At 36.7% G+C, this 72,089-nt stretch overlaps 1 non-coding gene and 1 pseudogene across 1 annotated transcript; one reads left to right on the plus strand and one right to left on the minus strand.

Annotated features, from left to right (window-relative positions):
* Positions 1-21,124: 21,124 nt before the first annotated feature.
* Positions 21,125-27,811, plus strand: LOC129512866 (ADP-ribosylation factor 1-like; annotated as a pseudogene).
* Positions 27,812-47,018: 19,207 nt separating this feature from the next.
* LOC129513207 (small nucleolar RNA SNORA51) lies at positions 47,019-47,143 on the minus strand. The gene has a single exon (XR_008665187.1). It is a non-coding gene; the product is annotated as a small nucleolar RNA SNORA51 (small nucleolar RNA).
* Positions 47,144-72,089: the final 24,946 nt, after the last annotated feature.

A 72,089-nucleotide genomic window follows, 5' to 3' on the forward strand; every position in this document is an offset into this window, starting at 1 on the left:
AACCCTGAAAATCAGTTCTAGGACATAGAAGCCCCTTCCCTATGACCCCTTATGTAATACTGGACAAGTCACTTAGCCTCTCTTTTTGAGTTTTTGTATTGGAAAAACAGGTACAGGATGTCTCCAAATAGAGATTATGAGAGAATAGATATTGCATGCTCTATAGCACTGCCAAATAAATTTAACCAAAGAACAGAAATTCTGAATTTTTCAGAATATTTGGCTAATTTAAAAATCTTTTGTTTATTTGAAAAGTTTAAAAGACTTTTCATTTCATATTGGTAACTTTGGGCACTCTGTGGCATCAGTAGAGTAAATGATTAATTTGGGGATTATTTAATGAATGCCCAGCAACACCATGGTCATAGATGGACAAACCACTTAAGGTTAACATCTACAAAGTGGTATTTTTTAAACTAGGGATCTGTTGTGTTGCTCAGAATAAATTGGGCAGAGAAGCTGCCTTAGATTTGTGAAGCTACAGCAACCCGACTTCAAAGTGACTCAAGAAAATAAACGACTGAAATACCCCAAGCTGTGGGGCTGGAATGCCATTAGTTCCCTGGCATGCTGTAAGGTGTTTCGCAAAAGCCTCACCTCTCCTGTGACTGAATGACAGCCAGGCTTCATGTGTCTTCTTCGGTCTTGTAGTCCCCCACACTTGGAAGGAATCAGTAACATACTGCCCTTCTGATGGGAAAGAACTTCCTTCTGGCCCTACTTTTCAAGGTTTCTAAGAAACTTCAATGAAAATCTGAAAGTTATTTGAGGAATTGCAAAACCAAACTTCCAACTGAAAGAACGAAGCCTTTTTTGGTGGCGGTGGTAGTACTAATAGCAGTAGTAGTAACAGTAGTATGTAGATCCTTGGAAGAGTTTTCAGGTTGTATATTTCCCATCCGTGCCTCTCTATGCCTTTCTTTTCCTGTATGGCCCTGGAGTTTATTGGTGGGATAGTTACATGCAGTGCTATCATGATGATTCAAACTGGAAACAAAGCCTCTGTGTAAAGAACACTGGCTGATACCTAAGGCATTAAGAACGTTCACACTGACCCATCTTTCACAGAATCTCAGTAGCATACCCACACTTCTAGGTATAGATATTCCTCACACTTAGGATTCACATTCCTCTGCCTTGTTCCTAGACTGGCCTTGTATGGCTTAATTTTTCTTATTTTCTAATGAATCGGGCCTAGAATATGGCCTCACAGCTCATCGTTCTAAGGATATTAATATGGAAAGGTTAGCATAGAACAGATTGCACAGTTGCACATAGGAGTGAATGCACCATAGGCTCAAAACCATTATCGTTCCTCCCGTAATCACAGCCAGAACGGAAATCCCGGAGGGAATCTCATACTGGAAACAGAATGCTTTTATTTTTTTTATTTTTGTATCATGGCATAATTTCCCAGCTGCTGGGAAAAGCCTCAGTGTGCCCCTTTATCTCAGAAAAATAAAACTGATGCCATTGTTAATAGAATGAGACTTCGCTGTGTCTCCAAAGTAACAGTTACTCGACGTGCTGTTCTCCTAAAGGAAAAACATCTCATGGTTGAAATAAAAACCATATTGATTCTCTGAAATCTTTTTCTCTTAAACAGTCAAACAGTAAAAATAAACAACTGGGAAACAATATATTCACCTTTGAAACAAATTCCTGTTATTTAAATATATCCTGATGGTCATGATAAAAGATTTGACCTTAGATAGAGACCCTCCACCCCTACTTTAGCAAACATTTATCTGTATAAACTCGAAGTGCGCTCAGCTGATGTTAGAGGCGAGCTGCATGGGGATTAGAAGAGAGAGAAGAGCCATATGGGACAGCCCACTGTACCAGGTGAGCTGCATTAAGGCAAAGAGAAGAAAACAGTGGTGGAGAGAAGCAGGAAGACCGGGCTGTCTAGACTAGAAATGCTATGGTCAGAAAAGTTAAACGTGGCCATATTATAAGAAGTAATGAAAAGAGGAGACACAAATGAGACTTAATAGGTGACTGATGGAAACCACTGGATTCCCTGTGATACTCATTATTGAAAGCACTTTGCTCTCTGAATTACTTTGTGCATTTTTTTCCTTTGTATATCTAGGAGAATGTACCAAAAGGCATTTTGGAAATGAGAATGAGGTGAAGGACATAACTTACACAATTTAATGCATGATGACAGTAATTTCTCAAATAAGGATGGGTATCTATTGTATATTTACATACTTTCTGGCGACATGTGTATCCAAAGGTATATATCTAGATATCACACACAAAAATCATTTTTCATGTTAATGAAGATCTTTGGACCAAAAAAAAAGATTCTTTTTTTTTAAGATTTTATTTACTCATGGGAGACACACAGACAGGCAGAGACATAGACAAAGGGAGAAGCAGGTCACTTGCAGGGAGCCTGATACGGGACTTGATCCCTAGACCCAACATCATCCCCTGAGCCAAAGGCAGATGCTCAACCACTGAGTCACCCAGACATCCTCCCCAAAAAAGATTCTTGTAAATATTTTCTTTTGTAGAGTTTTCAAAACAGTTGTAATATTTAGGGGCATTAAATGAAAATTAAAGAATATATTAAAATATCTACATAAGGCAGATTCTTGAATATAAATAGTGTGTAGAATTTTCATCATTGGCAACATTATGCGTTTAAATTTTAAATGTTGCTTTGAAAACTCTATTTACAGACGCAATGGCATCTCATATGCATAAAATATGTGGTAATCATAGCGTGGCCAAAAGTTAAGGACAGTGATTTTCAGGGTCATGAAAATTCTTGTTTCCCAGATTTCTTCAGATGTATATGAAAAGAAGTATGGATTGAGTATTGATATGTATCTGAAGTAAAGTATTAAGCTCAGCAGAGCACACAGAGATCAAAACCCCTCGTTTGCTCAGATGAGCAGCAGTCAAATGTATTCATCATTGGCTTCTGTGAACAGGGAACCTTGATTAATCATGAGAAGGCTCCTATAGTCTTAGCAAGTGGCTGAAGAAATGAGTCAGGTTGATCAGAACAATGTACCCTTCCCAGGAAATTACAAAAGACATGCTTAATAGAAGGTCCTTGAAATTGAAAAGAGAATCATATATACATATAGAGTCACCTTTTGACATACATGTCTATAAATATATATAATGGAATTTTAAAAAATAAACCAGGTATCAAAGTTTCTTATGATGTTTTACTTTGCCTTTTCTTTTTTCTTTGAATATGATTCACTAGAATATGAACCAAAGGTGATTTATCTACTTTTCAACTTGGCAAGAACAAGGCTACAATGTGCTGTCACACCAGAATGGTTTTACTTAGTGTGTGGAGCAGGAAAAGAAACTCCATTTTTCAATATTTCTCAGTGACCAGTCTACAACTGCCTTTTCTAAATGTGATTTGTTCCCTTTAGGTTCCAAATAAGAGCTATTTCTAAGTATAGAAATATAACCCACATACAAGTCTGCAATCCCTTATCCGAAACATGGGGCCAGATATATTTTATAATTCAGAATTTTGCAAAAGTTTAAAAGTAATATATTGTAACTTATGTAGAACTCTCTATGGGGCCTAGGGCTGGATCATCATGACACATTAACATTCACATAGTGAAATATGTGAATATTCATAGTAACTAGGATGAATAAAAGTCTATAAATAGCCTCCTCAGTTCAGGTCAACCTTTTATGCCAAATTAATTTCTCAAAACTTAGGGTTTCCAGAGGCATTTGGATTTCAGAATTGAAGTTGAGGAAATATGGACATGTGTTTAGAAAACTCTTACTGTTTTTCTTTTAAGAGTTACTACTTATAAAATTGAACAAAAGGCTTCAAAATTCTAGAAGCTAATCTCTGTAATATACTACTTAATGTTTTTAAAAATATTATTTATAGGATTCATTGCTTCAAGACTCACTACACCATATCTCTAATTATTTAACATATTCCACATAAATATTTTGTATATTTCTATAAAAATATTGTAAGAGCCTGTGCATAACCTGAAACTTCAAATTGTTACATATTTTTTGATAGAATAAAGTGTGGAGCCCCAAGGATATGTGCATCAGCACAAAAAAGGACATGAAGTATTAAGTTTGAGGGACACAATTTTTACTAATTTATTTGGTTTCATCCAAAGTTTTTTTTTTTTCCTTAAGATAGCAATTTTCTATTTTTAACCTAGAACATCCCAAAAATCTGGGCCTTGCACATTAGGCTAACTTTAGATATTAGATTTGTTTCTGTAAGGGTTATGTTTTACTTAGAAAAGAAATAGCAAAGTGGGGCTTTTTTACTGGTTAAGTTTAAGTCATACAATTAGAAACCCTATCCTGACATCATATATATCCTGATAATAAGCAAATCTCAAATATTCCATTCTGGATTTTTTAGCATACCTATATGAACTGAAGAGAGAGAGAAGAGAAAAAGAAATGAGCAAAGTAAAGGAAGGACAGAATAAATGAAAGAAAAAAAGAAAGGAAGAAGGGGAAAGCAGAACCAATGGCCCAACTTCTCTCTGAGATAGTGGTGCTTTGGCACCTTGAACCTAATTCTTCAAAGATCGAGTTGAAGAATGGGTATCTCCCATGAGAAATGGAAATCTAGGAAAATTCGGAAAGGGACGCAGGGTTGGAAACAAAGCCCAGATCCGTGAGATGAAATGGAACCCAAAATAGACATTAATAAATTCAAAACCACACTAACAAAAGCAGCCCAACGCCAAAACATGAGCAAGCTGCCCCCAAGGGGAAATGTAGACAGAGAGAACTGAATGCTCTTAGACCCAGCTAATGCTGGGGTCTCAAATAAAATCCAGAGCAAAAATAAGGCATGAACACAGTCTACGTAGGCTACATACTGGTACAGAAACAAGATTCTTTAAAAAAAAAAAGGGGGGGGGGACACCTGGGTGACTCAGTGGTTGAGTGTCTACCTTTGGCTCAGGGCATGATCTCGGGGTCCTGGGATCGAGTCCCGCATCGGGTTCCCTGCTTCTCCCTCTGCCAATGTCTCTGCCTCTCTCAGTGTGTCTCTCATGAATAAATAAATAAAATCTGAAAAAGAAAAGAAAGAAAGAAAGAAAGAAAGAAAGAAAGAAAGAAAGAAAGAAAGAAAGAAAGATCCTCAGACATGGCCTTCTCTTACAAAAAGAGAAAACCAGTAGCCCAGGGTCACGGTGAGCCTAAACCTGAGCAGCAGGTTGCTTGGTCTTTTTATCCAATTAAAAAGCCACTTGTAGAGCCATAGGATTGGCAAGAATTCACACCAAGTGTATAGTCACATATATATTTATGCCTTGAAGTGGTTTATAGCACACAATACACAGTACAACAGGATAACAATAAGTAAATATGACAACCTGAGTGCAGAAACGTAACAGTAGCCCCCACATAAGTATTAATTATACGCTTAGCGTGTAAGCATAGCCAGATAGAGCGCCCCCTTGCAGGTTTCGTAAGAACACTGCCAGTAGGTCTCTATCCCACCACTCCCCATCTTCACATCCCAGTCTTGGGCCCCAGAATGACTGTAGGTAAGAAAAGAACGAGAGAGAAAGAGGAAAATAAAGGAAACTAAAAAGAAGGAAGGAAAAGAGCTCCCTCAGAGACATCAGTTATGCATATCAGCTCTGCCATAAAAATTGCTCATACAAACCCTGTGAAGTGTTATGTTTGCTCTGATTCCTTAACTCCCAATGTCTTTAAAAAGCAAAATAATAATATAATAACTATAGTACGGTTTATTCTTGGTCACAGAGTTAATCAGTTCCTACAGTGCATGAGTATCACAGGTTGTGGACTGAGGATATTTTTCATTGGATGTTTTCATTTTTTGCCTTTGGCAAAAATTCCACCAGTAGTAATAAATAATTCCATACCCTAAGTGGATATTATTATTATTTTCAAGTGTAAGTGACAGTGGCTTCTAGCCTGTCAGCTCTCCCAGAGTCGCAGATCTGTGTGCATACCTGTTGACAATTCTGGGGATAGAAACTGCTCATGATTCTCACTTTCAAACTTCTGCTCTTTCATCCTAGTAGTGTCCCTTGAAAACACACCAGGGAAGGGAAGAGGGACACACCAAGACAAAGGTGCAAATAGTGCGGATTTTGCCTGCAGGGTTAGAATATATACCTACTTCTCAGATATTGTGTTTCCCAGACAGCTGACTTGTTATATTAAGGGAATGAATGAAAATACAAACCCACCATTATTTTAAAGGACCAGCATATAATGTCTTGCACATAGTAGGCACTAAAAGTTGCTGAATAAATAAAGTGAAGGAGGGTTAGTGTTTGTTTTGCTTTGCTTTCTCAAATCTATGGACCTCCATTTCTCCATTTTACTATCTTCCTAAGGTCTTTGACAATCATATTTCCCCATCCTCTGGTGCCTCCTGTCTTCAATATAATGCCCCGTAGCTGGCCCCAATCCAATATTCCACCTGTCCTTAGGTATTCTTTTTAAACTTTTCCCTCTTTTCCCCTATCAAAACATGCTCTCCCAGCCAAACAAACACCCAGTGACAATCAGTCCTAATGCTTAATTAGATGACCAAGTATTTTTTAATGTGTTACCCAGCAATTGGGTCACCCCTTGTCTGGATTAGTATCCCAAACTCAGCTAAGGAATTTGTGAAACAATGGAAATTGCCAACATAAGCTGACTGGAGACTTGTGGACAAGGACAGTTACTTAGAGGTGCTACTAAAATTGCATCATATACTGTTTGCTGTGTCCAGCTGTATAGGGCTGGTCATCTGTATTAGGCTCAAAAAACCAACACCTAGGGGCACCTGGATTGGCTCAGTGGTTGAGCATCTGCCTTTGGCTCAGGGCATGATCCTGGAGTACTGGGACTGAGTCCCGCATGGGGCTCCCCACAAGGAGCCTGCTTCTCCCTCTTCCTGTGTCTCTGCCTCTCTCCCTCTGTGTCTCTCATGAATAAAGAAATAAAATATTTCTTTAAAAATGAACACATATTATTTTTGAGACAATATAATCTCTTCTAATTAATGAAAAGAAAGTAAGCTTAAAATGAGGAAAAGGAAAGCAAATAAAATAAAATGAGGGAAAGGGGGAGTAAAACATACCTAAAGAAAATTATTTTAGACTAAATTTATAGTATGGAAAAAAACACTTCTGGTATTTCTAAGGGAATCACAGATCTCTTCCTCCTAAATTAATAAGATTCCTTCTAACAGTTTCATTTCTATTAATCAGATATTTTACTTGAACATTGGAAAACAGCTCCTAATAATGCAATTGTCAGCCTACTTTTAAAAACTAAACAAATCAAGTAAAAGACTCACAAGCGAATTAATTGTTTCATATTGACAACATTGTCAATAATTTTATGGAAAACTTGGTGGTTAAGGAAAAACACTAGGCTTTGACTAAAGAAAACTAAGTTTTATCTCATCTCTGTCACTACGTAGGTGTTCAACTCTTGCAACAGAGTAGAATCTTTGAAAAAAAAAAAGAGAACATGTTTAATGTTTAATGAATAAATAGATAAGGGAGTGAATGGCCCTGAGCTAGTCACTTTAATCACTTGTGAACCTAAAAAATGAGGGAGTTGAACAGGAAGTCTCTACAGTTTCTTTCTAATACTAAAATTCTATAATTCACTCAACTGTCCCCAAGGAAGTCAGTAGGTATGTTCTAAAAGAGACATGGAAAAAAGAGCAGTCGGCCACAGGGAATTGGAGATCAAAGAAGTATCTCTGCCCCTCTGCACTCCCTCCCTTCTTTAGGCTGGAGGGAGGGGATAAGAGGTACAGAGAGATCATGACAGTTGTCCGTGTTGGTGGCACTGCCCCAGGCACCAAACACCATCGCCACTCTTCGTGTCCATTACACACCTGAGGTCACAGAGCTGCACAGTAGAGGAGAAAAACAATCTGTAATCCAGCACCAGTGAGCTAAGTACCCTAAATAACCATTTCCAAAGCAGTTATAGTCCATCCATATAAGTTTCATGGTTTGCATAATGGGGGCATCAGCCCTTTATTTATCGAGTATTCAAATTCATAAAAACAGAATGCAGAAGTGCTACAAACTATGAGAAAAGTTTTCTTGCAGTATAAGCGAACGTGAAAGTTCCCTCACATAGCAGAGCATCATTAAAGGCAACCATGTTGGGAAGGAGGTTTCATAAACTCCAAAGTGCTACGCAAATGTACATTAGATCTGGGGCATCTCTCCACCTTCTATCTACTCACAGAATCTTTTTATTTTCCAAATTGAACAAGAAAATGATCAATTCCATAATTTGGGTTGCAAAATAATTTTGAAGAAAGGAGGACAGAAATATGAGTTTCAGTTGTGGCTTAGCTCACAACTAGCTGTATGACCTTGAGCAGCCATTTAATTCCCCTAGTCCTCAGATTCCATTTGTTTGAGGCATTTGGGCTAAATAATTTCTAAGAATATATTCCAGATCGAATGTTCTAATGACTCTGATAAATACCAAATGACGGTTCTTCTCTTCAGAGCTATTTTTAAGTGACAATGAAATTTACATAGCTAGGAAACTTAGACATTAATTTTCTAAAACATTCTTCTGACATTTATAAGAAATACTGGCAATCTACCAAAAGCAAGGCAAAAGAAATACCAATCCATAACATTTTAATGTGTCAGAGTAGAAAGCAGATCTTCAAGCAAGAAGTAGCCAGTTTCCTTCAGAAAATCTATGCTAGGTTAAGTCAGAAAAAAGATTGGATAGGAATACTAAAAATGGTAGCATATCATGAACCTCTAGCCAAACTACATATTCTAAGGAATGAAGAATGGATATTTCAAAAAAAATAGAGAGAACATTAAACTTGCTAGTATTTATCGAGCACACATATTCTATCTGGCATTATGGTAAGGATTTAGGATGGTTTATTTTATTTACTCCAGTATAACAGGGCATTTTACAAACTTTTTGAAAAATAAACTGAAAAAAAACGTATATTTTTTAATGCTATAAGTTTAGGAAGAATCAAAGTTCAGGAAGAGAGGTTGATTTGAGCTCTTTCTGGATGGCCTCTCCTCACTTACGCCAAAGCCCATGTGGACCAACAGATAGGGACGTGCCCTTGACTCTCAAGCTATGACATCCTCTCATAGGGACCAGTGCCTCTGTCATGTTAGCATTGTCTGTTGCTGGGGGAGTTCTGTGGCTATGACTTGTGAGAAATAATAGTAATACAATACAGGATCAAATCAATAGTTATATTAAAAGGTTATAAATGCTTGGCAAATTTGGCATTTAATAAAGATTAATCACAAACAAATGACACATATTTCTATTGCCTTTTTAAAAAATTTTCTCTATGATGAACTAAAGCTAAGATTATGTCTGTGCCTTGGACAAATTCAAGCTAATAACCAAAGAATTATCCTCAGCTTTTAATTGCTTATGTAATGATTAGAGTCACTAAGGAAAAGTCACACGTACAAAATTTTCTAAGATTTCGGCTTCCAGTAATTGTAATACAAACATATCAAATCCTTTATATTGAACTAAGAAATTTTGCTCTTTTGGTTAAAATTTAACTGCGGCATATTAACATTAAAATTAAAAATTATAGTTAATTGAAGCATTTTAAAAACTAAAGATTTCTTCCGTTGACATATTCACTGCTTCCCTGTAACCTCCTCGTACTATTCCTGGCCAGGTGTGAGAAAAGAGGAGAATGAATCTTTTTCACCTCTAAGAGAAAAGAATGAAAAAGTTAAAATCGGGTTCAATCTGGCTTCTTGTTTTACTAGTGCCCCCTCTAGTGGAATTTTTGCAGTAATGACCCAAAAAGGAGGTGGGGGGATTTAAGCCACCAAGCACATATTTTGTTTGCTTTTTTACATTTCTTTTTTAGAAACATTCTAAACAAAATGATGTGAAATAAACAAACATAATAGTGCATAATAGACGTACAATAGTTTCACCAGCAATTGTAACTAAACAAGGGAGTGATAAAAATCTGTGCTATATTCAGAACGGAAAACGTTTTCAGAAGGAATGTGGCAGACAGACCATGAAAACATATTTTGCTAGAATTCACTGTCATTCATTTTGTGACTTGACTTTTTTCCCTTCATCAGCCTATTTGGCCATTAGCCTAAAACTCTGCTACTTTCTTCTCATTTACTTTGAAACTTACCTTTCCCCTCTCCCTTATTTGCCATCGTTCCTATTTTATAGCATCATTAGGTGGATAATACTCTTCCTCTCAACTTTTACAATTCCTCCTCTGTCTGCAAACTGCCTTGATGCCTGAGAGCCAAGAAACATAAGCTAATGCTATTTACAATTCCAGAGCACTCTTTTTCTAATCATTTTCTCGAATCATTTTTTTTTCTCCCATGCTAATTTTATGTTTGTACCGAGTAGGGAAAAAGAAGAGAGAGAGAGAAAGAAATACCACCCCCGCCCCAAATGACCATTCTCAATGCAGCCTCAGAGGATTCTTCCTGGAGAAGTCTTGAGCTTGGTAGATGCATCTTGTTCTACAGGGATCTCTGTCAACTTCTCTTTTTATGCATTTAATGCGCTTCCCCAGTGATAGCCTAAGGGTGCTTTCACTAAACAATTAATGTAAGGCATCTCCTGGGAACCTAATGGGTATTTAGCAGTAAGTTCACTTCCAGTGAATTGTATAATGTGATATTTTGACAATGCATATAGAGAAGGTGCAGAGAGGTGAACTTTTCTCCAAAAAGGTAATAAACTACTTTCCCAACTTCTCACCCTTTCGCTATTGTTTGGGGACAAAGGAGAGCCAGGCTATAATTTGGGATATTGTCGTGTGTGCCTGCCTTTGCCATTTTGGCATAATACCAGACTACTGTTCACTTTTACTGATGTAATGTACTAGTCTCAATCTATTAGTGAAAGTAAAATTTGCTGTGACATTTTGATTCCGAAGCCGCGAGCAATGAAAGGTGTAGCACTGCACAGGATATTTGTATTATGTTAATAAAAAATGATACTACCATATGATACTAATACTGAGCAGGGAACACTGATTACTATTTTCCTGGCCAAAGTTACAGTCCAATTTTAAAGGCATTGAATACCAATGTTTTAGATTTAATCACCTCATCATCTTAATAAATATTCTTTTAAAACATTGTTTGAATTCTTTTGTTAACCATAATAACCGAAACAAGAAGATGGATCCCTAGCTTTCTGCTCTTCTTAAGATTGCCTAAAAATTAAGATCATTTGTCTTTGAAGAAGGTTTTATCAGAATAGGGTATTTTCCTGTCTCAGAATATGTTCTTTATCTAGACTAAAATTACAGTTTTACAAACCAAAATAATAACATATTTCTAAACAAATAGTGGGTTTTGTACAGTATATAGTAGTGAGAATTTGATATATCATTTCAACTTTACAACACATTTCAAAGAGCATTTCCTTATAAGTTTTCATCCTGCTTGCCTGGAGTGCACATATAATACATACAGTTATGACTATATATTTGAGTACACGTTAGACATGTAACATTTATATAGATGGTTCAAATGTTTGCTTTTAATAAATCTTGCAATTTGCAAAGTTAACAGAAAGCAGCCATCCTTCCAAACTCTAATCATTTGAATCCATATCATATAATTCCTCTTCAATTTTACTTGCTATTCCAGTGAAGTTTGCATTCACACTTTTATTTCATACCAATATCTTCTATTTCTTGTCAGAAGAACACTGGAGGAAAAACCTGTGACATAATATACAGCATGCTAATAACAACCTCGCTACCCTCCAAGGAAGGAGAAAATACTGTTGTATTATCGTTAGTGTTACTGCTCCTGTATTTTTATGTCCATAGTGATCTATGAATATTTTTGTGGCATCTTCAAGAAAATGAATTCCAACTCTGCAAATTATCTCCTCCATATCAGAATTCAAATGATCTTAAGTGACTATACTCACAACCCATTATTTGCCAATAAGACCAAATGTGGGCAGTAACAATTACAAATCAATTGCCATAAAAACATTTTATCAGTTTTGCCCACCTCTTCCATATCCTTGGGGCTCTCAACTGGTATTTTCCTACATACTGCAATCTCCGTGCTCCTGTCTCTTAAGCTTATTAAGCGGGTATGCCTGTTTGAATTATTATTGAACTTGTGTAGCAAACTCATATGTTGTGAAAAGAATTGCATAAACAGCTGCATCAATCTATTAAGCATGGCAATTGCATTATGAGGTCAATAAAAGATTGTAGGCAAGATATCTGGAAAGTAATTACTTCTCTTTAATGAATATATAGCCTAGTAATTTCTGAGTGCTGTAGGCATAACAGTGCTATATGTTTTATAGTTTATAAATAAATAGTTATTACCTTACACAAAGAGTAGAAATACATCCTTTGAAGAAAAGTTAATTTGTTGTAAAGAGGCACATTTTGCTTAAACTACTTACATATAATGGATTATCAAGTAATTCCAATATGCTGTAATTGAGAATTACCTCTCTCAACGTGGAATATTCAATTGCATTTTGTACATCTCAGAGAAAACTGTATCTTCACCTCAGCTATTCTCTACATTAAAAGCACGATTTATAGCATATATTTTATGTAGGGAATAATGGCAATACGAAGTCAACCTTATGCTATGAATAACTTAGAATTATTTCTTCAGCTTAACTATATTTGCATGCAAATTACATGATATAATTATTCTCACATAGCAGTCTGGCTTGCCTTAATTTTTTTTCTAGAGGCCCATTTCTCAAGCTGTAACCTCCACATGTATTGTGAATTGCCAATTGAAGTATGCATACTTTGCATGTGCTGTGTCTCACTCTCCCCAAAGCCATATTCAGACTAGAATACCATAATATCATTTATTAAATATTACAAGATGGTTTCATCATATTATTATTTCCCATTTTACTAAATAAAACTGTAATAAACCCATCTTGATATTTTTACAGAAAAACTAAATATAGGGATGCCTGGGTGGCTCAGTGGTTGAGCATCTGCCTTCAGCTCAGGGCGTGATCCCAGGATCCAAGATCAAGTCCCACATGGGGCGCCCCGCAGGGAGCCTGCTTCTCCCTCTGCCTGTGTCTCTGCCTTTCTCTGTGTCTCTCATGAATAAATAAATAAAAACCTTAAAAAAAAAACTAAATATAGGGACACCTGCATGTTGCAGTTGATAAGGAAAAAACTCTTGGTTTTAGCTCAAGTCATGATCTTGGGATTCTGAGATCGAGCCCCCCACTTTAAGGAGACTCCCTCTCCCTCTCTACATACCAGCCCTGCACTGTGCACATGCTCCCTCTCTCTCTCTCAAATAAATAATCTTTAAAAAACCCTAAATTTAAAGAGTCTGAAGGGCATTTTGCAAGTATGTAGAAAACTCCCCTGCCTGCATAATCCTTGAGATATTGAGTAGGAATCATAGAGAAAGATCTTTTTTTTTTCAGTAACAGAAACTGAGACAAAGAAGCACCGACTGTTAATGCTCTATTGTGAGTACCACCTGCTTATTTCTAAGAAGCTCTAGCCTCTTTAAAGACTCCAGACACCAATTGAGAAATCACTAATGTTTAGCAGTTGGAATTAAGTCCTTCTGAGAATTTTGAAACTGCAAAGACTCATGTAGTTCTTTAAAATTAACTTTCAGTTGATCTCAACTTTTTCTATTTTCTCTATGCAACTGAAAAAGAAATACCCCATCCATGTTTGGAGATTACACTAAGTAAAGAATTATGTATTTTTACTTAATTCACAGAACTGGGCATTTCACAGGCCACAAAATCGATTAAAAATTAGCCAACAGTATCACTGCAGACATCAGTGTCTGCTGCAAAGCTGACCAGCAATCCTAAAACACCAATGCAAGTGACCCTGTTGCTGTGAGTTGCTACACTTGCTGTATGTAGGACAGGGCATGAAGGGAAAGAGATAAAGAGTCTTGCTCCAGCCTTCACCATCCACTCATTGAAATTCCACAGGGTCTGGAAGAGAATCAGCTTTTAATGCCACTTCCATCTCTAACTGTGTAGTTCCAGGAAACGTATACAATATCTCTAAGCATTAGTTTCTCTATGTGTTAAAGTTCCCCCAAGAGGAGTCACTGCTCCTTTCAATCTTAACCTCCCATTCTTTCAACTTATGGAGAACAACAATGGCAGAGGAAAGTGATGCCAGCAAATAAAAGTCGATATTTACTAAGTGCCTGACCCTGCACCTGGTTCTGTTTTAGAGGCCTTTACCTTATTAGCTCATTACTGTCTTGTGAAGCAGGCACTATTAAAACCCCCAATTTATCGTTAAGGAAACTGAGACACCAAGAAGCTGGAAGCACAGAAGTAGAAAGTGGAAGAACCAGGGCATATAACCACTGCTCTTTGGAATGGATGCTTGCCTCTCCTCAACGTGGTAATGGACAACTGGTAGCAGGGGTGAGTAATGGATGCTGGGAGGAGATGCCTCAGCCTAGTAGGCAGTCGGTCCCCCAGACTGGGAGGAATTGGCTTTGAAAACTGACTGAAGGGCCATAAAAACAATTGTTCACTTGCCTTCACCTCGGGTTTTCCCATGTGATACTATTTATAGATAGCAACCTCACCTAAAAATATTGAACAATAGCTACAGAAAATTGACATGACTTTATTTTTCATAGATAAGCACATTTTTAGCTGGATAGTTGACTACATATCCTGTGCTGCCTCTAGCCCTCTGCCCCCATAGATGACTTTTCTAAAATCTAAACATTCCTAAACTCAGGATCAGGCTTTCCTTGGGAATTGGGTTGATGACCTGGGTTTGGCCCTGGCTTGTAACTCAACCCCTAATGAAATGGAGCTTCTACTAATCTTTTAGGCTAAATATTTGTTTAAGGGCACAGTTGTGGGCTTTTTTGGTAGAATCCAATAACTTCCTTTTACCTCATGTGGAACACAAAGTGCTAATTTTTCCCCTAATCTACCCATGAACATGCAATATTAAAAAGAGAAAGCAATTAGGATTTCTAAACAAATTGTGTTTAAGCAAAATATTTGAAAATGTCATTCATGCTTTCCATATGAATACACATCCTTGCTTTTAGGAAAGAGCAGGAGGCATAAGGCATTCTCTGCTTAAGAATAATGGTCATAATCTCTTAGCCACACCTATTCCCAAGAGCAGGAAATTATGGCAGGAAAGTTCGAGGTTCTCAGATTCCATTTGAACATTTTCCCAAGGATTTCATGACATAGGATATTGTACAGCAATCTATAGATGAGTCAACACCAGAGCAGAATCGCTCTGAAACACCATGAATGCAAATTAGTTGGGCATGTCTCTTCTTTGTAATGAACACTAAGTTTAATGGAAGGAAGGACACAACACTTGCAACCCTGTGCCTGTAGGAAGAGCCTCAAGTCTTAATTTCCTCTTTATCACTTCTAATCTAGAGTGATAAAGAAAAAGGCTTTTAAAGAGGCTTTCAGCAGTTGGAATTCCAATTTCTAGATGAATTGAATATTCCTCATACTTTAAAATTATGGGATAAAGGTCATTACACATGGGAAAAACTAAATGCAACACACATTTATTCCAACTTCTTCCACTTGTAGGTATTAAAACTGGAGGCAGGGAAAGAATATGTAAATCAATAGCATCTCCTTAAAGTCCCATTTGTAGAGAAATAAAATTGATATATGGGAAAATCTTTGAATACCGAATATGTAGGCACATTTTAAAATTTTTTTTTTCATTTTTAAATTTTCAACCACATACTTGTAAATCAAAAACTCGACACAAGATAACAGTTAAGATTCAGCTTTGTCTAGGACATGTTTTCTTATAGCATATTTTATTTTAATATTACCCCCGGCCTATGTAAAGTTCTCTTCTATCTTTGGACTCATTGCACTCCAAATCTACATTCCAGCTGAGCACATAATATATAAGGGTAAGGTGCTCAGGCTCTGTGGGGAGACAATTTTGTTCCAAATCCTGGTTCTACCACTTATTATTCTACTGAGGGAACTTTGGGATAATAATAGCAAAATGCTTGCTGGATACTTTTAATAGTGTATGTGTTAAGATTAGAAAATCATATAATGTTGTAAAAGAATACCTTAAATTTATATATCATCTTTGCATGGAGGGCATTTTGCATCCTGAAAATGTTACAGTACAGAGATGTTCTAATTTGTCATACTACCATCTAGTGAGATAGGGTAGTGCTATATTAACCAAATCCCATTTTAATAAGCTTAGTTTCTGTTCCTTATAGACTTACATATATCAGATACCAAATCATGATCAAAGATATATGTAGAAAATACCCGTTTAGCATGATTAAAACACAAAATAAAAGTCTACCATTTCCTTCAATACTAGCTTAATACAAGCATAATAAAGATTTCTCTGTCTTTATAATAATTGCTATATGAGAGTCACTTGAAACACAAAAGTGTATTGCTTTGTACCATTGGCTTTTGAGCTTATAAGTTTATGAAAATTTCTTCTGTGAAAGAAGCCCTTCTATGAATCATTCACTTCTTAAGGAAGTCCAAGAAAGGGAGAAGATCTAAACAATTTTGACACCACTCAAGCTCATTATTTTAAAACAATGCAATCCTTTTCAGCAACTAAAAGATGAACATGGATTCTGAGATATGTGTGATGTTTGTTTTTTCAGGCTGCCAATATCCATATTGAATAATAAATTCAATAAGAAGTACATATACATATTCTGGGTCTTTGCTTCCTTCCTTTGCCTGAAGAAGTAGATCTGCAAAACTTTGTAAGACATGGTCATTGCTTACTAAATCCCATTCTTCCATGTAAAATAAACTTTGCTGTTAGATTACAGATTATGTTTGGAAATGTAAAAAGCAAATGATAGTATCTCAGTGTCCTCTGCCACTCACACTCCTCTCCTAGTCTTTAGCATGTGGTGGGAAAGGTGGTGGACATGACTGTTAGTATCTCCTCCTACAAAAAACAAGTCCTGTCAATGACCAGATGTAAAGTAATACTTAATCAGTGTGGATATTCAACCAGGAATCAGAGTCCCTGAATTATGTGATAGGCAAGATCAAGTCAGGTAGTAGAATAATAGAATCATCATAGATCATTCAAGAAAATGCAGACACATTTGAATATGCCCATCAGAAAGCACATATCCAAGGAACAGTCAAACCAGAAACCACAAGGGTTATAAAGAGAATCAATGAGATGGCTCTGATAAATATTCACCTACAAGTTTGTTTTGTTATAGCTACCTTTTATTGGTGTAGGTATGGTATATAACAAGATTTCTTCTTGCGTATTAGAGGCACCACAACCCAGTTTCGACTGAATGGAAGGAGGAAGGACAATATATGATACTGATATTTATGTACATTATTAACAAAATGTGCATATGAGAGACAGAGAGGAGGAACAGCTATGCCTATGACTAAACGATGGTTGGCACTTATTTCCAATAGGTGACCAAGGCAGCCTTAGCATTACCCTCAACTTGACTGAGGTGTACATGGACCTTTTCCTAACTGTGATCTCTGACATCCTTTTTCTTAGAACATTTATTTTAGAAAATTTGTAATTATGAGTTCTTCTTCTGCCCCTTGAGATGTAAATTCTTTTTAAAAGCCTCTTGACAGTTTAATAACCCAGGAATGTCTTCCTGAAGGAACTGGGAACTATCCCTTTGAGGTACAATTTCAAGGAAGATAGCATCCCTATCTTCCAGTTTCTGTGGGAAAACAGGATGCTGACTTCAGTGACTGCCTTGCCCCAAGCTGTCAAATACCTCCTGTCATAAAGATATGAGAAAGTTTTCTTTTGCATGTGTAAAGTCAATTAGCACATTCAGATGTCCTTCCATCTTCACCCAACTCCAGCTCTCAAAAGCTCTCCAGCCCTTTGTTTCATTGAAGTTGAGCTATAACTTTTTTTCACTGACTACAAGAAATACTTTATTTACTTTATATTATACTATTACATTAACACTGACTATATTTCTTATGCCAGGTATTTTATTCCTGTGATTTACTCATTCCATAACTGGAAGCCTGTATCACTCTTTCTCCATTATCCATTTTACCCATTCCCATGCCCCACACCTATGGCAGCCATCAGTTTGTTCTCTGTGTTTACAGGTATGATTCTGCTTTTTTTTGTTTGCTTGCTTACTCATTTGTTTGGGTTTTCTTTTTTTAAACTTTCACAAACTCTAACTTTTGTTCTCTCTCCCCTGTTGCAATAGCCTTGAATAATGTCTTTCTTGACTGTTTAACTTCTTCCTGTGTAATTTTTGCTTTGCCATAGGACAATTGGGAAAATACATAATTTTTAATTCATCTCTGTGGGAAAGTGGAGTAGATGTGATTTTCCCATTAAGTATAACTAGTCCTTTTGCTGAACACAACTAAAATCCATACACATTATATATAAAACAAACCTAAGAGGACTATGAAAGGTGAGGAAAAGGAGGTAGACCAGCTAGACATCTCAATTTTTAAGGAACAACGTAGTAGTGGCTTCCCTGGATTTTCTTTTTGCCTCACATCCCAAACTTAGAATGGAAGGAGCCAACAACATAGAAATGCCAATAGTAACAGACAAAATAAGCCCTAAGGAAAAAAACTATTTCCCTGTCACACCCCCGCCCCCGCCAAAAAAAAAAAAAAAAAAAAAGAGAAGAGCAACTTAGCAAGAAAACTCTCAGATAATAATCAATCTGCTCAAGCCAGACACCACAGGAAAAAACTGTAGCCTCACCCTATCCAGGCCATCAAGGGTTAAGCTGAGAGCCTAGACTTTCACCCTTCTCAGACAACAAGTAACCTCAAACTCCCATGGCCCCATCCCCACCAGGGTGGCATCAGAGAAGGCCAACAAGGGAGCCAGAAAATTTCACCCTGGCTCAATACAGAGTCCTGCTCATAAAATCCCACCTCTGCAATGGTGGTGGAAACCACATAGGGAGCCCAGATTTCTACCCACATCCATCAGCAATAAGGTACACCACCCACTCCATACTGGGATGACGTTAGAGGAGGCCTAACAGAAACTTAGGACTTCAACTGCCCTCAGAGGGCCTTTTCACACATTACTTTAGCAATGGCCACATGGGGAGCATAATGAAATACTTTTAACCCCATCAGCTGGAGCGGTATCATTTCAGGCCTACTGGGGAGCCAGAAATCATAACCCTTGTTCAGCAGTAACAGTAGAGTCACCTCTTCCTCAGGTGTCAATGGAACATGGACATCTACTTCCACCTTACAGTAATAAGGTGGTACTCTCCACACTTCCTCTGCCAGAGTAGTGTCAGAGGAAAATAGCTAAAATATAAGGTTTAAACAAGATCAGAGTCTCCTAACATAATACCCAAACCGTACATTTTTAAAAGAAAACCACTGTCCTACAAATACCCAGGAATATTTTAACTTGGATTTTAAAAAAGACAATCAGTAGACATCACACCAAAATGACATAGATGTTAGAATTAATTATCTGACAAGAAACTTAAAGCAGCCATCTTGAAAATGTTTCAACAAGCAATGACTGAAACATACAAAAAAATACAAATTCTCAGGAAAGAAAGAGTCTCAGCAAATAAATGAAAAATACTTTAAAAATTAAAAAAAAAAAATCTACAACCAGGGGCACCTCATGGCTCAGTCAGTTAAGTATCATCCTCTTAAGTAGGCTCCATGCCAAGTGTGGAGCCCAAGCTGGGGCTTGAACTCACTACCTTGAGATCAAGACTCAAGCTGAGATCAAGAGTCAGATACCTATCCATCTAAGCCACTCAGACACTCCCTAAGTGTCTGATTCTCAATCTTAACTCAGGTCTTGATCTCAGCTCATGAGTTCAAGCCCCACATTGGGCTCCACACTTGGCATGGAGCCCACTTAAAAAAAAAAATCTGCAACCAAAAAAAAAGTTTTAAATAGTAGTATAAAGGGAACAGAAAGTTAACTGGAAGAAAAAAAGTAGAAATAACCCAATTTGAACCAGAGAAAGAAAATAAACTAGCAAAAGATAAATGGAGTCCCAGGGACCAGTAGGACTATAAAAGTATATAAATGTGTCCTTGGAGTCCTATAGAGGAGTAGGAGAAAAATAATTAAAAAATAGTACTCAAAGAAATAATGGCTGAAAATTTATAAAAATATGGGAAAAGAAATAAACCTACAGACTCAAGTAATTGATGAATCTTACACAGAATAAATTCAATAATATCTACACCCAGACACATCAGAGTCAAACTTCTGAAAACTAAAGATAAAAAAAAAAAATCTTAAAAACAATGAAAGAGAAATAACATATTCTCTGTAAGGGGAAAAACAGTTTGAATGGCAATAGATTCCCCATGAGAAGCCAAAAGGAAATGGGGCATGTCCAAGTACTGAAAAAAAAAAAAGATCAATCCAGAATTCCATATTGGCTGAAAATATCCATTAGAAATAAAGGAGAAATCAAAATATTCTCAAGAAAAAGAAAGTTAAGAATTTCTCTCTAGTATAACTACCCTAAAAGAATGGCTAAGCAAAATTCTCTAACCAAAAGGAAAATGATAAAATGAAGAATCTTGGAACATCAAGAAGGTAGAAAACACACAGTAAGCAAAAAATCGTGGACAGACACAATAGAATTTCTTTCTCCTATTGAGTTTTCTAAATTATGCTCAAGGGTTGCATATCAATTATATTACCAATGTGATTTTAAATGTGTGATGGGAAAATACCTAAGATAATTATGAATGAAAGAGGAGAAAAGGATATAAAGAGACGTAGAGTTTCTACACACCATGCAAACTCACAAAATTATGAAACCAGTAGTCTATGATAAGTTGTATCCATTTAATTTAATGCCTACCACAATCACTAATAAAGTTATACAAAGAGATACTCAAAAACATAATAGATACCTCAAAATGGAATTCTTAAGACTGTCCATGTTACCTACAGGATTAGCAAGGAAGAGAGAGAAAAAAAAAAACAGGAAAAAAAGATAGAAAAAAACAAACAGAAAACAAAAAAATAACATGGCTCAGACATAAGCCTTAATATATTAATAGCTTCATCAATTATGAATATTCTACATATTCCAATTCAAAGACAGGGTGTAGCAAAGTGGATTAAAAAAACAAATACCAAATGTATGCTGACTACAAGAAACTCATTCAAATTACAATGATAAAGGTAAGTTGAAAGAAAAGAGATGGAAAACGGTATTTCATGGAAACACTAAAGAAAGCAGAAGTGGCTATATTAACATCAGATTTTTTTTAAAAAAAAGACTTCAATGCAAAAGAAATTACCGGAGACTGGACACCTGGGTGGCTCAGCGGTTGTACGTCTGCCTTCAGCTCAGGACGTAATTCTGGGGTCAGGGATTGAGTCCTGCATCTGGCTCCTTCTTCAACCTCTGCCTCTCTGTGTCTCTTGTGAATAAATAAATAACAATCTTTAAAAAAAAAGAAATTATTGGAGACTGAAGGTCATTACAAAATGATAATGCAGTCAATCTACTAAGAAGACATAGTAATCCTAAATATGTACACACCAAACAAAAAAGCAGAAAAAATGTGTGAGGCAAAAACTAATAGACCTACCAGAAGGGAGAGAAATAGGAAAATCCAAAATTACACTTGGATATTTCAATACCTCTCTCTCAACAATTAATAGAAAATTAGACCCAAAAAAAACCAGAAAAGATATAAAAGAAAATAACATGATATGCCAACAGAATCTAATTCACATTTATTAACTATTTCCACAAACAGTAGAATACATATTCTTTTCCAGTGTCCATGGAATATATAACAAGAAAGACTATATTCTGAGCTATCAAATAAAATTCATCAAATTAAAAAAAATTGAAATCACTCAGACACTCTTCTCTGACCACATGGATCACACTAGAAATCAATAACAGAAAGATAACAGGAAGTCTCCAAACATATGAAAACTTAAAAACATACTCCTAAGATCAAATAAATAATCAAAAATCTCCCAAAAGAGAGAAACCCAGGACCAGAGCAGCATGGGTGAATTATACAAAACATTTAAAAAATTGATGCAATCCTTCTCTAATTCTTGCAAAAATTGAAGAGGCAGAAACTCTTCCAAACACATTTTATGAGGCCAGCATCATTCATATATAAAAGCCAAACAAAACAGGCACTAAAAGAAAAACATATTGCAAGGCAATAACACTAATAAACATTATACAAAAACCTCAATAAAATACTAGAAAATGGAATTCAACATCACATTAAGAGGATTATACACAATGATCAAGTGGGATTTATTCCTGGGATGCAAGGATGTTTCAACATATATAAGTCAATAAACATGATACAACCATATTAATAGAGTAAAGAATTAAAAACATGATCATCTCAATAGATGCAGAAAAAGGATGTGACAATATTCAACATCCTTTCATGATAAAAACTCTCAACCAATTGGGAATATAAGAAATATACTAAAACATAATAAAGACCACATATGACAAACCAATAAGTAACATTATGCTCAATGATGAAAAACTGAAATCATTTTCTCTAAGATCAGGAACAAGACAAGGATGCACATTCTTACCACTTCCATTCAACATATTACTGGAAGTCCTAGCCAGATCAATTAGACAAGCATTCAAATTGGAAAAGAAGGAATTAAACTGTCTCTGTTTATAGATGACATGATCTTACATATAAAAACCCCTAAGGAGTCCACCTAAAAAATGTTAGATCTAATAAATGAATTTAGTAAAGTAGGAGGCTACAAAATCAACATATGAAAATCAGTTGTATTTCTATAAATTAACAAAAAACTATCTGTAAAAGAAATTAAGAAAATAGTCTCATTTACAGTAGTATCAAAACCAATAAAATATTTAGGAATAATTTTAACTGAAAACTATAAGGCATTGATGAAAGAAACTGAAGACAACACAAGTAAATGGAAAAATATCCTGTGTTTATAAATTGGAAAATTTAGTGTGATAGTGTGATAGTGTGATAGTATCTGTACCAAAGTGTTCTACTGATTCAATGCAACCTCTATCAGAACCCAGGAATGGGTCCTCAACTCTATGGTCAACTAATATTTGACAAAGCAGAGAAGACTATCCACTGGAAAAAGGACAGTCTCTTCAATAAATGGTGCTGGGAAAATTGGACATCCACATGCAGAAGAATGAAACGAGACCATTATGTTACACCATACACAAAGATAAACTCAAAATGGATGAAAGATCTAAATGTGAGACAAGATTCCATCAAAATCCTGAAGGAGAACACAGGCAACACCCTTTTTGAACTTGGCCACAGTAACTTCTTGCAAGATACACCTATGAAGGCAAGGGAAACAAAAGCAAGAATGAACTATTGGGACTTAAGATAAAAAGCTTCTGCACAGCAAAAGAAACAGTCAACAAAACTAAAAGACAACCTACAGAATGGGAGAAGATATCTGCAAATGACACATCAAATAAAGGGCTAGTATCCAAGATCTATAAAGAACTTATTAAACTCAACAGCAAAGAAACAAACAATCCAATCATGAAATGGGCAAAGACATGAACAGAAATTTCACCAAACAAGACATACACATGGCCAACAAGCACATGATTAAATGCTCCGCATCACTTGCCATCAGGGAAATACAAATCAAAACCGCTATGAGAAGGGCAGCCTGGGTGGCTCAGAGGTTTAGCCCCACCTTCAGCCCAGGGCTGCATCCTGGAGACCTGGGATCGAGTCCCACATTGGGCTTCCTGCAAGGAGTCTGCTTCTCCCTCTGCCTGTGTCTCTGCCTCTCTCTTTCTCTCTCTCTCTCACTCTCTCTCTCTCTCTCTCATGAATAAATAAATATAAAAAAAACCGCTATGAGATGCCACTTCACACCAGTGAGAATGACAAATGTTGGAGAGGATGTGGAGAAAGGGGAACTCTGTTGCACTGTTGGTGGGAATGCGAACTGGTGCAGCCACTCTGGAAAACTGTGTGGAGGTTCCTCAAAGAGTTAAAAATAGATCTGCCCTATGACCCAGCAATTGCACTGCTGGGGATTTACCCCAAAGATACAAATGCAGTGAAACACCAGGACACCTGCACCCCAATGTTTATAGCATCAAAGTCCACAATAACCAAACTGTGGAAGAAGCTTCGGTGTCCATCGAAAGATGAATAGATAAAAAAAATGTGGTCTATGTATACAATGGAATATTATTCAGCCATTAGAAATGACAAATACCCACCATTTGCTTCAACGTGGATGGAACTGGAGGGTATTAGGCTGAGTGAAGTAAGTCAATCGGAGAAAGACAATCATTATATGGTCTCATTCATATGGGGAATATAAAACATAGTGAAAGGGAATAAAGGGGAAAGGAGAGAAAATGAGTGGGAAATATCAGTGGGGTGAGAGAACATGAGAGACTCCTAACTCTGGGAAATGAACAAGAGGTAGTGGAAGAGGAGGTGGGCGGGGGATGGGGTAACTGGGTGACGGGCACTGAGGGGAGCACTTGACGGGATGAGCACTGGGTGTTATACTATATGTTAGCAAATCAAACTCCAATAATAAAAATTAAAATAAAACAATACAACTGTATCAAAAGTCCAATGACATTATTCACAGAAGTAGAAAAATTCTAAAATTCATATGGAAGCACAAAAGACTCCAAATAGTCAAAGCAAACTTGAGAAGAACAAAGTTGGAGGCATTTTAAATCACTTCCCAATTTCAAACTTTATTAAAGAACTATAGCAATCAAATCAGTTTAGTACTGGCATAAAAACAGATATATAGACCAATGGAACAGAGTAGAGAGGCCAGAAATAAACCACACATATAGGGTTAACTAGTCTTTGACAAGGGAGCCAAGAACACCCAATAGGAAGAAGATAGTCTTTTCATTAAATGGTGTTGGGAAAACCGGATATCCACATGCAAAAGAATAAAAATTGGACTCATCTCATAAATAAAAATTAACTCAAAATGGATTGAAAACTTAAACATAAGACCTGAAACTGTAAAAATTCTAGAAGAAAACAGAGGAGAAATCTCCTTGACATTATTCTTGGTAATAATTTTTGGGATATGACACCAAAAGCACAGGCAGAAAAGGCAAAAATAAATAAATAGGACTATGACAAACTGAAAAGCTTCCATACAGCAAAAGAAATGATCAGCAAATAAAAAGGCAACCTATGGGATGGGAAAAAAAATATTTGCAATCATCTAACTGATAAGGAGTGAATATTGAAAAATATATAATAAATTCTTACAACTCAATGGCAAAAAAGCAAATAACCTGGTTTTAAAGTGAGCAAAGGACTTGAATATTTTTCCAAAGAAGACATACAAATGGCCAAGAGGTACAAGAAAAGGTGCTCAATATCACTAATCATCTGGGAAATGCAAATCAAAACCACAATGAGATATCACCTCACACTCGTTAAGATGGCTATCATCAAAAAAACAACAACAACAAAAAAAACCAAGAGATCACAAGTATTGGAAAGGATGTAGAGAAAGAGAATCCTTGGACATTGTTGTTGGTGTAAATGTAAACCATTATGGAAAACAATATGAACTTTCCTTAAAAAATTAAAAATAGAACTACCATATGATCGAAATCTCACTTCTGGGTATATATCTAAAGGAAATAAAGTTGGTATTTTGAAAAGATGTCTGTACTCCCACATCCATTGCAGCATTATTCATAATAGCCAAGATATAGAAACAACCTAATTTATTTGTCTAAGTGTCTATAGACAAATAGATTAAAAATGTGATTAGATAGACAGATATGGATATATACAATGATATATTATTCAGCCACACACACACAAAAAGGAAATCCTGCCATTTGCAACAAGTTGGATGAACCTGGAGGACATTACGCTCAGTCAAATAAGCCATCACAGGGATCCCTGGGTGGCACAGCGGTTTGGCGCCTGCCTTTGGCCCAGGGCGCGATCCTGGAGACCCGGGATCGAATCCCACGTCGGGCTCCCGGTGCATGGAGCCTGCTTCTCCCTCTGCCTATGTCTCTGCCTCTCTCTCTTTCTCTCTCTGTGACTATCATAAATAAATAAAAATTAAAAAATAAAATAAATAAAAAAATAAGCCATCACAGAATGACAAATGTGGTATGATCTCACTTATATGTGGGATCTAAACAAGTCAAACTTGTAAAACCAGAGAGTAGAACAATGGCTGCCAGGGCTTTTCTGGGTAGTGGAAATGAGGAGATGTTAGTCAAACTTCCAATTATAAAATGAGTTAAGTTCTGACGTCTCAATGTATAGCGTGGTGCTTGTAGTTAATACTGTATTGTGTACTTGATGCTAACAGTGTTCTCACCACACACACACACACACACACACACGATATGTGAGTTGACAAATGTATTGATCAAACTGGCTGCACTAATCATTTCATAATGTATAAGTACAGTAAGTCATCAAATTGTACACCTTTTAAAAATCACATTGTAAAACCCAGACATATACGAATGTTGTCAATTACACCTCAATAAAGCTAGGGGGAAAACACACACTCTCTTAAATAATTGATGGGTCAAAGAAGATGACTCAAGGAAAATTTCAGAAGACACTGAACTGAATGAGAATATAATAACTATTAGGTGGGAGCAGTAGCCTCGCCGTGGCCGCCGAGGGTTTCTCTGGCCCGTGTTGCTCCCACCCGTCTACACCTTGGGAAATATCTTTGCAAACCTCTTCAAGGGCCTTTTTGGCAAAAAAGCAATGCGCATTGTCACGGGGCCGGATGCTGCGGGGAAGACGCCATCCGGTACCACCTAAAGCGGGGGAGATGGCGACCACCAGTCCCACCCGAGGCGGCAAGGCGGAGAGCGTGGGGCGCAGGAACATCAGCTTCCCCGTGGGGACCCTGGGCGGCCAGCCCGGGATCCGGCCTCTGCGGTGCCACTGCTTCCGGAATGCGCCCAGCCTCATCTTTGTGGGTGACAGCAGCGACCGAGAGCGTGTGAACCAGGCCGTGGGCAGCTCAGGGGGATGCTGGCGGAGGACGAGCTCAGGGATGCCGTCCTGTGGGTGCGGGTGCGGGCGCGCGTGCGGGTGCAGGTGCGGGCGCCGGCGCGGGTGCGGGCGCGGGCCCACAAGCAGGGCCTCCCAGCGCCACCAACGCGGCTGAGATCACGGACGAGCTGGGGCCGCACTGCCTGCGCCACAGGAACTGGTACACTCAGGCCACCTGTGCGCCCCTCACGCCCTCCTTGCACCCTGCTCTACCCTCCGGTGGTGTCAGTGCCAGAAGCGGTCCCCGTGGTCGGCACAGTGCACTTCACCACGCTGTAAATGTGCAGCCGCAGCTTCAGCCGGATTTTTACTTGATGCAAATAGTTTGTGTTCCCAACGAGGCAGTTCTGGTACTCCCATGCAATAGGACTCAGCTGTGTGTGTGTGTGTGTGTGTGTGTGTGTGTGTGTGTGTGTGTGTGTGTGTGTGTGTAAAGAGAATCGACCCACCGTGCAATGCTGAGAAGGGATTTAGGCACGCTGGGCCTCCGGGAGCCGCCTGGCACGCCTCCTCTGGGCGCTCCGTCTACGTTGAGACCCATTTGGGTGGTTGGTGTTTAACCCAAAACTCAATGCATTTTTAAAATCGTTGCAAATACCAGAAAAGGAGAACACTTGAACGCACAGAAGGGAGAAACGTGCCTAGTGCAGGCTCCGCAGCGGCCGCCAGAGTCCCGTCCACCAGTGGGCCCTGCCCCGTCGGAAAGGGGAGACGGGCCAAAACCAGCCACGGTCCGTTCTGCGTGGTCACCATAGGGTCCCTGTGATCGCTCTGTCTCCGGGCATCCTGCGTCCCTAGCGTTTGTGCTTGTGCTTGTGTCTACACGGCCGCCCAGGAGACGGGCTGGGGGCTGCGCCGCCGCCCACGCACCCCGCGGGGGACCCCCTCCCGGGGGCGGCGTGGGCACCTGGCTCGCTCCGGCCGCCTGGGGTCTCGCCCGCGACAGCGCGGGCGGCCAGGCCAGTAGTCCCCGCGCCTCCGCCCGCGGAGCCCAGGGAGCCCAGGGAGCCCAGGGGACCCCTGCCTACAGGTGCTTTCACTCCCTCAGACTGCAAGGGTCGGATTTGCCATCAAAACGACGACCTCTACTTTTTTCCTTTGTATTTTGATAAACACTGAAGAATCTGGAGGTGTTCAACTTTATCTTGGGGAAGTCCTTCAGGACTGGTTTATTTGGTGTCCTGAACCTCTTACTGCTTTCAGTACACGATTAGTAATCAACTGTTTTGTATACTTGTTTTCGGTTTTCATTTCGACCAACAAGCACTGTAGTTATGGCTACTAGAATAAAATCTCTTAACTATTAAAAAAAAAGAAAGAAAATATAATAAATATTAATACACTATATCAATATTTCTGAGATGTAGCTAAAGCAGTACTGAGAGGGAATTTTATAGCACTAATTGTATGTATTAGAAAAGAAGAAAAGTCTCAGGAAGGTAAGGCCCTATCTCAAGAACTTAGAAAAAGAACAAAATAAACCAAAAACAAGTTAAAAAGAAGGAAATGATAAAAAGCAGAAATAAAAGAACTTAGGGTAGCCCTGGTGGCACAGCGGTTTAGCGCCACCTGCAGCCCGGGGTGTGATCCTGGAGACCCTGGATCGAGTCCCACATCGGGCTTCCTGCAGGGAGCCTGCTTCTCCCTCTGCCTGTGTCTCTGCCTCTCTCTCGCTCTCTCTGAATGAATAAATAAATAAATCTTAAAAAAAAAAGAAATAAAAGAACTTAAAAACAGTAGAGATTATCAATAAAATAAAGAGCCTGTTCATTGGAAAAAATCAATAAAATTGATTGAGTCTAGCAAGACTGACTTAAAATGGAATGCACAAATTTTTACCATTAGGAATGAAACAGAGGATATCACTACAGATTCTGCAGAAAATAAAATGATAAAAGGGAATATAATGAAGAACCCTACATACATACATTTGAACTCTATACAACTTATCTTATATGGGTAATTCTTCAAAAAATACAAACCACTACAACTCATCCAATTTGAAATAAATAATATGACTAGCCTTATAACTATGAAAAAATTCAAAGCCATAATTTAAAAGCTCCCCAAAAAGAAATCCTCCCAGCCAGATGGTTTTATTGGAAAAGTCTACCAAATATTTAAAGAAGAATTAACACCAATTCTACACAACTTCTTCCCAGTAAGAGAAAGGAACATGTCCTAACTCATTTTATAAAGCTAGTAATATCCTGAAGTCAAAATCAGAAAAGGAGTAAAAACAAAAAAATCAGTAATTGGACTTCAACAAAATTAAGGACTGTTCTATAAAAGATACTGTGAAAAAATTGAAAAGACAAGACATGGATTAGGATAAAATATTTATAAATCACATATCTGATAAAGGACTTATATCCAGAATGTATAAGGATCTCTTAAAATTCAATAGTAAGGAAACAACCACATTTTTTAAATGGACAAAAGATTTAAACAGCTACTTACTCCACCAAAGAAGTTACGTGGAATGTAAACAAGCATATGAAAAGAGGTTCTACAAAATTAGTCATTGGGGAAATACAGATTTAAACCATGATGGGATACTACCATGACACACCTATCAGAATGGGGGATGAGAGAGGAGTAAAATACAGAAGAACTGGAACTCTCATACATTTCTCATACAACCACTTTAGAAAATAATTTTGTATTTCCTAATACAATAACCAACTATTACCATACAAGCCAACAATCCTATTCCCTGATATTTACCCAAGTGAAATAAAGCTTTAAGTTCACACAAGATTCTGTATGTGAATGTTTATAGAGACTTTATTCATAATCATTAATGACTGGAAACATCCACATTTCTCTCGCATGAAGACTAAATAAAGAGACTCTGGCATATTCATTCAAAGGTATACAACTTAGCAGTGAAAAGGAACAAATGCAAGAAATTGGATGCATCTAAAATGTGTGAGAAAAGAAATGTGCAAGTGAAAGAAGCCAGATTCAAAAAGCTACTGCGTGATTTCATTTATTTGACGTCCTAGAAAAGAGAAAACTAGACTGATGAAAACCATATGGATCCCAGGGACTGGAGTAGGCGGAGGGTGTTGATTACAAAGGGGCAAGGGGAACTTTATGCATGATGGACTGTCTGCATCTTGATGGTAGTAGTGTTTACATTGCTACATACATTTGTCAGAACTGTGAATACTAAAATAAGTGGATGATACGTGTCTCAGTAAATATACCTGAATATGAATGAAGAGAAAATCTATCGTCCTGTAAACATCAACTGAGAAGCAATTCCTCTGCAAAATGATGAAATCAGTAGCTTATATTCAACATCTCACTCCTACCTTCCCCAGGGACACCTGGATGGCTCAGTGGTTGAGTGTCTCCTTTGGCTCAGGGTATGATCCAGGGTCCTGGGCTCAAGTCCTGCATCGGGCTCCCCACCAGGGAACCTGCCTCTCTCTCTGCCTGTGTCTCTGCCTCTCTCTGTCTCTCATGAATAAATAAAACCAATCAATCAATTAATCAATAAAAATAATTTCCTCTTCCCCAGTTCCTAATAATGAGTGATATTCCCCAACTTCTATTTGGCAGTCCTCTCTGACTTGCATCCCAAGGAAGCTCTGTTGGGTGAACTTTACTTCCCCTGAGTCATCACCAGCAATCTCCTTTCCTGATCACTAAGGAGTCAGTTAGTTCCAAGACTCCAACGCCATCACTCAAATATGTGACTCTCAAATCACTCTCAGGCCCAGAATTTTTTCAGACACCAGGTCTTTTCTTGAAGTCCTCAAATAATATCATGCAAGCAGTCACAGGATTGGTTTTGCATCAACTTCAAGAAGGAGTGTTGCAAAGAGGAGTTTCTTCAGCAAATAATTCTCACCAGAAGCCCCTTTTATCCAACCCAGATCTCGTTTTTTATGTAGTTCTGTAATCCAAAATCTCATTTGTTTAAATCCTCCAGGCTCAAACAGATCTAGGTTAAAAATCCCAGCTTTACTCTTCGGAGCTGTCTGTCTTTCGGTAAACTACTTTTCTTCTCTTTGTTTTGGTTTCCTCGTATTTAAAAGAGGGGAATGAATCCCATCTTCCTCACACAGACTTTGTGGAGATTAAATGAGATAATGCACTGAGCACAGGATCTGGTACAAAGTAAACCAATACATGTAACTACTACCCTGTTATTATCATCAGCAACACTCACTCTCATTAAGTACCAAATTGCTAACTGCACAAGTGCCCACATTTACACGCCTACTAAATGAAAAAGCTATTCACCATGTGAAAACAATTTAAAGAAACAAAACTCTGGTTTCTAAAAGGAAGCTACTTTCTAATATGTGTAAAATTACTGTATTGTGACTTCCTTTAAGACATACTTCATTGGCGGGACACCTGAGTGGCTCAGCGGTTGAGCATCTGCCTTTGACTCAAGGCGTGATCCCAGGATCCTGGGATCGAGTTCCGCATGGGGCTCCCTGAATGGAGCCTGCTTCTCCCTCTGCCTGTGTCTCTGCCTCTCTCACTGTGTGTCTCTCATGAATAAATAAAATCTTAAAAAAAAAAGACATACTTCATTGGTAACTAAATGTCACACTTGCAAACGTTGCATCATAGAATGACAAATTTCCCCACTTCAAATAGTTAAGCTAGTATTACCCTAATTATCACAAATACTTTAATGGTCTAAATCTCTTCGTGCACATCAGAAATTTGGTTAGGCCCCCAAGAAAGAAAAAATGACAGCCAGAATAGCCTATTTCATTACTATTTCATTAATTATCTTGGGAACTCAGAACGATGCTCTCAGTCCAGCAACCACAGGCCACAGCTAAGAGTGACTATGGCAACCACGTTGGTGCCCCGATCCTGACAACTTAACAGGAGACATTATGACAGGAGGTATCAGGAGGTACCATTGCCACAGTCACTTTCTGAGACAGCTAGTGGTTGCTTGGTAACCTGCTCTCCTGTATGGGGTTAGCACAAGATGAAGTGAGGAGCTAACGAGGGCTGACATGAGTTCATACTTACTTGAAAGAGGGAGAGAGGGTATGATGCAGCCAAACATTTTCAAGAACGAAAAGAGCTCAAATCCTATTACATCCCCAGAGATTATGTTATAATTTCTGCCAGCATTGCTTGTAAAACACACCTGACATTTTACTAGTGAAAAGAACAACTTATAAAATTAATTTCTACCAAGTAATTTTATATTAATTATTCTCTACAAATGCTCTACGAGAATAGATATGATTGCAAAATTCACGTAGTAGCTCCCACTATTAATTATTGATCGGTTCTCTGGAGAACTACAACTTATTAAATTTTATTTGTAAAAACAATAGAGTGGCATCAACATGGAGTGAACAGTCCTTGATTAATGAAGGAGTCTAATCATGACCGAATCAAGAGCACTGTCCTTTCCTTATTTATTTATTTATTCTTTTTATTTATTTTTAAAGATTTTGTTTATTTATTCATGAGAGACAGAGAGAGAGAGAGAGAGGCAGAGACACAGGCAAACAGAGAAGCAGGCTCCATGCAGGGAGCCCAATGTGGGACTCGATCCCGGATCCCAGGATCACACCCTGGGTGGAAGGCAGATGCCCAACCACTGAGCCACCAGGTGTTCTTCCTTTCCCTATGTATATCCATTTGGTTATATCATGTTGCAACTCTAAACAGCACCACTAAGAGTCAGCCCCATAAAAATAATTTTTTAATAAAGAGAAAGTAATAAATCCTTTTAAGAATATTAACTGTCATTAGTAACCTAAGACAGACCAAAATCACGAACCCCTACAATTATTTATAACTTATAATACAAACATGTTCAAAAAAAAAATTCTTGGAATGCCCAGGTGGCACAGTCACCTAAGCATTCGACTCTTGGTTTCAGGATGGTCGAGATCTCAGGTCTGTGAGATCAATCCTTCACCTACAGCTGGCTCCAAGCTCAGTGGGGAGTCTGCTTAAGATTCTCTCTCCCTCTGCCCCTGCCCCCTCCCTGGCTCACCCTTTCTCTTTCTGTCTCTAAAATAAATAAATAAATCTTTAAAAAGAGAGTTTCTTTTTCTTTCTGGAAATATGTTTTTGTTTTATTGAATCTTTCTCATTGCTCATTTTATAACGAATCCGTAAAGATTATGTTGCACAATATTTTCATCATCCCTACCTTATTCTAGGTCTTAGGAAATCCTTATTTGATCTTAGGAATTCTGGGAAGTAATTGAAAAAGACCAAGTTATAGGACTTGGAGAGGAGAGGTAGGTAAATGATTAGAAGCCAGACTACTTCAAAAAGATAGTCCTGGCAACAGAGCCAATAGTATTTCTTAAAAGAAGGAAAGGATAAATGAGTACACTAAGGCCACCTCTGTCTAAACAAGGGGAGGAAATGTGAAATTGCTGTCATGAATTAGTTTACTAGACCTTGTTCACATGGAGCTCGAAAAGGGACTACAAATAGTGGACATTTCAAAACCAAAATCATTTAAATTACTAATGAAAAATATCCTTATCCATGCAGTTATTCATGAAATAATTATTGAGCTACTACTATGGGTCAGGCACTGAATATAGAGTTGCATTTTTAAAAATGGGGCCTATAGACAATCTTATTTTAATATGTTGAGATACATTTACTTTATAGATAATGAACACATAGAAGAAAATTAGTGACCTCTAGTCTTCTAAAAATTTCATGAATTATGAATACTGGTTATATATATCTGACTTTCCTCAGACTTAATTCTCACACATGCCCTGTTCAATTCTGTAACTCAAGGGACCTGACTGAGATACAGACTGGGTTTTCAGCCCCTAGTGTCAGCTGGCTGCCAGCCTGATTATGCCAATGGGAGGCTGCTTAGGGTTCCTGGTACCGATTCCAATGTAGGGGGTGGGGTTGCACACACCAACAAGCAATTCTCAGAACACCAACAGGGTGTTGAAATATTCAATTCAATTCTGACACTATCTGGGGATAGCATTAGATTACACAGTTCCAGTCTCAGTCCCACAAAAATATCCTCTACTTGTCCTTTACCATGCTAATTCAGATGTCACTAGCAAGCCCAGACTGTTACCTGTGTTTCTGACCAACTGGCTACATATTAGAGGTTTCCAGGACACCCTCCAACTCAGGTCCATGTTGTTACCTGTACTTCCGATTGACTGGTTGTAAATTAGAGGTTCCCACAACCTCTTCCTCAGCTTCAATTAACTTGCTAGTGGTTCACAGAACTCAGAGAAATGTTTCACTTAACAGATTACCGGTTTATGACAAGAGGATATAAGTCAGGATCAGCCAGTTGTAAGAAATGCACAGGCCAAGGAATGGGGAAGGAGCATGGAGCTTCCATGACCTCTCTAGGCTTGCCACTCTCCCAGAAGCCCCTAGTATTCATCAACCCAGAAGCTCTCATTTTGGGCTTTTATGGAGGCTTCATTACACGGTCATAATTAATTCAATCATTGGCCATTGGCAGTTGAATCAACCTCCAGTCCCTCTTCATTCCCCAGAGGTCAGGGTGTGGAACTGAACTTTCCAACCCTCTGATCACATGGTTGGGTCTCCTGGCAACCAGCCCTATTCTTAGGTGGGGTCCCTGGTCACCTTATCAACATAACAAAGACACCTTTACAACTCACCTCACTGAGAAAATTCAAAATCTTTTAGAACCTCTGTGTCAGAACTGGGGAGGAAAACCACATATATATTTCATAGTATAAATCACAATATTACAGAAGCAATAGTGAAAAATGGATGGCAGGAGGAAGAAAGAAGCCAGGGTTTTTCTCTCTGTGCCCATTCTCTGCTTCAGAGTCTCCACAATGATTACAGCTTTAACAGGGTGACTTCCACCCCTGAGCTCACTAGTTAACATCACTCCCTTGGGGGGTGGAAGCGACAGTGTGCTGTTGCTAATATCTGGGATACCTCATCATCCTCTGTCTCTAGTGCTTCCACTGCCTCAGTAATTAATTTCCTACATTAAATTCTCTATTTTAAATACTTTGAGTGGTTTCCATTTTAATGGTAGAATCCTGATTGATACACTATATAATAGTGAAATCATTGGAAATAGTTTGAATTACCAATAATGAGAGGATAGTTAAATCAATTATGGTACAGCCACTGAGAAGAAAATTTTACAGGTATGATTATAAAGGCTTCTTTATAGGACTATAAAGATTTCTAAAGAACAAGGAAATAATTATGATATGATATATAATTTAAGTGAATAAATTTAGAATGTAAAGAACTATAATAGAAAAATTAAAACTTCTGTTTTATTTTTTTTAAGATTTTATTTATTTATTCATGAGACACACACAGAGAGAGAGAGAGAGAGAGGCAGAGACACAGGCAGAGGGAGAAGCAGGCTCGGTGCAAGGAGCCCTGCGGTGGGACGTGGGACTTGATCCTTGGTCTCCAGGACCACACCCTGGGCTGAAGGCGGCGCTAAACCGCTGAGCCACCCGGGCTGCCCAGAACTTCTGTTTCAGAATGATAATGAGATCATGGGTGACTCTACTATATGAGGTTTTTTTTCTGTCATTTTATTTCTATCAGTAAACAAAATAATCCAAAAAATATGCACATTCCTTAGTGACTGCCATTTTGAAATCTATTTCCATATCTAGGGTGATTCTCAAGCATAAATATGATAGATCTATGATCCCTGAGTTCTGATTCAAGTCTCTGGTCAAAAATAATTTGCTCTATTATCCTATAACTGGACCCTGATAATCCAACATGAAGAGTATATTTTTAGAGTTCTCAAGGAAACTAAAGGTTCATTTAACTACACAATGTATTTTATAAAACTGATCATATGGGAGCCAACTAATATATGATATGGGATTCATTTATTTAAATAGCCCCAAACACCTTCTGGAACCTTTGGAAAGTAGCACTGGGAAGGACTGGAAGACAGAACATACAAGACTGAAGGTCTAAGTGGGTACCAAGTTCCACAGCTTGATATACTTAATGGGTAATGGCACCAGGTGCCCAAAATAAAGTGGCAAAGAGAATCAGTTTTGCAAGAGTTAGGGAGGGATACTTTTTCTGAAACTAGTCCATTGCATGTGTCTTTAGATAAAGTCTGCTCGTGTGCACTCAGGGAAACCTTAACAACCATGACAACCTATTTGTGGACCTAGGGGCATCAGTCTTCTGTAACACAAAACTGAGATTGGGATCACATTTTTTTTTTTTTGAGATTTATTCATTTGAGAGAGAATAAATATTTGTCTTTATTTCCCACCTTTCAATATAAGTAGTCATCACCTCACACCCATTAAGATGGCTACTATAAATAAATAAATAACAAGCATTGAAGAGGATATGGAGAAATTGGAACCTGTGTGCACTCTTGGTGAGATTGTAGAATGATACAATTACTATGGAAAACAATATGGAATTTCCTCAAACAATTAAAAGCATTCATTTATCAAATGCTATATGTTCCAGCAATCCCACTTATTCAAAAGCAGGGTCTCAAAAAGATATTTGTACATTTGTATTCGTGCTTGCTTCGGCAGCACATATACTAAAATTGTACATTTGTATTCATGGCAATGTATTTAGCCAAAAAGTGGAAGTAACTGAAATGTCCATCTATGAATGAATGGATAAACACAATGTTGCCTATACATACAATGGAATATTATAACACCTTGAAAGAAGAAAATTCTATGATATGCTACAATGAAGATCAACCTTAAGGACATTGTCCTAAGTAAAATAAGCCAGAAACAAAAAGACAAATAATTTTGATTCCACTTATATGAAGTATCTAAATTAGTCAAATTCACAGAAACAGATAGCAGAGTAATGGTTACCAGAGGCTAAGAGAAAATAAGAAAGGGAAGTTGTTTAATAGGCATAGAGTGTCAGATTTGCGAGGTAAGGAAGTTTGAGAGATATATTTCACCATGTGAATATACTTAATGCTATTGAAATGTACCCTTTAAATGGCTAATATGTGGGGCACCTGGGTGGCTCAGTCAGTTAAGCATCTGCATTCAGCTCAGATGGTGATCTCAGGGTCCTGGGATCAAGCCCCACATCAGGCCTCCTGCCCAGTAGGGAACCTGCTCCTCCCTCTCCCTTTGCCCTTCCCCACTTCTTGTGCTTTCTCCCTCTCTCTCTCTCTCTCTCTCTCTCTCTCTCAAATAAATAAATAAAATCTTAAAAAAAGATAAATGGTTATTATGTTTAAGAAAAATAAATACAAATATATTCACACACACATGTATGTTTGCATATGCATGTAAAGTTTTTGGAATATTTGCAAGTAGACTGAGTAAGTCATGGGCTAGGATGGAAGAGAAATGGTTTTCATGATGTGCTGCTTTGTTCTTTTTTTAAGTTAATATTTTTTTACCACATTTACATATATTTTTCAACTAAAAAAGACAAATAAAATATAAAATATGCTCCTCCCACACTCCCACCACCCCACTCAACGTGGCAGCCCTAACCCAATGACTGACTGATTAGAATTACCAAAGTCTTGCCTTCTCAATGTGGGATCAAGCCGGTGGTGTCATTCATACTCTAGAGTGCTCTGTAAGCTCAGGTTCAAACTAGTCTCCAGCTGAGACCACATCTTACTTAGCTTTCTTCTCTGTTTATCCTACTTCCCTCTCTCTAGTTTCTGTGAGGGTACTCCCTTAATAAGTAACTTGCACAAATGTTCTGATCTCAGGTTGTTTCTAGGGAGCCTGACATAAGAAAGCATTCTATATTTTTTCCTTTATTGTGCTACCCAAGCTTTTACTTGTTACCTGTGTCTTTGATTATTATTTGTCTTTGCCACTACATCATAAACCTTTGAACATAGTGTCCATGTGTTTTGCTCTCTGTTGTTATCAACAGTGTTTCACAGAATACCAGGTACATAGCGTGTGATAAGCAATTGTTGAATGAATGCTAAATAAATCTAAATATCATTATCCTGCCTCAGGGAGGAGCAGGGTTGAACCATAGGCTTCTAACCAATTCCTGACCCATGATAAATAGTCACAAGCACAGGGATGCCCACCACAAGAGGGAAGTAGAACCAGAAGTCTCATGTTGCCATTCTGTGATCTGTTGACTCCTGAACCTTGTTTACTTGCCTGGATATAGTTAATTGTATGATTTTCACCTATTCTGCTGGACTACTTCTTGCCTATTTCATTACATACACCTAATTCTATATCTCTTTTTTTTTTTTTTAATTTTGAGAGAGAGTGTGTACACATGCATATGGCAGGAGGTGGGGGAGTAGGAAGGCAAAGAGTGAAAGAGAGAATCCCAAGCAGACTCCACATCCAGCACAGAGCCTGATCTCATGACCCTAAGATCACAACTCAAGCTGAAATCAATAGTCAGCGGCCTGACCAACTGAGCTACCCAGGCACTCCTGCCCAACTCTGTATTAGGGCAACTCAAGACCTTGGCTCAATCTCCCATTGTCAATTCATAACTCAGACCAGTTAAACCATCTACCAAAGAGTGACATCTTTTCCAAGTATGAAAGTGAATGGGAAATTGTATATCTCTGTAATTTGGAAAATGGAAGTAACATAGATCACCAGGAAAAGAAGTTTATTTCTCTGGAAAATTTATTTTGCCTGGGTTATTTGTGATTTGTAGCTTTTAAATTCTAATTTTTCCCATTTCTGTTAATGCTGTTATTTCAAATTAAAAAAAGAAAGAAAGAAAGAAAGAAAGAAAGAAAGAAAGAAACCATGCATTCCAGTATGACTTCTGTTACACTTCTCATAAAAATACTAAATAATTATGACCCCCCCAAAAAAAATAAACAGCCAAGGATAACCAACTATTTGAGGAGATGCTTTTTTTAAAAAAAAAAGAGAGTCTACAACAGACTAATAGAAAAAAATGACTCAAGATATAGTATAGGGCAGCCCGGGTGGCTCAGTGGTTTAGTGCCACCTTCAGCCCAGGGCCTGATCCTAGAGACCTGGGATCAAATCCCACATCAGCCTCCCTGCATGGAACCTGCTTCTCCCTCTGCCTGTGTCTCTGCCTCTCTCTCTCTCTCTCTCTCTCTCTCTCTCTCTCTCTCTCTTTTTCTCTCTCTCTCTGTGTCTGTCATGAATAAATAAATAAAATCTTTTAAAAAAAGAATATAGTATATTCAGGGATATGAAAATTATGCCCAAAGAAATAAGCTATTATATCTTGAAATAGCAAGCAAAACAAATAACAATAATAATAGAAAAAATGAAAACTTAAGAGTTTAAAGATAAATAAACTTGAGGCGTTCCCCCAAAAAAAGGGGGAAGAAAGAAAGAAAGAAAAAGAAAGGAGAGAGAGAGAGAGAAAGAAGAAAGGAAAGAAAGAAAGAAAGAAAGAAAGAAAGAAAGAAAGAAAGAAAGGTATAATAATATAAACCAAAAATTTGGGAGTAAATTCAGGAGATTTGACATCTAAATAACAAGAATCTCAGGCAGGGAGAACAAAAGAGAAGAAAAGAAAGAAAGAGATCAAAGAAATAGTTTTTTTTTTTTAATTTCCCAAACTTGGAAAACATAAGATTCTAGGTTGAAAAATCCACCAAATGTCAAACACAGTCAATTGAAATAAAGCTACATCAAATTTGAGAAAATTATTTCAGCTTCTAGAAGAAAATAGGAAAATGGGTTTTATAGAAAGGACCAAAGAGCTAGAAGACAGTGAAGCACGTTTTCAAAATTCTGAAGTGATTTCCAACCAAGAAATCTAGTCTTAAACTCTAATTATGAGAGTAGATTAAATTCATATTGAGCATTAAAGGTCTCAACAAATATAAGTCTATAGATACTTTCTTAGGAAGCAACTAGAGAATGTACTTGTAAAAATGACACAGTAAACTAAGGTAAGGAAGATATAGGATCTAGGAACCAGAAAATCTAAAACAAGAGAGATATCAAAAGAATCATATCAGATCTAGAGAGTAGCCAAGGCACAGTGCATCAGGTTGCATTCCAGAAAGTTACAACAGTGATTTCTTGAATAAGGAATCAGTAATATAGCTATTCTGCTTTAATCTATTGAAAGACTGATGCTTATATTTATGTAAATGGGAGAGAGTTTGAAGATGTATCATTGGCAGATATATAGAAAATTAAGGGAATACATGACAATCATAAACACAGAAGAAGCAAGAAGCTGTGTGAGGAAGAAAGTAACCACAACACATAACATAACTGAAGTATTGTTACAGTTTACAAAAGTTTTTTCTCTTAAAAAGGTTAGGTCACTGAGGCCAGAATTAGTACTAGATTTATTAATTTACTATCATAATTCATATTTATTATATTTATAGGTGTAAATATTAATCTTAAAAGTATATCCTTTCCAAATTGTTTACTTTTACCTACAAATGTAAACTCCTTCTACAAAATACCTAAATTCCAAAAAAAAAATAAAATTTGTAAGTAGATTGTAAGTACATACTATTTATACATTTTCTGTTAAATAAAATGCTCAATTATCCAGAATAACATATTTCTCAATAATATCAAATAATAGCTTTAGCTATAAATACTTTCCTAGTAACCAATACTAGAATTTTAGAGTTTTGGTACGTGTTAGTGTGTGTGTTCACAAAGACAAAGAGTTTAAGGAATTGATTCATGGGTCTGTAGAGGCTGGAGTGAGTCCAAAAAAAAAAAAAATCTGATGAGGTAAACCAGCAGGCTGGAGCCTCAAGAAGAGTCAATAGTTAAAGTCCAAAGTCAGTCTGCTGGTAGAAATCCCTCTTCCCGGGGATCCCTGGGTGGTGCAGCAGTTTAGCGCCTGCCTTTGGCCCAGGGCACGATCCTGGAGACCCGGGATCGAATCCCACGTCGGGCTCTGGGTGCATGGAGACTGCTTCTCCCTCTGCCTGTGTCTCTGCCTCTCTCTCTCTCTCTCTCTCTCTCTCTGTGTGTGTGACTATCATAAATAAATAAAAAAAATTTAAAAAAATCCATAAAGAAATCCCTCTTCCCTAAAGAAGCTAAAGTCTATGCTCTACCAAGGCCTTCAACTGACTGGATTATCACCTTACAGGAGGATGATCTACTTTACTCAATCTACCCATTTAAATGTTAATCTCTTCCAAAAATATGTTCACAGAAACATCCAGAATAATGTTTGATTGAATATCTGGCCACCATGACCCAGCCATGTTGACATAAAATTAACCCTTACAGTTTATATTAATTCTTTAACCAGCTTTGATGTCATTAGGATAACTACTAACCAAGCCTAGGATTTGTTATTTCTCCCCAGCCCAGGAGGCAAGAGTATGGCAGTCAGGGTGACATCAGCTCATCACAGTGAAGGTGGCCTTACATCTCTCAACTAGGCTACCACCCACAATGGAGCAACAGAACTGAGGGCCCTATTAGTTTGCATTTCTCCACTTCTCAGTAGCTATTTCACTATTAAAGAAAAGAAGAGGATAAAGGGAGTCCAATTTCCCCATCTGTCAACATGATAAAAAAATAGATGAGAATAGATGAAACACTGGACTCAGTACTTACCCCCTCCCTCAGCCCCAAATCTCACACACATCTTGATTCTTAGTATTCTTTAAACATGCTTCTTATAGTGTTTAATTCAGTATTCATCCAGAAAACTATTCGACTCCTTCTAAGACATCATAGCCATTGCTCTCTTGCATAGACTGGAGTATATGATGGAGATAAAAATCCTCAAATTTGGGAATCAGAAAAAAATGCATTAAAAACAATAATCTGAGAGTGAGTGCAGGCTAGGACTCAATAAAATCAATAATTCCAAATTGCATATAAGCAAAAGTAGTTTTTTTTTAATTTCTTACGTTCATACGTTGGGTTTATCTTTATTTTTTTAAATATTTTATTTATTTATTCATGAGACACAGAGAGAGAGAGAGAGAGAGACAGAGACACAGGCAGAGGGAGAAGCAGGCTCCATGCAGGGAGCCCGACGTGGGACTCAATCCCAGGTCTCCAGGATCACGCCATAGGCGGAAGGCAGGCGCTAAACCGCTGAGCCACCCGGGAATCCCCTGGGCTTATCTTTATTAGGAATTAGTTAGAAAGGAACACTGGATGTAGCATGGAAGTATTGAATCGTTATATTGTACACTTGAAACTAATATTACACTGTATATTATCTGGAATTTAAATAAAAACTTTAAAAATAAGAATTAGTTAGAATGCATCATAGTTGGTAGAACACCTATACAAGGAAATTAAGATGTCAAACAAGTATGCTCGTAAATTCAGGAAATAGCTCAGCTTTTGTTGTTCATTGAAAAAGAAATAAAATATGAGTTTTGGAATTCACTTCAATGTCATTTTTCTATTGAAATAGTTCTTTGAATAAATATGCATATTATTCTGATAATAAAAACTTCAAATTATGATATTCACTCAGAGATTAGCATATAGCAGTAATAATGATATGAAATAATGGTAGTAAAATATGGCTCCTCCACATAAGAGAGAATAGCAGATGAACATAAAAAAATGCAAGTTCAAAGAGCAATTTATTCAGTGGCCAGCAAGCCAAGGGATTTGTGTAATCTAGCCTAGAGGAAACAGAGGTAGAGAGGAGCTTCTGGGAGTCTGATCTAATGACATAGATGACCAAGGGTGAACTTTAACAAAAATAAATTATTTGATTTTCTCCCCAGTCAAACCCCAAGCCTATATGTTTAGTAGCCATGAGCTTACCAGCAGGCTTCATAACATAAAAAGGAATTCAGGAAAACATCAAAGAGCAACATAGATCCTTAAAATATGATAGCAACTGATCCAACTAGAGTAGGTGATACTTCATAAAGTGGTACTTACTAACATCCCGTCCATGCAACATTTAAAACTCTAAATCAGAGAACTGATACAATTGTGTTAAATGTTAAATGAGACTCAGTCATGTGAATCAATACAAAGACATTTCCACTTCTTCAGATTTATCAGTTTATATTCTGGAAATTTTCTATAATTATCCTATAGCAGAGATGACTGAGTGGTTCACCAAAAACTTCTGTACTCCTTTCCAGAGTATAGACTGTCATGAGAATCCTCTTTCCAGTCAAGGACATTTTTTTTTCCAGATTCTTTGTATATTAAGAAGCCATGTGACTAGTTCTTGACAATGTCTTAGTAGAAACAGTATATGCTACTTCGAAATGGTTAAGAGTGAATATAAGTTCTCTCTCCTCACTCTACCCATCTGTCTGCTGAACAAAGACTCTAGGGCCCCAGGGGATAGCATAGACACACAAGATAGTAGGAGACAGGGGCCCTGAATCACCACTTGGGGGAAATCTCACACACAAATCAAGAACACCTGCACTGGACTGGTATGCTTGCAAGAAAATAAGCTTTTATTGGTAAACTCTCTGAAACCTTGAAGTGTGTTTATTATAGAGGCTAGTCGTGCCCTAAGTAGTGTAGATTTGTATGAACCATTTAGTGAGGGCCTATTATATGCAAATATAGCAGAATAAGTTTATGGAAATGTTGCTATCACTCAGGTGCAAGTTCATATGTTGTGAGAAACATTTTTTTTAAAATCCAAAGTTTATACATTTATCAAGTGTTTACCATGATCCATATATTGTGCTAAAAACTTTAAAGACTTTAGTCACTTAATCTCATGTGATCTTCTGCATTTGGGATTCTTTGGGACACTGGCCCAGCTCACAAAACATGCCACCCAGCCACACCCACCCAGCTACAGCAGTGAGTAAACAGTCCTTTTGTTCCACATTACTTCCTGACCACAGATGATCAAAAACCTCGATAATATTGAGCAATCAGGAGATCATTAGTGATTTTCTAGGAAAAGTTTTTAAATCCCTTTTTTTTCATTTTATTTATTTATTCATGAGAGACATAGAGAAAGGCAGAGATGTAGGCAGAGGGAGAAGTAGGCTCCTCACAGGAAGCCTGATGCGGTACTCTGTCCCAGGACCCCAAGATCACGCCCTGAGCCAAAGGCAGACACTCAACCACTAAGCCACCCAGGCGTCCCCAGTAAAAGTTTTTAGAAATCTGTGCACTTTGCTCTAGCTACATGGCCTCCATGTAACATGATCTGATTCAGTTTCAAATGCTTTTTTATTTCTTGTTTAAATGCTAATCTTTTTAAATTCATTTTATTAAGAAAGCTACCTTTCTATGGATGTTAATAGCTTATCGAGCTAATATTTGTAAATGGTCTGTTTGGACAGGTACAATTATGTAATGCAGTGTTTCAAGTGGGGATTTTTTTTCCTTTTGTTTCCTTTAAAAAAAAAATGTCAATGTCCCTCAAGTTATGGCAATGTACCTTGTGCCACTGCATTTTCAAAGTGTACTTTTTTTTTTTTTACCGTTTCAAACAAATGGAAAAATACTTATAAAATGCTTTTGTGGGGGGTGGGGGAGGTTGTGATCTGTTATTGTTTTACAGAATAAGCACTTTGCATAGAGCTGAGTACACTAAGGATGGTAAACCATTTACCAGTGCCTGTCATAACATGTCTTTAAGAGAATGCATGGATATACAGCTCTAGAGGACCAATATAGCTCACATCAACAGGCTGAAGTTGAGGGCTGCATTTGTTAATTTGTATGTTTTTACAGTATCTAATGTTCTAGCAAGGCCAGCATATGCATAGTTGATTCGTGACTTATCATTTCGAGGGCACTAAATAGACTCCACTGAATTTTAAAAACTCGCTATAGCTTGTCTTACCTTTAACACCCTATTGCTAAGGTCATCTAAACCCATCTTGCTTAAGGAAGTTATGTTTCCTGAAAGGTTGTCGGATATTAGTCACCCATTAGGGTCCTGAGACATGGGTCAGGGAGAGTCTTGAAGGAAATGATCCTGGGATGCGTTTATTTTACAGAAATAAAGAGGTCAGGATCATAGAGGAGTTCTTTCCTTAATGGGATTCATAAGACTAGGGTTCTAAGCAACCCTAAAACAGCATTGAAGCCCCAGGATCCTGAAAATGAGAGTTACAGAGCCCTAACCTTTGCCACGAGTAACTAACTATTACAGGCTAAGCAGGGGTTACATATTCATCTAAACTCCCTCAACATCGACAAAAGCAGTACTCATGAGTACTTCTGTATTTTGGCATATGCTGAACTTCAATATGGAACTACTCTCCCTGAGTTAATTTTAGAACAGAATGTGGTATATAGCAGCTATTAAATAAGTGTTTGTTGAATTAATAGATCTATTAAAAGGAAACAATGTAGACAACACTTTGTGAAGTTACATTTGACGAGAAAGTGGTAGATTGGCTGCTAAAGAAAAGAAATGAAGTGTTCAGTAAGTTATCTTTAGTGGGAAATGTGAAAGGCAACAGGAAGAATTTCTTGAAAGAAAGACGTTGAAATATAAGCAAGGAAAAAAGTAGTCCTCGGCATTAACAATCCCTTATTAATTAGATACATATAGAATTTAACATTTGCTGATATTACAAAAGGTGAGTATCTTTGGTTAAGCACTAAATATTACAGTTTATGCTCCTTAAATAAACTATGAAGATAAGCTTAACTAGAGCAAGTAAGTCATCACAGTCCCAGCATTACGTTTTTTTATAATTTGTGCTGAAAGTAATATTACATATTTCCTTTGCCTTGAAAATATAGCACATGTGCATACTTTTATTTAAACGCTAAAGGTGAATCTTAAAATAATGTAGCAAATCAGTTATTCATAATTTGGTTACTTGATTTTGCTAATAGAGGAAGAAAAATCATTCTATGTTTGAAAAAATAATGTGATTGTCTTTGACAACACAAAATTTAAACAGGTAAAAAGTAATAAATTTTCATTAAGTGCAGCCATACTTTGGAAACAGGGAGGAGGGAGTTTGTTCTCCGGGTCTTACAGCTACACTTGAGGATAGCTGCCAGTCAGATATATTGAACAGTTTCACGGGCTGCTCTGCCTCAGTGAGCAAAGCTATCACAAGAAACCAGCAGAGAGTAGCACACTTTCTATGGGGCTGGGAAAACAAAGGGTAGAGCATTAAACACACACAACAAACACTCAGAGAAGAGAAACTACAAAAAAAAAAAAAAAGGAGCAATCAGTCTCTGTGTGAATGTACTATTTTTTTAAGGTGAACTTATTCACCTATTTGAGGATCCAATTTGCCAAATTACGACATTTGAAAATTACCCTGATCTGATATAACAAAGGCATTGATGTGTCTAGGCACTGGTGTGTATTCTGATGCCTCTGCCTTTGTCTATTGTTCTTCAAGTGACTGCCTGATAATCCTCACTCTTTATCTCCTCAAAGATCTCTTAAGGTCTAAAGAAATGAAATCCTTGGAGGTATCATTGAGAGACATAAGACATGCAAGAGTGAATTTCTAACCTGGAAGAGCTTACCACAGGCGTCTTTTACACTTGGGTGAAAAAAAAGAGCCTCCCTCCTTTTGTGGTCCACTTGGCAGAGCTAGATCGTTGGCTGGATGTGACAGCATGATCATAGCGAGTAGGGGTCTGGCCACTGGAAAGAGCATTTCCTAATTAATGCTGCAGTACACACATCCTCTTAGATGCAGCACTGTAACAGGATGTGGTTTTGGCAGGACTCTTTCTCGGAACAAAAACATGGGGCATCTGTCTGTCCATCAACTCTCTGGGTGACACACTGGAAGTCAACAAGACCTGGATCTCTGTCTTAGGCACCCATCTGACATGCAAAAACACAAGTGCCTCCATAGCCTAAAGTCATACTACTTTCCACAGTGTTCCTAGCAGAACTTCTTAAGATTAAACCTTCTTAGTTAGGATCTGTGCTTGCCAATAATCCCTCAAATTTCTGTCATAGTTTCTTTTGTCATTAGAGAGCTTTTCAACTGTTTCCAAGGATATTGACAAGGACTCAAGAGATCTTATAGTCTCTCCTTTGTTCATATCTGGGAGAAAGGTGTTGGTTTTTAGAGCATCGCTGCCCATCATTTTATTTATTTACTTGTTTGTATATTTTCTCCATTTTCCTTCATTCACAATACAGACAAGTGAAGGCCCTGGGTGGCTGTGTATATGGGTAGGTTTACTCTGCTTCCTCTTTCAGTACAGTCAGTATAAGAATACAGCCAGTGGTAAGCAACAGTGGTGAGTACCAGGTGACTGTCTGAGTCATTTTAAGACAAAAGACACTGAGGTTCTATCTAAATACAGAAGCACTTCCTGACAAAAAGGGGAAAGTATGTCAATCGTGTGAGATGGAGGGGCACCTAAGGGGCCACCTGGGTGGTTCAGGGGTTGAGCGTCTGCCTTTAGCTCAGGTCATGATCCCAGGGTCCTAGGATAGAGTCCCACATCAGGGTCTCTCTAGGGAGCCTGCGTCTCCTTCTGCCTATGTCTCTGACTCTTTCTCTGTGTCTCTCATTAATAAATAAATAAAATCTTTTAAAAAATCATGTAAGATGGACTGAAAGACCCAGATGGTGCTGAAACCTGCCTCTCTTCTGTCCCACATTTTTCTACCCAAAGTTCAAACTCTTCTTCCCTTGCTTACAGGCTCAGTATGTTCTGAAGTTCAAGAGTCAATACGAATACTAAGCAATGGGAACATAAGGAGTCCTAATGTAAAGTCCTGAGTCTTGATTATGCTATCATTATCCTAAAATGGCCCCTTGTGATCCAGCTGTGACAACTTGCCCAGTTATGGTCATTTAGCACCTGATTGGTTCCTCCATGTGAATCCACACTGGAGCCCATATCAGCCAGTAAATGCTCTTTATTCAGCCATGTTATAAGCTGTGATGTATAAAAAACCATCCTCCTGACTGCCTGAAGCCTATAAAGTCAAAGAGAGAGCTAGATTCACACCAAAAGAAAAACTTGTGAACATTTGTATTTATAAGCTGGTAAGCTTTATTTGACAAATTTCATCGAGGATTTTAATGGAATCTGGATTATAGCCAGGGAAGATAAAGCAAGGGTGACAACTATGTCTTAAGTACAGTCGTTTTTTAAAAGATGATGATAAAATTGCTTTTTTATTTTTACCACTGGAACAAGATTTAAAACATAATTTAGATGAGACTTAACAATTATTTAAAATAATGGAAAGTGAACCCGCCTAAGTATAAGGAGTCACACATGCTCTTTTGTATGGGACAGGAACTTTCACATACCCCAGTTATTAGGCAAGTCATTTAGTATCATCTTTTCTCTCATGTGTATCTATATCTGTAAAACAAAAGATTCATGCATATAATCTTCAGTTCTGAATTCATTGGAATCCGTTAATGACCACACAGGAGCGCCACCATAACCTCAGTGTAGATTGGATATTTTCAGCTTATTCAGAGTTTACAACGTTAATTTATATTGACATTTATACTATCAAAAGTGCCAAAAAAAAATCAAAGTCAATCTGGTTGTGTTACATAGTGTGTTAAAGCTGGCTGCTATAACAGACAAACCTAGAAACAGTTGAGAAATTTCATTTTTTGTTCAAGTAAAGACCAGTAGTTGGAGGGAGAAGAGAGAGGGAATAGTTAGTTCCATGTAGTCATTCAGGGATGCAGGCTCATGGAGTCTCTGCTGTCTTCAATACGTGGCTTCCATGGTTGCCCTTTGTGTCACTGTTCAGTCAAAATTTGGAGAAAACAAGGCAAATGGAGCATCAAATGGGAGTTTCCAGAAGATAGGATTGGAAGTGTAATGTCTAACTTTTGCTATGTTCCAAGAGGGAGAGAGGTCAGATTTAGAGAGCAGCTAACTAGTCTGTACTGACATATCCAAAAAGTCATTTCAGAGCAGAATACGATGTATAAATTCTTTAAGCCCCAGTTCAGGTCATTTTCATTCCATAAAAATTTGCTTGGTTACCACAGGCCTCAACAATTCACTCCTCCCCCTTCTAAACTTTTTTATCTGTACTGTGTGTTTTGACACTTTATCATATTGTCTTGATATTTCTTTATGAAAATATGTCTCCTCTGTTAATACTAGAAGCTCTTGAGAACAGAGACAGTCTTAAACTTTGTACTTCCTATCTCCTACCCTCTCCCTTGTCATCCAGCACAATGCACTTAATAAAAGCCATTAAATGAAATAAATGTGATTCATTAATCTTGGTGAGGTGAGTTCTTTCAAAATACTGATAAATGTAAGCTATATTATGGGAATGGTGGGAGGGATCATCTGTTTTGTTTTTTTTTTTTCCAGTCCCACTGCCAAGGACAATGCCTGGCATGTCAAGGGCACTCAAAATTATTTGTTGCCTGAAAATCAAAAGTTCTATGATTGTACATTCTGTGATCATCATAGGGCCCTGCTACTTTTCTTGTGGTCAAATATATAAGACAAATTCTAGTAGAATAATTAATAATAATAATAATAATAATAATAGTTAACACTTCCATAGTGCTTACTGTATGCTAGACATATAGAAAAACTCATTTAATACAACAATATTTTGATAGTTATTAATGTAAGTTCCTTGTATATATGTACCTTTTGAACCAATGCTGGCCTTGTGTAAATTAGAAAAGGCACCACAGGCTGCATCTTTCACTAATCTATATTATCAAAGAGTATCCAGAGCAGAGACTTGCTCATAAATATTGAATGGATGAATGGATCAATGACAAAACTATATTATTTGAGTGGGTCTGAATGATAGTAATTCCATTTACTTTACCTTTTTGTCTGATTTTTTCTAATTTTTCTACAATGTTAATATGTCACTCAATATATAAACTTATTTGATAGAGACAAAAATCTATAAATAATAAGTGAGAGTAAAATGCATCAATCTGAGTACATTTTTAGTTAAGAAAGAAAATCAATATAATGCTCTTATCTAATTATTTTAATTTCCAAGATATATTCTGTGATAGAATTTATAATTACAAATGGTCACTTGTAAATCTCTTTTTTTAAGATATTATTTATTTATTTGAGAGAGAGAATGAGCAGGGGGAGGGGGAGAAGCAGACTCCCGGATAAGCAGAGAGCCAAACACACGGCTCCATCTCAGGACCCAGTGACCAAGACCTGAGCCAAAGGCAGATGCTCAACTGACTGAGCCACCCAGGTCACAGGTCATTTGTAAATCTTTTCATACTTCATTTCTGCAATTGAAGTTTGTACAAGTTGAGTTAAATGATACTTATAATTAAGTTTTCATTTTTAAATAATTATTCAAGTTACATAAAAATCATACAGAGGATTTACATGTACCTCTCACTGAATTTATCCCAATGGTAACACCTCACATAACTATAGCAAAATATTAAAACCAGAAATCGACATTGCTACAACCACAGACTTAATTCAGATCTTAGATACTTCAAATATTCAGATTTCACTAGTTGTTCGTTTTTTTTTAAAGAATTTTTATTCATTCATGAGAGATACAGAGAAAGAGGCAGAGACACAGAGAGAGGGAGACGCTGGACTGCATCCCCAGACCCGGGATCATGACCTGAGTTGAAGGCAGATGCGCAACCACTGAGCCACCCAGGTGTCTCCAGATTTCAATAGTTTTATGTGTGTATTATGTAGTTTCATGAAATTTTATCACATATGTAACCACCACCAAATTAAGATACATCTAAAGAATATACTAAGAGTATTTTAAGATTAAAATATCCCAAAAATAAAATTGTTAAATCTCTTTCTTAATTTTTCATCAGACAGTTGGTAGAATTATAATTAATTGCCAAAATAATTTGGACAAATAGGGAGTATTCTCACCATTTTTCTATTTAAAAATATATTGAAATTTTAAGGAAAAATTCATTTTAGATGCTCCCAGGGATTTCTCTTTTTAGAAAGGAATCTGGAGGAGAAGACTTACACAATGAATAATCATCTCTTATTTCTAATCATGTTTTTTTATTATTTTATAAATAAAAATTAGCAGTTTGAAACTTCAGAATGTTTATTCACGTCTTAAAAACAGATGATGCAATGTAAGTACTCTGCCACCAGGTGGTGGTCCCTCCAATATTTGTTTTGAGATTCACATCAAAACTAGGGATGATTTTCCATTTAACTCAAGGAAATATAACCTTTCATGCTCTTTATATTTAGTTACTTTAATAATCAGATTTAATCTAGCATTCAAGGACCCTACCATCAGTCTTCAATTTCCTTCTCAGGTTCATCTTCTACAGTTTCCCTGTATAAGAAACATTTGCTAAGCAGAATCTGGTATGTTCACTATATCTTATATATGTTTTTCCTCATTACACTTCTGTTTTATATTCATCTTTTTTTAAAACTAGTGCAGGAATATAATGCCTACTACATAGAGGGAGCTAAATGAATGCCTACTAGAAGACTTTGCTTATTCATTCCTTGTATCTAAAATGCTTTGTCATCTATCTATCTTTAAAACTCCTCCAATGAATGCTCAATTTCAGCATCACCTCTTCCATTCTTCCAACATCATCACAGTAGGAAGTGATCTTTTCCTGCCATACATAGGAAGTACTCTGTTTTTAGCACAAATATGGCTCTTCCACATTGCCTTAAGTTGTAGCTTTTGAATATTAATCTCATATTTTAATCTTCCCTTCGCACAGTATTTGGGTATTCAATGACTGTTAGTTGAGTTAATGCATTTCAATAACACATTTTAGAGAGAAATTTGAAAAAGGAAATCCCTATACTTATTACCATTTTTATTGATCTTTAAATTTTCTTTATTATTTATCCTGAATCTAACTTGAAGTCAAATTCCCTGCCTTGTTGTTTAAAAGTCAGCAAAGTGTCAAGTCTTCAAACATTGGATGGGCTGGAGTCAATATTCCTTAACGTATTAACACTTCCTTGAGATACTCAGTCCTTCTGTTGGGGCAGTTCTTCATTCAGCCTCTTTACAGTGTATCCCACTTACCACTTGAACCAAAGAAACTCTTCAATTCTAGCCCCCTCTGCTCAGGAGTCTCTCTGCTTACTGTCTAAGCTTGCTTTTAACATCTAACACTAGAATCTTTAAGAAAAGCATTACTCTTCTTTTTTCTTATTAAAAAGAAACATTACAAGCACTAGCTATGTTTTTCTTTTATTAGAATTAGTAGCTAGGTGACCTTGAATTGTATGTCCAATATATCTTCTTTCAGAAACACTCTAGTAATAACTTGAGTTCCCAACCTGTCCTAGCACAGAGTTCCCAGAGCTGCTTCCTGAAAGAGTTTATGTTCTTCCTAAAGAAAAGAACATTTTAAAATAAAACTATTTTAAAAATGAGTTTTGGGGATGGAAATTTAAGGCAGTTTCATGACAGTAACATTGATCTCTTTTGGCAGTTCTGATATTTATGTATTGGGTTTTCTCAAAGCTAGGTCACCTTTCTCTGCAACCATTTGGTCTGTTTCAAAAACTGATTTCCTAAAGACCAAAAGACTACCTTTTTCTATTTAGAGTCCAACTTCACACTGTCAGAACTTAAAATTCTCTAGACTCCCATGGCATAGCTGCTTTAGGTCAAAGTACAGCCAGAAATAAATGCCCAAATCTACCCTCAAAAGGGTCTCAGCCTTCAGAAGGGTTAACAGTATCGCTTATGACAGACTCCATAACAGGTCCATTCAACTGTTGTGATTACAGACCCCCATATCTAGATCTCAGACTTGGCTTTTGTTAGTTCTGCAAATACTGAATTGGATAAATATTTATTCAACACTATGCCACATACAGTCCTGGGCTCTGAGAATGCAAATTTAAATAAGACATGATTCCTGCCCTAGAGAAATGGACTATATTCTGGTAATTTCGTTACTCTGCCAGATAGTCTACCCTCACGACTATGTTTTCCCTGGTCCCTGACTCCTAGCCTAATGTCACCTAAATAATCGATTTTCCAGACATCCTGAATTCTAGAATGTTCCAGAGCTCACTGGTGCTATGACCTGTGACTAAAAGTTTTTCTTAGAGTCTTAATTCATTGAGATCTGATACACACCCAACAGAAGGAATAAAAATGCTTAGCAAATATTAGATAATACTAGATCTGTGCTCACTCTAGGAATCACAAATTTCCCAAAAGAAGAAGAGCAGTAAGAAATCATCTTAAGTTGGTGCTCCACATGCATGCATTTTAATGTGCATAATGATCACTTGGAGAAGTTGCTAAAATGCAGATTCTGATTCCTTAGGTCTGAGAGGGGGCCTGAGACTCTGCATTTATAACAAACTCATAGCTAATATCCATGCTGCTGGTCCATGGATAAGCTTTAAGCAGCAAAGCTATATGGTTTTTTTCCCACTTCTGAATGAAGGCAAATCCATGAAAGATGTTCAGGATCCAGTCAATATGGTCTTAAATTCAGAAAAAAAAAAGGTAAACATTTTTAAATGAATTTAGTCAACCAGTAAAAGAATTAGGTTTTTAAAAAGTCAGTAGCAACTTTAGTGGGTATGCAGTGGATGATCAGAGTTCTCTCTACCTAATCAAAACATAAAATTAAAGGAAGCTAAAAACTGTATTGCAGTTTGTTTAACAATTCAAATAGACTTACTATATGATTCAGTGATTCTGCTTCTGGGTATATGCACAAAAAACTGAAAGCAGAGACTCAAAGAGTTACTTGTACATTCATGTTCATAGCAGCATTATTCACAATAGCCAAAAGTTGGAAGCACCTCAAGTATCTATTGACAGATAAATGACATACCACAACATGGACCAACCTTGAGGACATGATGTTAAGTGAAATAAGCCTGTCACAAAAGGACAAATACTATATGGATTCCATTTATATGACGTACCTAGAGTAGTCATACTCATAGAAACAGAAAGGAGCAAAACAAAGTGAATGCCATTGAACTGCACACTTAAAATGGTTAAGATGATACATTTTATGTTATATGTATTTTACCATAATTACATTTCTTTAATTAAATGAGGTTAAAAAATATTTACAGGAGAGTGTGAACTATCCAATGGAATAACATTAAAGATATCTTTGGAATCAGATTTGTCTTATAAGAGTTCAAGTTCAGACCAGCAGTAGAGGAAATTATAAGATTTCTCTTTATTCAATTCAGACAGAAACTCAATTAATGGTATGACTTGTACCCAAGATTATGAACGATAGGACTAACTTTTTTATAGGACGTGAGTGTTGTGAAGACCACAAACCAGAATTCAATACACCTGTCAGCATTGAAATTAGAATTACCCTGTTTATCTGTAATCCTAGGTTTTGTGTCCTCGCCAAAATCCCCTCGGTCTAATTTTCCTGGAATAGAGAGCCACAACTTTCTCAGAAAGATGAAATTGTTCACTGGTGGATAAATGTCTTATAACTCTAAGAAGTCTTTTTTAATTCAAGAAGATGTATTAAGTAAATCAAAACTCTATGAATAATGTGTGTAAAGATTACTCTGCAGATTTGGTATTTAAACTATTAGTAAGTTAGATAAATATCTTTAAGATTCAGCCCCGTGATCAAATATGTAAACTTGGATTTATAATCAAACATGCAAAATATGTAATTAAATAATTGATTTCAGTTTTCTGATTTTAAGTTGAAAGGTATGTTTATTTAATTTCAACATTCTTGAAATGATTAAAAATGTGGTTCACTATATTTATAAATTTTAATTGTTAGACATATTGGCATTCCAATATGTTTTACCTGCTAAGTTGAATATTTGAAGTATTTATAAATGAAAATTGAATGTATTGAATTTATAAACACAATTTTCAATGTTTAGAGATATTAAACTAATGAACTTTGGAAATGAACTGATTATTAAAGGTATTTATTGTGTTCTATCAAAGTTGAGTGAACATTGATCAAAGTAATTGAAAATAATTGCTAAAATTTACTACATATGAAAATCAAAAAGCTTAAGTAAAGTAAGATTTTGAATTTAATACTGTTATAAATTTAGTGTTAATTTCAAAGACCAAGGAAACATCAAAATCTTTTCTGTGCTCAAAAACCCACCCAAAAACTTCACATTGACGCTCCTAAATCATCTTAGATAGACATTCAGCCTGTTTGATATGATGAGGGAAGTAGATTCCAAAAACTTGTTTGATGGAGTTACATAACCTTTAAATATTTCCTCCTTCCATTTGCGGTCGTTTCCCAACCAAGACCGATTAAAAGGCTTCAGGCAACACTGAGGCCCCCATAAGCCTGTTTAAAGTACCCTGGGTCTAGAGAAAGTCTGAGAAATTAGTTGTCAATGCCACACTGAGCGTCAGCAACCAACTGTGTGGCATGAAGGATTTGGAAGTCAGAAATCAATTATGTAAATCATAGTTGAGGAAAAATATCAGTTAGAGCTTGCATTGGGATAGCAGCCAGTCAGGTGGACCAGAAGCCAAAAACCAGACAAGAAGTTCCTTGAGAGCAAAGAAAGCGTTGTTCTTGCTCACTGCTGTACCCAGGGGACTTCAGGCAGGGATCACATCTTATTTATCTCTTCCATCACCAGTTCCAGGGGCTCAAATATCTGTTGAATGAATGAAAGACAAGATAACAGAGTTAAAAAGATTTGGTAAGCAAAAATTAATGGAGAGGACAAAGTAAAAAGAATGCTCTGTGTACAAAGACTTCAATAACCAAAGAAATTAACATTCTGCCCCTTGATCTGCCTTCAACTGTGGTCAGCATGGATTCAACAGGCAATTGAAAATAAAATGATTGGGAGGATTTGTGGAAACTACAGCTGGTAGACATCACTGAAAATCTCCATAGACCTTCAGCAAACCTGATTTCTGAAATAGATGAGTTTGTCATATTCTGAGATGAGTATTTCTGGGAATGTGTTCTTTCCACCATAAATCCTGTGGGATGGTAGTGATTATAACTTGAGAAAAAGATGTCCATGGAAGATTTCTTAAGCAATTAATCCCTAAACCTAAGATATTCAACCTTAGTTAACTAACTTTTAAATACTCCCTGGATGAGCCTATATTCAGCTTAAAAACAAACAAGTATATGAATAGGTGTTACTTTCTGCCAAATAAAAGTGAGAGGGGATTCCTCTCATCAACCAAGTTTAAGAAATGTTGGTTAAACAAAAATAAACACAATGTTTTTTTTCCTTTGTAGGACTCCTTGGAGTCAGTAATATTTTTATTTTCATTGTGAATTTTTAAAGAACGTATGCCATCATTTTCTAAATCTTTTGACCCTTGATTCCAAAGTGACTTGAAGAAATAATGCTTCATAGAACCTGCTTGGGTCCTTAAAATCAAGCCCAAATCAGGTTTGAAAATCAGGCTAGTGGGGATCCCTGGGTTGCTTAGTGGTTTAGCGCCTGCCTTTGGCCCAGGGGGTGATCCTGGAGTCCAGGGATCGAGTCCCACATCAGGCTCCCTGCATGAAGCCTGCTTCTCCCTCTTCCTGTGTCTCTCCCTCTCTCTCTCTCTCTGTCTCTCATGAATAAATAAATAAAATCTTAAAAAAGAAAGAAAGAAAAGAAAGAAAGAAGAAAGAAGAAAGGAAGAAAGAAAGAAAGAAAGAAAGAAAGAAAGAAAGAAAGAAAGAAAGAAAAAAATCAGGTTAGCGAACAATTCTTCATAGGACCTCACTGAAATTTGGCTTTGTGAGATACAAAATTTTATTTAATGTTTTAGTTCATTGATTCCATTGTTGGTGAAATTTCCCCCTTCAAGTATAGCTCTCAAAGGTTAATGATGCAACTTCACAGAGAAATTTTAAATGTAATGCCAATTTTTAAGGACTTTGCATTAATAAATGAAGTCTGCATGGGACTCACATTTTTCAAAGAAACTTTGCTCATTTATTTAGGTCTCTCCAGTACTCTTGTGAAACAGTCATGATGCACAAAACAGCAATAGAACCAGAGCTGTGGCACCTTATGGACAAGTCACATCTCAGCAATATTTCTTGATTTACAAGCTAGGCTGTGTTATTTATTTCTGAATTGGTTTTGTCTATCAGCTATGTAAATGTTTATTCGCTACCCTTATTAAATGTGTTATAAAGGGGGCCATGATTATACACTAAAATGAATATTTAAAGAATTAAATTGATACTTGAAGAATTTTTCACAGACAGAACAAGTCTAGCAACCTAGCAATTGATCAGCCTGGCAATTTTAATTCAATTTTTTTTTCAAATGAGTTGCTCTCTCACTCAGAATATGCAAAGTGTATTTCTCCCATTTCCATGTACTTTACTTTCGAAATCAATGTTCTCAACTTTTGTGAATGACATAATCAATTAAACCATTTTCCCTCCCTGGTCTATCTCTTGAACATTAAGCTAGCCAGTTGGTTCAGCAAAAATATAATCCAACATGATTTAGATGTTTTCTTTTTTTCTTTTTTTATTGGAGTTCAATTTGCCAACATATAGCAACACCCAGTGCTCATCCAATCAAGTGCCCCCCTCAGTGCCCGTCACCCAGTCACCCCCACCCCCCCGCCCACCTCCCTTTCCACAACCCCTTGTTCGTTTCCTAGAGTTAGGAGTCTCTCATGTTCTGTCTCCCTCTCTGATATTTCCCACTCATTTTCTCTCCTTTCCCCTTTATTCCCTTTCATTATTTTTTATATTCCCCAAATGAATGAGACCATATAATGTTTGTCCTTCTCCAATTGACTTATTTCACTCAGCATGATACCCTCCAGTTCTATCCACGTCGAAGCAAATGGTGGGTATTTGTTGTTTCTAATGGCTGAGTAATATTCCATTGTATACATAAACCACAGCTTCTTTATTCATTCAGACTTAAATGTTTTCTAAATAATTTTTCTTTCTGACGTTTGAGTGAAATGTCAATAAGTCTGGGCCTTGCTCACACAGGATGTCAGAGTCAGAATGAAAAAGCATCCTAAATTCTTGGTTTTTCAGGTGACCAAATCTAAACCATTCACCAAACATCTCTTTGTGTAATAGATATTACAGGAAATATTTCATTCCTAAAGATCCCCCAAATCATTGGCAGTTCCATACTTTGAGTACCTAAAGGATTCTAAAGTAATGAGAGATGCTGATATAAATTCCCCAGCATTTCAATTTCCTCTCTATAGACTATAAATATGAAATTTTGATGCTTACAGGATAGGAATTTTGTTTTATTCATTTCATATTTTCCAAGCACTTGGTACAGTGTTTGGCCCAAACTATGGGTTCAAGAAAGGTTTATTATTCTTATTAAGTTCTCTGCCTGACAAAAATAAATAAGTTTCCATCATTTTTTGGCCCAATCCCAGCATGAAGCTAAGGCACTAGGATAAATCTAGCCCCATGATATATAAAATTCCTTTCCCCAAAATATTTAGAGCATCAGATCAGCTGACGACACATAGGCCCGAGATAAGAGAGCACCCATCAGGGTTTTGGTGTTTTGGTTTCATAAAAACCTTGAGAAATTCTGTTTTGAAGTTGATATTTTCAAAAAAGTTCTTTGAATTTTTTAGAACATTTCAATCACTGCTTTTCAAGGGAAATTTTAGTAATTTTTTCCAACTGCATGGAAAGCTGTGCTATGCAAACAACAAAGATTTTTTTCTTTTGAAAGTTATTCATGTCCTGCTTCTAGGATTGCCAGGGGAATTGAATTTTCAAAAAAATTTAACCAAGCTGAATTACATTGTGCTAGAAACAACCTAAACTCTAAAGTTCAGAAGTTTTATGTTTCCTTCTCAACTTAGAGCCCATGGTTTTCACATGAGTTCTTAAGTTAGCCATATAAGTTTGCATGACCTATAGCCAAATTTATCTTATTTTTCAGTGTGTCTTTATTTGTCCTAATTTTTATTTTCTTACTTTTGTCTTATGTGAGTAATACAAAAGGGTTTGAATTCTCACATGCCCCTCAGCAATAGGGCAAACTCAATTTGTGATAAATCTATATCCAACACTTCTTAAGAAATCACTTTTTGGGGGCACCTGGGTGGCTCAGTGGGTTGAGCTTCAGCCTTCGGCTCAGATCATGATCCCTGGGTCCTGGGATTGAGCCCTGCATCTGACTCCCTGCTCAGCAGGGAGCCTGCTTCTCCTCCTGCTACTCTGCCTGCTTGTGCTCCCTCTCTCAAATAAATAAATAAATCATTTTAAAACATGAAATCACTCTTTCACTGCATTTCCTCTTGCTTGCATGTTAAAAATTTTCCATAATTGCCTGTGTTATTATCTATATTTTAAATAAAGAGCACTGAAGTTCAGCATCAAGCAAGCAGCTTAGTAGAATGACTCTGCCTCAGACCTAGAATTGTTCAGCTCCAAGGCCTACTGGCACTCTACTTTCCAGTAGTTCTCAAACTTAGGTATGCATAAAATCACCTGAGGTAGTTTCTATAGACACACATTCTCAGGCACTATTTCTGGAGTTAGTGACTCAGTGGATCTTCCTTGGGCTCAGAAATCTGAATTTTGAACCGTGATCCTGATTGGTTATAAAGCAAGTCATCCACTTGCCAACTAATTGGATCACATTCCAATTAAGATTTGACTACACCTGCTTCCTCTCATCTGCCTCTAGAGATGAAGCAAGATTATACACATTCACTGTCTCAGCTCTACCACCCATCACCATATGGTATAAAACAGAGTAAACCACTTTCCCTGTTTGAATCCTGGTTTCTTTAGCCCTCGTAAATAAGAAAAATTGTATTCCCCTTACCTCAAAGGATTGATATAAAGATAAAACAACATGATGGATACCACACATTTATAACAGCAGAAAATGTGATTTAAATGTTTTAAAGATATTCTAATGACAAAAAAACATAAAATGCAAGCTTATTTGTATGTTATTAAAACATACAGGGAACAAAATAAATAAAACATACTGGGTTATCTGATCACAATATTGCAAAGAATAGTTAGACATTCAGTCTACATTTATAATCAGTTCAACCTACTTAGCCCTCATATAACCACTATGGAGTGCAGAAAACCCTCTGCTAATGCATGCACACACATTTGGTTGCCACTGCCAAGTTAGTAGCAGATTTTCCATTGTCTCCACCCTAGACATTACCAAAAGATTAAAGATATCTCTTTTTAAGACAATACAGGTGGATTAACATCCAAGTGTTAACTGTTAAAACTGTTACTAACACTCCCATCAACCCACATAGGAATTGTAGGACCCCCACTGCCATCACCTAGATGACTCCTTTTTCAGGTGTTTGGACATCCACTATCCTTTCAGTGGAAGGAAAGTTCTGAAACAATTGGTATGACAAAAGAGACTGACACCAAACAGACACAGCTTGATTTCATGGCACACCACATGGAATTTTTCTAAAAATGAAGAAACTTTAGCATTTCCTTGTTATTTGGGGCTACAAAGCCATAAGCCTCCCACCTATCCTGGTCGGCTTTGAAATGAGCAGACCGGCTGGAAAACAAGAGGCAATTTGCATGTGAAGAATAAACAAACAGAAGTCTGCTGCATACCATGTCAAAAAAAACAGAGTTAATGTCTTTGTTTAGAAAGCAGAAGCAGCAAAGTTTAGCAGGTTAGTAACACAGCACTTTTCTCTTCCTGCCTCCTAATACATATTCTAAATAAAACTGATTTGACCTCAATACATCATCAATAGCCTTCTCCCAAGCCTCACTGATTCAAAGCTTTTGCCCACTTCAATATATCAGGCACAAAGCATCAAATGTCTTAAGTAATGCTCTCACCACCTCCCCTGCACTCCAATCATGAAATCACTTTATAGTCTATAGCATCGAGTCTATATCCCTTACTTTTCACAATTTTTTTCCTCTGTCAAATTTCCAATTATCCCTCAATTTGCACTTACCTCCCAACCCCAACCCCTACCTTACATTCTGGAATTGGACCCCTGTTACTCATGATGTGTCACCCTATTATGCACTAGTGAATTGGATTTACTCAAACCAGTCAAAAAGTATTTAGTGATGGGGCATCTTGGGAGGCTCAGTTGGTTGAGTGTCTAACTCTTGGTTTCAGCTCAGGTCATGTCAGGGTCCTGAGACTGAGCCCTGGGAGGGGTTCCACACTCAGCAGTCTGCTTGTCCCTCTCCCTCTGCCCCTCCCCCACCATTAGCGTGCACGCTCTCTCTCTCTCTCTCTCTCTCTCATAAATAATAATCTCTTTCTAAAAAGCATTCAGTAAGACTCCATGTACTTAAGAGACAGTGCAAGTTCAGTAGGGAGGGATTCCAGACATTAAGGTTTAAGGAGCTGATCTCTGACATGGGTACCAAGACTTTGATTCACACACATAACCACGAATACATGCCAAAAGGACAATTTAAGTGGTCACTAAAATCTATTTTCTCTTTCTCCTGAACACACATTTATTTTCATGTCCTGAGAAAATGAGGCCATATGTCTGATTGCTGGCTAGAAGACTAGGACAAAAGTGATCTATACCTCTTTCAGGCCTGGCTTATAAAAGCTTATGATTCTCTGCACTGTTTCTTCTGTCTTCCTCCAGCTACAGAAGATTCAAGAGACAACTTTGGGACAGTACAGTCTAAGAGAAATATAATAGAAGTCACACGTGGAGTTTTAACTTTTCTAGTAGCCACACCAAAAACTACAAAAGTAAAAGTGAAATTAATTTTAATAACATATTTTATTTAACTTAATATGTATAAGATTATCATTTCCACATGTAATTTAAAAACTATTAACTCAATATTTTACTTTCTTTTTCATTATATGAAGTTTTCAAGATCTATGTGTATTTCACATTTCCTGTACATGCTAGTTCAATAGTGCATCCATTTCAAATGCTCAATAACCACATGCAGGCTAGTGACAACAATGTTGGACAGAATAGCTCTAGGGGATGGTGAAGTCTCAAGATAGAAGGAACTTTTTCTTTCTTTTTCTTAGCTTATTCCACCACTAGTATTCCCAATAAAATGTTGAATAGAAGAAGTGAAAGCTGATGTACATTTATACTTCCTGCCTTAAGCATCTAGTCCTTCACAACTAAAAATTATGTTAGCTATAAGTTGTATTATTGAATTCAATTTGCATAAATTGTGTTTAGAATTTTTGATGTTCACAAGGGATTTGGCCAGAAGTTTTCTTTACTTCCTATATCTTTGTCTAGTTTTGGTATCAGGGTAATGCCCAGCTCATGAAATGATTTAGGAAGTATTTCCTCCTCTTCAATTTTACAGAAAAGTTCACATAGAATTGGTATGAAATGTTTTTGTAGTATTCACCAGTAAAATCATCTAGGCCTAGAATTTTCTTTATGGAAAAGTTTTTAACTTAAAAATTCAATCTCTTTGATAAATATAGAAATATTCAGGCTACCTGTTTCATCTTGACTGAACTTTGGTAGTTTGTGCATTCCAAAGAATTTTTGATTTTGTCAAAGATGTCAAAGCTATTAATAGAGTTGTTGATAATAACCCCTTATTGTTTTGGTAATACCTGTATAGCTTTAGTGATATTATCTTTCAGATTTCTATTATTGGTAATTTGTATCCCTCTGTTTTTTTTTTCTCATCAGTCTCTCAAGATGTTTCTCTATTGTATTGATCTCAAAAAAGCAGCCCTTAATTTCAATTATTTTCTCTTTTGTGTTTCTATAATGTATTTCATTGATTTCCAATATGGTCTTTAGTTTTTTCTTTAGGTTTTATATTTATTTCACTTTTTCTAGTTTTTAAGGTGGAAACTAAGGTCATTGGTTTAAGATCTTTCTTCTTGGGACACCTGAGTGGCTCAGCGATTGAGCGTCTGAATTTGGCTGAGGGTGTGATCCCAGGTCTAGGATGGAGTCCCACATCCGGCTCCCTGCAGGGAACCTGCTTCTCCCTCTGCCTGTGTCTCTGCCTCTCTCTGTGTGTCTCTCATGAATAAATAAAATCTTTAAAAAAAAAAAGACCTTTCTTCTTTTCTAATATGCGTTTAATGCTATAAATTACCCAAGTACTGCCTTAACAGTATTTCATACTCTATATTTTGTGCTTTTGTTTTCTTTCAGTGCAAAATAATTTTCCTTTAGATTTCTTCTTTGACCCATAGGTTATTCAAAAGTATGTTATTTGATTTCCAAATTTTTTATTATAGTCCAGAGATTTTCTCTTATTAATTTCTGAATCAACACCATTGTCACAACATATTTTGTATGACTTAAATACTTTTAAATTTATTTGCACTTGTTTTATGGCTCAACTCCAATCTACCTTGGTAAATATTTTGTGTGCATTTTCAAAGAATAAACATACTTCCATTATTAGATAGACTGTTCAACAAATACTAATGAGATCAAATTGGTTGAGTATTCAAATCTTTTCTAGTCATACTGAGTTTCTATTTGTTTTGTCAGTTATTGAGAGGGGAATGTGAAATCTCTAACTATAATTGTGACTGTCTATTTTTTTCTTGTAGTTTTTTTTTTCTTGTAGTTTTATCAGTGTTTATCGTTCTGTTATTAGGTATGTGAACATTTAGGATCACTATATCTTCTCGATGAAACGATTCCTTTATTATTATGAAATGACCTTCTTTGTCACTGGTAATAGTCTTTGCTCCAAAATCTACTTCTTTTGATATTAATATAAGCACTCTGGGTTTTTTTAAAATTACCGTTTCCATGTTATATCTTCATCTAACCTTCATTTTTAAATTGACTATGTCTTTATGTTTGAAGTGACTTTATTGTATATAGCATATTTGTTAGGTCTTGCTTATTTTATCCAATCTGACAACTGCTTTTTATTTATTTTTAAAGATTTTATTTATTTATTTATTTATTTATTTATTTATTTATTTGACAGAGAGTGATGGAAAGAATGCAAGCAGGGGAGCAGGAATGGGAGAAGCAGCCTCCCCACTGAATGTGGGGCTCAATCCCAGGAACCTAGGATCATGACCTGAGCTGAAAGCAGATGCTTAACCAATTGAGCCACCCAGACACCCCAATTTCCACCTTTAATTGAAAGTTTAAACCATATTTATGTTTAATGTGAATATTAATGTTTAATCTGTCATCTTGCTATTTGATTCTAATTCTCCAATCTGTTTTTCTTCCATTTTCCATTTTTCCTTCCTCCTCTTGTATTATGTGAGTTTTTAATGATTCTATTTTATCTTCTTTGTTGGTTTATTTGCTGCAACTTCTTATTTTATCATGTCATAGGTAGCTTTAAATATTTACATCTTTATACATCTTTAACTTATAATAGTCTACTTTCAAGTGAGTACACCTTATACAATATAAGAAATTCTAGCTATCTCGCTTTACATGTCTCCACTCTCAACCCTGTGCTATGGCCATTATGCATGTTACTTTCATACGTTATCATCCCCTACTGCACTGTGAGTATATATGTTAAAATAGGCATGTTTTAAGGTGATTTATATATCAAGAAAATATTTTGTATTTATTCATGTTGTTACCATTTCTGATAGTCTTCATTCCTTTATATAGATCCTTATTTCCATGTTACCATTCCCTTCTGCCTGAAGACCTTGCTACAATATTTCTTTCAGTGAGCGTCTACTGATAATAAATTGTTCAAATTTTGTTATATCTGATATATTCAGATGCTCTGACTAATCGCCAAGATTAACACACATTCTCAAAGGTAACTTCGTAAAAGTCCCTTTCCTTTTTTCCCCTAAAACTTTAAAGTTGAGTTTTTGCATTACAAATACATCTCTTGCAGATTAAGTCATCATCCTCATCGACAATGCTACCATTTGTTGAGCACTTAATATTTTCCAAGAATCCCAGTGAGTACAGTAACATATAGTATCTCATTTAATCTTTATAATAAAGATGAAGAATTTTTATCCTCACTTTACCTATAGGAAAACTAAAACTCAGGTAGATTATCACTATCAACTTTACACAATAACAGAGAAAAACAAGGCCTTTCTGAATTTGTCTCATGCTTTTTAGTCAATATCTTACACTACCCTACACTACCACTGTAAAGATTCTTATTTTGCTGGTTTACCAGGAAGTTAACTGAATGAGATTCTAATTAACTGAGGTACAGCAAATCTTATTAATTTTAAAGCACTAGCAATCGGAATTCATTTTATGGCAGATCTTACAGTTTATCTCAGAAATCCTGTTGGGAAGTTAGCTTTCATGATGCAGCTATGATTGCTTCTGCTTCTGCTTGTACATTTTTTAATAAGATAAAAAGAGCACTATTGTCAAAATTTGAAGAATGGGCATCTACCTTGAAAGAAAATCTCAATAATAGTAGGATATAATTTTAAGAAATACTAAATCACCAAAATTCTTGATGATGCAGAAGATAGTGTTATTCAGAAAAATACAAACATTGACAACTCTTAAGTTTAAAAGTTATTCCAAATAAGATAGACTCAGTGTGAAAAAACTTAAGAATATCTTGAACGATTCATTTTGTTTATATTTCTCCTTTATCTGCATGCCCAAGTGTGATTGAATATAAAATTTGTGTCTAAATAGATATCAAAACCTGTTTTCAATATATATAAAATAAATGTTTAAGCACTAAGGAAGTATTATGTCATATATAATTCACATATTTTTCTTTCTTTGTGATACATGACATGAGGGGGCATGTTAATCATCAAAGGCATTTTAGATACAATAAAATGTGATACATCACTGGACAAGACATGGCTTGTGAGTTTTTTTCCAAAATGTTAATAGAATCAATGGTATCTGTACACATTATAGCCCCTGAACACCTTGTGAAAGAGGATGTATTTTCTTAAGATAAAGAATCAAGATTGAAACTGGGCTGTACTCTGTGAGTATAAAACATAATACTGTTGAATTAGATTCCCAAACTTGGCCTCATTAATATTATATTAATGTGTAATAAAAAGCATTTTTTCTCACATAGAATCTATTTTGCCAAATTTATTGTTGTTTTATTCTTCCTTTTATTCTTGAAAGTAGGGGGGTAAAGTATAGACGAGGCTTATTAAATAATTCATAAATTGACCCTCTTGCCCTACCAGCAAAATCCTTAAGCATGAAACTTTTCAAAACAAGAAGAAAATAAATAAATAGGACAAAACCCCAGCTAAATGCAATTCCCTAAAGAAAATACCTAACATAGAGTAAGATTAAAATAGGTCTTTCTCTTATTTCTATCCAAATAGCCATCTTCTGGGACGCCTGGGTGGCTCAACAGTTGAGCATCTGCATTTGGCTCAGGGCGTAATCCCGGAATTCCGGGATCAAGTCCCACATTGGGCTCTTTGCATGGAACCTGCTTCTCCCTCTGCCTATGTTTCTGCCTTCTCTCTGCGTCTCTCATGAATAAATAAATAAAGTCTTTAAAAAAAATAGTCATCTTCTAATTATTGAATCGAACTCCAAGAGATATGCCTCAGTATATCTTGAGAAATCAACTGTGTCAAGCTATCAGTAGTATGTTGGGGCAGGGGGGATGCAAATGGTATGCCATGGGTGCAAGCAATAAGAGATTATGTTGTCTATTGAAAATCTTAAAACAATAGTAAGACCAACTAAAAGTTAGTCTTCTTTTCTTTTTTTTTTTTTTAATTTTATTTTTATTTTATGATAGTCACAGAGAGAGAGAGAGAGAGAGGCAGAGACACAGGCAGAGGGAGAAGCAGGCTCCATGCACCGGGAGCCCGATGTGGGATTCGATCCTGGGTCTCCAGGATCACGCCCTGGGCCAAAGGCAGGCGCCAAACCGCTGCGCCACCCAGGGATCCCAGTCTTCTTTTCTTTATCACCATATACCAGCAATTCTGAACAATGCTAGTAATACTCCTCCTTGCCACCATAAACTACTCTTACACATCATTTCCCCTTGGTTCCCAACTGTATCATCAGAGAAAGAAGAAAAGAAAGAAAGAAGAAGGAAGGAAGGAAGGAAGGAAGGAAGGAAGGAAGGAAGGAAGGAAAGAAAGCAAGCGATAATAAAAGATGCTTAGGGGAGAAGCTTGTCAATCGTTCCAGATACCCTACAGAAGTGTTAACTGATTTCTAGTATATAGAAATCCAAATATTCACAGAGCTACAGCTTCATGCAGAAGTTTTCTTTAAAGGTTTCCCTACCCACACTTATGCAAGATTAAGAAAATTATTAATATCAAGCATTTGTGTAATTAATGAATTAAATTAAAATTGGCAATAACACACTTCCTTCTTGTTCTTTTCTGTCATACACCACACCCTAAGGCGGAAGCAGATCTCACACAACAGCTTTCTCTGCAGCCTGGAGGACTGCTTGGCACCTGGGTAATGAGACAAAAGCTTTAAATCAAAGGGTTTTGAAGCCATACAAACTGAAAAGTAACACAATCATTGGTCAGAAACCAAGGAAAGTGGAAAAGTGGTGATCTTTATACATATAATTTGCATTCTTCTGGTCCCTGGATTTATATACACAGTTGGTAATCAGTGTTGACAAACTATGTTTTATATACTTTTGGGGCTAGTTGCATAGGAATATGTGTGAGCTTTATTGTTGTTGTTGTTGTTTTTTTAATTTACCCCTCTGGAACCATGTGGGTAGACAGGTGTTAGGGTTAAAAATTCATATGGTATGTGATAGGATTTTGGTGAGGAAATGGAGCAGAAGGGATGGACATTTTAACAGCTTGTGAGGTTTTAGAAGTGAAAAGGGAAGGGGGAGAAGTATTTTGCCTATTGAAAAAAAATCATTGGAATATACAATTGTGCATACCAAGGAATCAAAAAGGTCTAGCTCTTAAAGTTGGAGAAGAATAAAAAGTCAAAAATATTTTATAAGGACTAAGAAACTATGTAAACCGGGGATTTTTTTTTCTCCAGAGATTTTTCTAACAAAATAGCCCAAGGACAGATTAATTCCATTATTAATCAATAAATCAGTGTGAGATACCACCAGAAAGAGAAAACAGATTCTTGTTGGAATTTTAGTTCTTAGGATAGCTTGTGTGGAAAAAAAAGATAGCTTGTTTATATCTATTCATTTATTCTAAAAACATTAATTGTGCTCTTCATATACGCAAAAAGTTCTACTGGTGACTAAAGTATACCAAGAGATTTTTTTAATTAGTAAAATCCTCATTTAATTTATAATTAATTGGTAATAACCGCATTTAATTTATAAACAGGAGATTATGTAATAATAATAAACAGTTGTTATTTTTGGAATCCTACGTATATACCTTTGGATAGGCATTTTACAGGGTACTTTACAATACTGAAAATAATGACACAGTGAGGCAGATATTTTTAATTCACATTTCACAAGAAATTGTGGCTCAGAGAGTCTCAAAGATCACAGGACTGATACATGATGGAATCAAGATTTGAACCCCAATTTTTTGGCATTTTGTTATATGAATAACAGCAAAGGTACATGTCAGAAACACACTATCACAATACAAAGTAATTAAAAGTACAAAGGAATGAGAGAAGTGCATTTTCAATCATTTTCTTTACATCCTTTTATGTCTATATATGCCTATATCATTAGCATTAACTTTTACTTTTCCATTTATTCAATAATTTATTTAACAAACATCAGTTGAGCTCCTACTGTCTATCTGGCACTATTCTAGTTTTGGAAGGCATGGCCCTTGCCTTTATGGAGCTTACGTTCTAATGTGAGTGTGGAGCCAATAAACAAACAAGTATAGTATCAGGAAGTGAAATATGCCATGAAGAAAAAATAAGTAGCACAGATATAGAGAATCAGTACTATTTAGAATCAGACCATTTAGAACAATCATCAAAGGGAACAACCTCTCTGGGGAAATGTCAGTGGAGATGCTGTAGTATAGTGAATCATGTGTATACCTGGAGTAACAGGAAACACTAGTTTAAAGGCTGTGGAGAGTTCAAGTACGGCAGGGAGGGCCAGTATACATGTGGCTATAGCAGCATGAGTGATGGAAACAGTGACGGAACATGAGGTCAAATAGAGAAGCAGGTTATATATGAACCAAGTAACGTAGCTTCTTGTGTGTCATGGGATTCTTTAATTTTATTTATAGTGTAATGAGTAGCTATTAGAGAGATTTGAGCATGGAAATATCATACAATGCACAATTTTTAAAAATCACCCTGGTTGCTACATGAAGAACAGACTCTATAGGAGGCAAAACTTGAGGCAAGTAGACCAGTTGGGAGATTGTTTCAGTTCTGTAGAAAAAGGATGACCTCTTCAATACATGGCTCTGAGATGTGGTAATCTCTATGGGAAAAGAGTGAATCTTGATCTCATACACATCATACACAAAACTTAGTTTGAAAAAGTTCATAAGCCTAAATGTGAAAGTTAAAAATATAAACTTCCGGAAGAAAATATAAGAGAATATAACCATAACCTTCACATATCCAAAGATTTCTTTAAAAGAACACACACAACAACAACATAAATAAATAAACAAACCTAACCCTTAAAAGATTAATAAATTGGACTTCCTTAAATTTAAAAATATCCATTCATCAAAAAGAATAAATTAAGAGAATAGAAAGTTACATGTATGTGTAATCCAGAAAATACATAGTAATAGTAATCCCTACATAGTAATAAGGCAAAGAAAAATAATATAATCATAGAAGCGATAACTTATCATCTTTGTCATATTCTATCAGTTTCAAAGGAGTTACAGTTCCCACCAACATTCAATCCATTACACAAGGGCATGAGAACCAGGAGGCGAGGACTGAGGATCATAGTAGATTCTGTGCATCACATATCCCACCCCTTTCTTACACAAAAGGAAGCCTTCTATACACACTATTTTCACCTGGCTTTTTTTTTTTATGACACTATGTATTCTGTTGCTCACTCTAAAACAGGATATAGAAATTTTTCCCATTCTTTTTTACAGTTTCAGAGTAGCCTTCGGTGTGAATGTGCCATATTTTTTTTATCAGTCCCTTATTAATGGACATTTTGGTTGTTTCCAGTCTTTTGCTCTACATATACCATGGCAATGAATAGCCTTGCACATACATGATTCGTCTTTCTTTTTTGTTTTGTTTTGTTTTGTTTTGTTTTGCCAATTTACCTATAAGATAAATTTTTAGAAGTAATTTCTTGGTCACCGGCTTAATGCATATGTAATTTTGTACTCCCTTCAGTAGTATCTGAAAGTGCCCATTTCCCCACATCTTTGCCAATGGAGTGTGTTCTCAAACTTTTGGATATCATATCTCATTGTAGTTTTCATTTGCATTTCTTCAAGAACAGCTAACGCTTAATAGCATCTTTTCATACATTTTTTTTTAAAAGATTTATTTCTTGGGATGTCTGGGTGGTCAGCGGCTGAATGTCTGCCTTCAGTTCAGGCCATGATCCTGGGTCTGGGGATCAAGTCCTGCATCGGGCTCCCTGCGAGGAGCCTATTTTTCCCTCTCTCTGTGTCTCTGTCTCTCTCTGTGTCTATCATGAATAAACAAATAAGTCTTTCAAAAAATTTTTTTAATTAAAAAAAAAAGATTTATTTATTTATTTGAGAGAGAGAGCAGGGAAGGGGCTAAGAATGAGGGAGAAAGAGTCTCCGATAGACTCCCCACTGAGCACAAAGCCCCAAACAGAGCTGGATCTCATGACCCTGAGATCATGACTTGAGCAGAAATCATGAGTCAGAAGCTTAACTGACTGAGCCACCCAGGTGCCCCAATGTTTTCATTCATTTAAGGCCATTTGTGTTTTTATGAGTTTTCTGTTTCACCCATTTTTCTATTAAATTGCTGGCCTCATTTATAGAAGCTATTTTTATAGTGGAATAATTGCCTTTTGTCTATGGTATAAGATACAAATATTTATGCCTTTTTGTTTTGTTTAGATGTTTACTTGCTTGTTGTTGCTTGCTATGCAAAATGAGTTTTTTTTAATGTATGCACATAAATGTGTCAGTCTTTTCTTTATCACTTCTAGATTTCAACCCATGGCTAAGAAAGTTTTCCCAGTCCACTTAAAGGATTTCACCTAGTTTCATCCAGAGATTGTACTTTTTTAACCTTTAGACCTTTCTTTTAGAATTAATCTTGGTGTATAATATGAAAAATAAAACTAATTTTAATATTTTCCATATGCTTATCTAGTTGTCCCAGCTTATTTGAGATGCCATATTTACTAAATTTCCCTGTGCACCTGGGTCAATTTTTTATCCTGTTCCAAGGATTTCATCAAGCACCAATATACAGTGTTTTAATTACTGAGATTTTTTTTTTCACCGCTTAATGTATGGTAAGTTCAGTATTCCTTCCCAAATTGCCTTTCTTTTTTCGTGATTTTTATGAGTTACTCTAGCCTATTTATTTATTTTCCCAAATAAAGTTTTAAAGAGTTGTCTATCAAAATAAAGAAGCAACAACAACAAAATTAATGTCATTTTTTCCTATTTGCTTCATCTTTATAAATTAACAAGAACAGAGTCCCTTATGCTGTGAGGCTTCTCACCGAGGAAGAAGGGATAACTTTCCATTCCTTCACTTCTACTTTTTAGACATTATTATAGTTTTCTAGAATAGCTTTTACTGATTTCTTATTAGGCTTCTGCATAGATATCTTATTCTTTGCCATTGTAAATGGGATCTGTTTTTCTACTATTTCCCCTAACTGGTTATTTGAATTTATGTAGGCTATCAATTGCTGAACAATATCTTTAAATTTTATTTTATTAAATTTTCTAATTATGTGGGGATCCCTGGGTGGCCGCAGCGGTTTGGCGCCTGCCTTTGGCCCAGGGCGCGATCCTGGAGACCCGGGATCGAATCCCACGTCGGGCTCCCGGTGCATGGAGCCTGCTTCTCCCTCTGCCTGTGTCTCTGCCTCTTTCTCTCTCTCTCTCTCTCTCTCTCTCTCTGTGACTATCATAAATTTAAAAAAAAATTAAAAAAAATTTTCTAATTATGTGTAGTAGTAGTGTTTTCTATCAATTGTTTTTGCTTTTCCAAATAAATAGTTATATTCATATGTAGACAAAAAGGATTTTATTTCTTCCTTTCACATTTGTATGCATCTGTTTGCTCTCTCTTATCTAAGTTCACTGAGTAATGTATTAAACAGTACATAGCAGGCATCCTTGTCTTTTTCCTAACTTTGGTAGAAAAGAAAAGCCTCTGGTGTTTTCCCATTAAGAGAGATGGTGACTATTGCACTACTAGGTATTTACCCCAAAGATACAAATTTAGTGATCCAAAGGGGCACTGGTACCCCA

This window comes from Nyctereutes procyonoides, unplaced genomic scaffold (genome assembly GCF_905146905.1).
Source record: "Nyctereutes procyonoides isolate TBG_1078 unplaced genomic scaffold, NYPRO_anot_genome, whole genome shotgun sequence".
Lineage (NCBI taxonomy): Eukaryota > Metazoa > Chordata > Mammalia > Carnivora > Canidae > Nyctereutes > Nyctereutes procyonoides.